At 38.4% G+C, this 72,089-nt stretch overlaps 1 protein-coding gene across 1 annotated transcript; it reads left to right on the top strand.

Moving 5' to 3' along the window:
• The first annotated feature begins 45,169 nt into the window (after positions 1 to 45,169).
• LOC126195279 (palmitoyltransferase ZDHHC3) lies at positions 45,170 to 67,943 on the top strand. The gene is made up of 5 exons (XM_049933817.1): positions 45,170 to 45,317; positions 45,442 to 45,581; positions 45,670 to 45,799; positions 54,250 to 54,408; positions 64,137 to 67,943. The coding sequence occupies exons 1-5, from the start codon at positions 45,199 to 45,201 to the stop codon at positions 64,396 to 64,398; spliced, it is 810 nt and encodes a 269-aa protein (XP_049789774.1). The 5' UTR covers positions 45,170 to 45,198; the 3' UTR covers positions 64,399 to 67,943.
• Positions 67,944 to 72,089: the final 4,146 nt, after the last annotated feature.

The raw sequence follows: 72,089 nt of genomic DNA, 5'->3' as shown, positions 1-72,089 counted from the left end.
CCAAAGACTGCTTGCTGACTTACCAGTATAGGCACGTTTCCTTACTGTTATGTTGTTATAGAAACAATATTTTAAAGACAGCGTGAGGATGTGAAGTCATACAAGAAACTGCCTAGATATAACAAATTACTAAAAAGGGCTATGTTATTTTTAGTGAATTTGTCTCATTAATAATTAAATAAACCTATTCGGGTGCCAGACAAATACTTCGCAATGGTGATAAGAGCTATGCCATAAAAATTCTGGTTATCAACACATAGAGAAATCCTCAGAACAATACTGCAGGAAGCATGGATAATTTCAACAGATCTATAGTCAATACAAAGCACTTTGAAGAGAGGGCATAAACACAATTCATACTGCTAAAAATTTGGAATGGAACTGGCAGAGGTATCCATGAGCTCGATTATAATAAAGTGAAGGCCTTAATCAAAGAATCTTCCCCAGTCTATCACATTATTCAATAAATCAACTAAATCTGAGTCCAAGAAAGATCCCAATGAAAGATGACGGAGACAAGAGAAAGATCTTCATCGAGGAAATGTAGAATGGCAAGCAGAAAACGTGATGAAAACATTTACAAATGTATGTACATATGACTGCTGGAAATGACAAGTGGTACCACACTGTAATAAACCATTTATTATGTTTTTTTGGTGTTATCAGTGGCAGGAATCAGTATATTCACACTGTTGTATAGGTTGACAACTAAGCATATCAGATTCCAACTTTTACATGATTGTTTCTTTGATTATGAAACTATGGTGATGATCAGAATGAAGTACGATAATACAGAACAAAGTAAGCATTGAACCAATTTCTAAGAACACTATACAAAACTTTATCCTACCTCAAACCTTTTAAAACAATCTTCCATTTAGAAAAAAAAAAAAAAGATAAATTATTTTTCTCCAGAGATTATGCTGAAGATGCTGGATATCCAGATATTCTATACACTTCGCTACTATGTATTAGCTCAGTCTAAATGCTGGTCACACTGTTTCCAACTCTGTTTTCATGCTGGAAGCACTGTTACAAGACATTCCCCTCTTTGGTTCGGGTAAACAACTTTCTGGTCTATAGATCTTAATTTCACCCCTAAAACTCAATTAACAAAATTACCAATTTCTTTACATTATTTAGTATAAAATAACATTACCCCTTTAATAAAACTTAACTTATCTGTATCTACTTAGAAAATTTCGAAATTACACCTAGTGTTTCAATACAGGTTCTCTAAGAAAACCTTGTCCAAGACCAAAGTTGCCCCAGATTCAATTAAACAAACTTACACATGGCGCAAAACCACAAATGGAGACAAATTTAAGACTGTGGCTAAGGATTTGATTCCAAGATTGCTTAAGAAGATAATGACAGAATATCTTCAAGGTAAAGAAGAAAACATAATTTTATGTTCTAGAGGCAGTGGCATCTACAATTAGGAAAGGATATTTCTCTGTTTTGTAACTGCCTGACTCATTCTTTTATGATTTCATAAATTTACTTCCCCTGTTTTTGTTGCACTCCTATGTATAACGTTTTCATTCAAAAATATTCAGTAAAGTACCAGTACATAATTTTAACTGGCTTCAGGGTTGCTTCTTCACTGTCATGGAATACATTGCACCAGCCAAAATGCAGTCCACTTTGAACACTGTTCTTGAACACAGGGTGAGGTGGTTGATATTGCAAGCAGCTAAAAATCATCCTGACTACTGTCAAAGAATTGGCAGCTGCTGTGAATGGGTGTGTTGAAAGAGCTTCCAAGGGTAATGTACCTGTCATACCGAAACCTAAGGTACCTCAAGTGCTTTCCTCTCCTGTGGAGTCTGTCTCCTCTGAAGAAAGTACAGGATCTGTCATTACTCAACCACTTGACTGCAAGTGGCGTTTCAGCGATAAATCTAGGTGTCCTGTAAAAGGAGAACAGGGAGCAGGGAGGACTCAGGGTGTTATACCGATCCCCATAACCAACAAATTCGAGGTGCTGTCTTTCACTTCACCTGTTTTGAGGAAACCTGTTTTGTCCTCTGTTAACACTAGGCAAACGTGAAAGGGTAGGGGTCTACTAATCGTTGGTATTCAAACATATAGCCAATTACAGTAACACTTAGAGAAATGGCAGCAAGGGACAGGTAAGGACACTAGGGGCACTCAGTTTATATTCCTGTGGGCCTCGTTCAACATAATATCGGCAGCCATTGAGGGAACAGGGTGCAGCCAACTGCAAATTGTGGCGCATTGGAACAAATGACGCCTGTCGCCTGGGATCCGAGGTCACACATGGGTCATTCCATAAACTGGTAGAGATGCTTGGGTCTAAGTCAAGTGAAAGGACTGAACCAGAGATTTCGAAGGATCTGTGACAAGTTAAGCTGTGACTTACTGGACTTGCGCTGTAGGATTGAGAACTGTAGGTCCCACCACACGGGTCAGGTGTGAACTACACATCAGAGGCTGCTACCCATGTAGTTCACTGTGTGTGGGATGCACATGAAGGTTTTCTGGGTTAGGCAACTCTCCAAACATCTAGAAAACGGAAGTATTAGTGTAAGGTCGAAAGAAATGTCTTCCACAAGTGAGAGTATTAAAATTGTAGCAGATACCTGCTGAAGAATTTGCAACAAAGTGCCACAGTTCGAAGTGCTACTGAAAAGCGGTGAAATTCACATAATACTAGGTACAGACAGTTGGTTCAAACCTGAAACTGATAGCACTAATATTTTTGATAACATTTAAGTGTATATCGAAAGAAACTCAAATCAACTTAGACAGAAACTGAAGCTGCATATGAGACTTTTTGGGCAAAACTCAGTATCAGGGGTGGGTATCAATTGATAATAATTGGGTCCTTCTATCGCCCACCAGTCTCGTCTCCTTGTGTAATCGAAAAATTTAGAGAAAATCTCAGTTCACTAGGGTGCAAGTTCCCCAATCATAGTGTACTAATTGACAGAGACTTATCATCCAACAGTGAATTGGGAAAACGTCGGTTTTGTTAGTTGTGGACATGATAAGACATTCTGTGAAGCATCACTAAATACCTTCTCTGGAAACTACATAGAACAGATAATTTGGAACCCCACTCATGATGGAAATATATTGGATCTGAGGGCAACAGATAGACCTGACCTCTTTGAGGATGCCCGCACTGAAACTGGTATCAGAGATCATGACACAACTGTGACAAAAATGATTACCAAACAACAAAGGACAACTGAAACAAGCAAAAAGATATATATTTGTTCAGCAAATGAGATAAAAGATCACAAGTGTCGTATCTCCATGAGGAACTCGAAACGTTCATCACAAGGTATTAGCATGGAGTGTAACTCTAGCTCAATTTTAAAAGAATAGTGGAGCATACGCTAGATAGATATTTAACCAGAAGAACAGTTCATAATTTAAGGGAACGTCTATCATATAGAGTCACTGTAAGGAAACCTTTAAAGAAACAGAGATACCGTGTAATAAATGTAAAACAAAGCGTAGGGCTAAAGATAAAGAGCTACTGAATGCAACGTATTTCGCTGTCAAGAGAGCAAAGTGTGATACCTTCAACGACTACCGTAGAAGAATACTTTCAAATCATCTTTCACAGACTCCAAATAAATTCTGGTCATATGTAAAGGCCATTACTGGCATCAAAGTTAGTGTCCAGTCTCTAGGGAATGAAACAGGAACTGAAATTAAGGGTAGCAAAGCAAAAACCGAAATGCTTAACTCCGTTTCCAAACATTCCTTTGCAAAGGAAAACACAGGAGCATTTCCCCAGTTTAATCTTAGTAATACTGAAAAGATGAGTGAAATAAGTATGTGTCAGTAGTGTTGGAAAACAGCTGAAATCATTTAAAACTGAACAAAGCTGCAGAGCCAGATGGAATCTCTGTCACATTCTATACAGAATTTCCAGCTATGTTAGGCCCTCTTCTAAGTATAATCTATCACAGATCCCTCAACCAAAAAGTCGTGCCCAGGTCTTAGAAAAAAACACAGGAAGGGTAGTAGAAGTGATCCAAAAAACGAATGTCCAGTATCCTTGACATTGATTTGTTGTAGAATCTTAGAACACATTCTCAGCTGAAACATAATCAGGTATCTTGAACGGCATGACCTCCTCCATGGTAACCAGCATGGACTCCGAAAACATCGGTCATGTGAAATTCAACTCAGACTTTTCTCATATGACATGCTGAAAACTTTGGATCAAGGCTGTGAGGTAGATGCAGTATTTCTTGATTTAAGAAAAGCATTTCAATCAGTACCACGCCCATGGTCATTGTCAAAACTACAATCATATAAGGCATTAAGTGAAACTTGTGACTGTCTTGAGGACATTTTGCCAGGGGTATTCAGCGTATTAAATTTGATGGAAAGTCATCATTAGATGTAGAAGTGACGCCAGGTATGCCCAAAGAAAGTGTGCTTGTACCCTTTTCGTTCATGCTGTAAATTAACGACCTCATGGTCAAGTTTTATAGTAAACTCAGACTTTTGGAAATGATGCAGTTATCTATAATGACGTACTATCTGAAAAAAGATGCACAAGTATTCAGGAGAGCTCGATAAAATTTCACATTGGTGTAACGATTGGCAGCTTGTTTTAAATGTTCAGAAATGTAAAACTGTGCACTTCACAAAACGAGAAAACGTAGTGTATTATTCAAATACCTTGATGTAATATTTTGTGGGAATATGAAGAGGAGTGATCTCATAGGCTCTGTCACAAGTAAAGCAGATGGTACACTTCTGGTTATTGCTAGAATACTGGGGAAATGCAATCAGTCTACAAATGAGATAGCTTACAAATTACTCGTCCAATCCATCCTAGAATATTGCTCAAGTGTGTGTGATCCATGTCAGATAGGACTAAAAGGGGATATTGAAAGTACACAGAGAAGGGTAGCAAAAATGGACAAAGGTTTGTTTGATCCATGACAGAGAGAGATAATGAAGGAACTGAATTGGAAGTCTTTTGAAGATAGATGTAAACTATGCCAAGAAAGCCTATTAATAAAGTTGCAAGAGCCAGATTTCAATGATGACTCTAGGAATATATTACAACCCCCTCACATAGGGACTATGAGGACAAAATTAACTGCAGCAAGACAGACGGATTCAGACAATCATTCTTCCCACATTCACCATACTTGAATGGAATGGGAACAAATCCTAATGACTGGTACAATGTGGCATACCCTCTGCCATGTACTTCAGCATATAGATATGATTGTGGGTGAGCATCACATAATATTCTTACAGCACATTCTAGAGCATTTAGAGCATGCAAAATATGTCAACATATTTGCAGGGTATAGACAAAGCTGCAGAAATAGATAACTTATGCTCAATATTGAACAGCTGATCAAAAAATATTTTCCGAAAATTAAATCTGTAAATGGGCTGATGTAATCCTACAATGGGTAAACATTAACCCAGTTTGCAAAAAAATTCAACACTAAAATGATGAAGTATACACTATATACCAAAATGTACTAAAAAATCCATCACTTTTACTGCAGAATTTTTTGTGATTTTGGATGGATAATGGACGTCATAAATATTAATTTCGCAAAATCGAAAAAAGTGGGCTAAATTGGCCCAGTTTACAGGACTAAAATGACAGTTGTTTCATATTGTGCAACTTTTCCAACATTTCCTAATATGTTGTATTTCCTTTTGCTTAATTCCATGTGAATATACAGACACTAGGAATAAACTTAGTTCAGTCATGTTTCCACTTCGAATCATTGCAAATCTTGGGGAGAAACAAATCAGTATGTTGACATATTTTGCATGCTCTAAATGCTCTAGAATGTGCTGTAAGAATATTATGTGATGCTCACCCACAATCATATCTAGTAGACATTTGTTTAAGCAGTTACCATTTTGTCTACTGTTTCACAGTGTACATATTCCCTGGTGAAGCTTGTTGTAAATAATCCTCTGCAGTTCAAAAGTCTTCAGAGTTAAATAGGGGGGGCAAGAGCTTGTTTATTTATTGTGTTTCTGTGAGACAATTGAATTATCTTGGACATTGTTTAAAAACATGATCAGACCAACCTCTGTTAAAAATAAGTTCTCTTTTTCTCTACATTGGAGGTGTACACGGTTTTTCTGTCAATAAATATTAGGCCTAATACGTGTTATTCAATCATTTTATTCCACTCGAACAGTGGTAATGGAGCAGGAGTGTTATTAAAGAAAGGTAGAAAAATGCATTAGTGCTAATTATCCGATTTAGAACTAGTTTGTGTGGCAAGGGCGAAATATTTGACGATACTGACTTGAATGTTTTTGTGTGGAGTAAGAAAACGTTTTCTAAAAAAACGTTTACTGAAGCCAAGATGAGTTCATGCATCTCACAGAAAAGAATAAATGTAAGACCTTTCATGAAATATACAGAGATGATCAAAAATACACATAGCATTGATATTGTAACTGGAGTAAATTACAATGATCAAAAATACACATAGCATTGACGAACTAACTGGAGTATATCCCTATTCACACAAAATGATTCTAACAGATTCTGATTCATGGACTGTAAGTGAGCCTGCCAAGACTGAACGTGGTGAAAGTGCACCAGTTGCTGATAAAAAGACATACATAATACATAAAGATAAAATGCTAGGAAAAGTTGTACTACCATGTGCGAAGAACAGCTAATGCATTTACGAAATCTGAGAAATCCAAAAACCATACAGCAAGAACTTCAAACGCTTTACTGCCCAAAGGATAGCAAATTGCTCACAGTGCAACTATGACAGAAATTATATTCATTAAAAAATCAAGAATTTTGATTCTATGGAAAATTATCTAAAAATGATAAACAAAACTGTAGTACATCTATCAGACATTGGTGGTGAAATGGAAGAAGCTGACCTAGCAGTGACTATCACATGTGGGCTATCCGTCAAATGGGATGTAATAGTTCCTGCTTTGTGCAATTTAGCTGATAAAGGTCAACACAGAACGGTACTTTTGTTTCTTACAATTGTTAAAAGTTTGTCACGTTGCCCTGAAAAGGGGAAATTCAAAAAAGAGCCAAAGAAATTAGATTAGTATGAGTGTATCCTGTGGTACACTTACATTGAATAGTGGTAATTGGATAATGAATTCTACAGCATCACATCACAAAATTCCAAATCAAAATTATTTTTCAGCTGTTGATAAAAATATTTTAGAAGAAATCGTAAATTTTGCTCATGGCAGAAAAATGAAAGTTGCGGTGAATAGCATAAAGCATAACAAGACTGAAAATAATTAAAAATGAGGATTTGGCTAAAGTTCTTGTAGTTAAAAACATACTACTTGGGCCTGATATCGACTTTGTAATCTTATCTGTGAGGCAGTTCATTGAAAACGATATAGACGTTTACAGATAATTGTAGGCTTCCTCAGCCAGTGTCAAGGCGGTTAAATTTTCTCTGAATGTTGTGCTGTTTCACTGTATAAAATATAAAATGCTATATGTTTTATGTTTTAAACAATTGCATAATACAACACCCAGTAAAATTTTAATTTTGTACTCTTTGACATGTGACAGTTATGTGAAATCTACCATTCTGTAATACTAGTAGTTATTTTGCAATTAAAGTGTGTTTATTCTCAAGTGCTGGAGTATTCCTCCTGGGTGCTGATGGCCAGGAACCTGGATATCAGAGATATCAAAAAAATTTTCAAAGTTGTTTGGGAGCAGTATCATAGGAATAGATCTTTAAAATTTCAGCTATTTTCTGCGTTTAGCAGTCTTGGAATCCGTAGCTCGGTTTCGGTATGAGAAAAGGCGAAAAACGCTTTTTTGGTAGTTCTCTATGGAACTGACCATGAGCTAATTAAACCCCTTTGTCTTGGGAACGAGTAAAGATACTAAGAAAATTTTCAAGGTTGTTCGAGACCTGAATCTTAGGAACATATCATAAAAGTGTCATTTGCTGCTTTTAACCATCTTGGAATCCGTGGTCGGTTTTGGTACAAAAAAAATGGTAAAAAGCTATTTCTTGGGGGTTTTCTGAGGAACCACCAGTGAATTAATAGTGCTTCCGTAAGCCTCTAAGGTCCACCATAGGCCACATCAAATGCAAAAAGAACCAACTGTTTTGCTCCATGGAGAAAGCATGCAATATTCACAGTCTGACCCCATGCTGTAGGATACTGGCACTACAACGATCCTTCTGTTGGATATATAAATTGTGTGTAGCCCAAGGGCTATCCAAAACACCTTTATATCACTAATAGAACCGGAGGTATGAACCCCAAAAGAATGTTCCACTTTTGGAAAATATGAAGTAGCTCAAGCTGTTGCATGCATACTGATTCACAAAATGGACGATTCAAATGGAAAAAAAACTGGTAAAACTTTAACAGAATCCGCACTGACAATGGTCTAGAATCCTGTTCACAAAACTAAATCGCTCCAGGCAAATGCCGGGATGGTTCCTTTCAAAGGGCACGGCCGACTTCCTTCCCCATCCTTCCCTAATCCGATGAGACCGATGACCTCGCTGTCTGGTCTCCTTCCCAAACCAAAAAAACCAACCTGTTCACAAAAGTTGTCGCAGCTCTGTGAATTTGAAAGAATTTGGCATGAAGTAACTGTAACACATACACTGCAGTAACATGGTATACCCGAATGCCTCAGTAGAACATTAATGGATATGGTAACGTTGCTAGGAAGTCTTGTGCTGAGCTCAGGTACACAGCAACATATATAAGAAACTGTGTTACAAATAGCCAGAACATCGAGAAAACACAATATGAATTGTGTACAAGTATAAAGACAAGTATGTTATATTTACTTGGATACTCACTATATGGCCAGGGATATAGAATCTGAATGCCGGGGACAAATCAGGTTGTGAAATCTAGAAACTGTACATTCAAAGAATTTTTGAGCAGGATAATCTCAACTGAAAACAGAGAGCAGAAAGAATTTATTGTATTGTACATTGAAGGAACATTACCATTTCCAAGTGCTCAAGATGAAATATGAAGTGAAAGAGAGAAAATGAATTTTGTCGTTTCTCAGATCAGGAGGAAAATGGAGGTAATCAGGAATTTGTGGATATTCTGAAACTCCATGAAATCGAGCCAAGTGTCATCCAATGTCACTTTAGTCTGAAGAGAAGGCTTTTACTAAAACAGCACCAATAAATGTTGTGTAAGGAAAAACATTGATGATCATTTATTGTATCATGAAGCTGTCAATTTTAATGAGGCAATGTAATGGATAGTTGCAATTAAAGAACAAATTAACTTTTTGAAGAAATATGGTGTAGTTCCAGTAAAGGACAGATGGGAGTTTAAAAAGAATGGAACATTTTAAATCCCATTTAATTGCAAAGGTTTTTAGTCAAGCAGAAAACGGAATGATTGTAAGGCATTGTTGGCCAGATGTCCCCATCAGTGCCACATTGGGCAACGTGCAGCTGAAGATGAGGATGAAAAGATGATGAGGACAACACAACACCCAGTCCCTGAGCAGAGAAAATCTCCGACCTGGCCAGGTTCGAACCCAGGCTGAGTGCATGGGAGGCAAGCATAGTACCACCCAGCTAAGCAGGCAGACAGTCAAGCAGAAGGCATAGACTATACCAAGATTTACGCTCCTGTTTCAAATCATAAAGCAATACATCTACTGACAGCAGCCAGTGTTGAGAAAAATTGGCATATTGATCAGTGTTAAGTGAAGAGTGCATTTCACTCACTACCTGTATAGCAAATTAAAGGAAAATGTTTATGGGTTCCAACAGGAAGACACAAAAAAGATAGGTTTTCAAGTTAACAAGTCAACATATAGTGGCAGGTACTGGAATGAACATTTAATCAAATCGCTAAAAAAAGTGGGATTTCTTTGAAATAACATAGATCCACGTGCATAAAAATTAACTGCAAAGGAAGGGAAAATATTCTATCAGTATGTGTGGATGACATGATTACTTTAGGACACCATGAAGAGATGAGGCAAAAGCTGAGAAGTCTTCCAGAAAGTTGTTTTGAAATCAAGCACAAAGGCATGGTGTCACGCATGTTAGGAGTGGAATTTGAAAAGAGCGAAGGTGGAACAGTTGGTATTTCTTAGATTGATTAAATTAATGGACTTCCATATTTGACAGATGTGGACTTCAAAATGTTAATGGAGCCAAGACATCAAAGGAAACGAAATCAAATTTCCTTACTGAGAAGTATATGATGAAGTTAAAAATCTTCCATTCTGTGCAGTTATTGGTGGAATCCTTTATGTTTGACAGAGGGCACGACAACACAAAACTCTCTCAGTGGCCAAGTTGTCTCAATATTGTTCAAACTTTAGTATGAACTACCTGAGTGCATCAAAAGGGGTACTCAGATATCTTAAGGAAATAGCACATTACAAACACACATATTATCCCAGTGTCAAATACTTGAAGCAATCAATGAGGCTGACTGGGCTACTTGTATGAACTATCACTAACCTGTTACTAGATATAAGATAATACTGGTGGGATTTCTAATGTACTGGAAATGTATAAAAAAGTTGCATTTGTACTGAGCACAGTGGAAGCAGAGTATGTGTCAGAAACAGCCTGCACAAGAGAGGTGGTATGGATGAGAGTGCTACCAAAGAACCATGACCTGAAAGAACTGATTGAGGAATCAACAGCTGAGTGGTTTGATCACTTACCCCATGATACAAAATATCTGCAAGATAACGAAGTTATATCTCAAAACAAACGCTGACAACATCTTCTGTTCCATAGGAGAAGTTCTAGTCTTATAATCTGTAAAAGGTAGTAATTAGGATTTACTAACTCAAATCTATAAATTTTTTAAGTCTTGTATGTGGTTTCCATTTAGCCATATTTACATATGTACGCATTATGTGAAATTAAAATGACTTGTTTCACCTCACTACAATTAGTCATACACCTGGCCATAGAACATGAAACTAACTACCTACCTATCAAAATAGCTCAAGAGAAGTGCATTGTTTATCAAATTAGACATCTACATTTTACTTGTTAGACTGCGGCCAGCCAGTGTGGCCGAGCGCTTCTAGGTGCTTCACTCTGGAACCGTGCGACCACTATGGTGGCAGGTTCAAATCCTGCTTCATGCATGGATGCGTATGATGTCCTTCGGTTAGTTAGGTTTAAGTAGTTCTAAGTACTAGGGGCTGATGACCTCAGATGTTAAGCCCGATAGTGCTCAGAGCCATTTGAACCATTTGTTAGACTGCGGAGACTGATAACCTTGAATTACATGACTACATAATAACATTACAAATCATATAATCGCAAATTGCCACTATCTTTACATTTGTTGGAGTGGAAAAAGCGTTTTCTTATCGTGTTATGTATGTGCATACTGTCATGATGTGACGTGTGACAGGTGCACAGTGGTTTATTTTCGTGTAGCAGAATATCGTCATATATTAAAAAAGTGAAGCAGAATATCGTCATATATTAAAAAGGTGTAGCAAAATATCGTCATATATTAAAATGCCATACTTTATCGTTTAAATGGGAATAATATTACTGAACTGTTTTTATGCACATATTATAATCGAAGCATTATGCTTATATGTGTGTATACAACACGGCTTGTCAAACACATGAATTCTGCAAAATGTTCCATTTTCGTGTTTCATAATTTTCGACACTTATTAATATTCTATTTCTGACTGTTTAAATGGGAAGATATCAGTATTTCATCCTTGCACGTACATTCTCTGAAGAAAATTGTTGAGACAGAGGTACCACAGAGATCAGTTCTTTGGCCATTCTTATTCGTAACTGCAATGAGTGACTTGCCACTCATTTTCCCCATACTATGATATGCTATGCAGATAACACTACAATAATTACCTCCCATCAAGACCGATCAGTATTATACCAAATGCCACTGGAATCACTAGATGCTGCAGTGAAGTGGTTCCACTCCAATAAGCGTGTGTTTAACGCAAATAAGATCCATCATCATCTGTTAGGACTATCTAGCAACATAAAAAATAAGAAAGTTAAACTTTTAGGATTTCCTGTTGACTTCAAGTTGATCTGGGAAAAATACATGTTATATTTGCAAAAGAATATCAATTGTAACGTACTTAATGTGGTAATTGAGAGATGTAGTTTCTTCTGAAATCGAAGACTGGAATATTTTGCGCTGTTTTAGTCAAAAATTTCTCATATGCTACTGGTATAGGAGTACCCTTCATATATAAGTGGTGATGTACTGGAAACACAAAAAAAAAAACATGAAAAGAGAATCCTGTAGGGCTGGAGATAGAGACCACTGTCGATCTCGATTTAAAAAGTTGAGATGCTTAAAACTGTTATACCTGTGAATATATTTCTGATCACTATACATCAAATTAAATGAATAAGGGCATGTCAAATGTAAAAAAAAGCAAGTAAACTGTTTATTATATCAAAAGTAATCTACATAGCTGTTAATACATTTATCCCACTGTGAGACAAGATCATCAGTGCTGTCTTGTCTCGTAGTGGCATAAATTTATTAACAGCTCTAGTGATTACCTTCGAAATAATAAAGAGTTCACTTACTTTTTTCCACCTGTCCTGTTTTGATTTTTCTACCTGTCATAAAAGAGTTGTGCAAGAACAACGACACCAAGCGAGGTGGCGCAGTGGTTAGACCCCAGATTTGCATTTGGGAAGATGATGGCTCAATCCCGCGTCCGGCCATGCTGATTTAGGTTTTCCGTGATTTCCCTAGATCGCTCCAGGCAAATGCCAGGATGGTTCCTTTGAAAGGGCACGACTGACTTCCTTCCCCATCCTTCCCTAATCTGATGAGACCGATGACCTCGCTGTCTGGTCTCCTTCCCCAAACAACCAAACCCAACCCAGAACAACGAAGGAGGAAAATTGAAAATGTATATTCCAAGACAAAGACTGATAGAAGCATCCTACTTACCTAACGTTAGCTCCCTAAAAATCTTTAACAAATTACTACCTTCATCGTGCACCAAATCTCGGAAATTATTTCATAGAACATCATATAGCTGGTAATACATAACAGAATTTTTAAATGTTCAGACCGTGAGTACAGTAGAATCCTACTAACCTGAACCCCAAAAATCCGAAATTTCGGATAGGAAATACAGAATGGAAGGAAAAATAATTAAAAAACTTATTTTTAGAGTAAAGAATTTTTTTATTGTACTCTAGCACTGAACAACTCATTGAAAAACTATTTATTGGAATGAAATGTTTATTGCACTGTAACTATAGTGCTGTCTCACATGTTTATGAGCTAGTACTGTGTTTTTCACTTACAGTAGCTTGTAAAACCAGTAATTTTCTTTTGCTACAGAGAACTGAACCTGCTTGATGATGTCATGTTGTGCCAGCATTGTGTGAACATGAAATCAGTTGGTGTGTACACAATGTGCCGACCTATGTAGCATAATGACAACTTAAAGGCATCACCAGCGTCTGAATTTGGCGCAACATATTTATGGGTGTCTTATCTTTCACTATCTTTGTCTTCGGGATAGTCATCAGGTTGACACTGAACTATAGAGATAATGGCTTCATCAGTGATTTCTTGATGACCAGTATCATCGAGTGATATCCATTCTTGATGGCAGTTTTCCCCTGCATTTTCACACTCCATGATTTCTTGGACAAGCTGAAAGATATCATTATTCTCTGATGCTGGAATGATTGGGTTTCTTCAAACATGAGACTTCGCCACAGTTTCTTCCATGATGTTTTTATTAAATACTCATTCTAATTCTCCCAATGCCTCATCTAGCCAGTAGATGAAGTCGTTCATTGTTGTGTTTTTCATTTTGTCTAAGATATTCATTCTTGATGGCAGTTTTCCCCTGCATTTTCACACTCCATGATTTCTTGGACAAGCTGAAAGATATCATTATTCTCTGATGCTGGAATGATTGGGTTTCTTCAAACATGAGACTTCGCCACAGTTTCTTCCATGATGTTTTTATTAAATACTCATTCTAATTCTCCCAGTGCCTCATCTAGCCAGTAGATGAAGTCGTTCATTGTTATGTTTTTCATTTTTTCTAAGATGGAACAGACCTCTCCTTCAGTTACAAATCGTGGAAGCTTTTTTCTCTAATTCACTTTCCTTGTTCCATTAATTGCAAGACAGGGGTTGCGTTTGGTGACAAAAGAATACACAATGTCACTACTGACTAGCTAAATTTCTGAATGATGAGATGGTGCATTATGAATCAAAGGAAAAAAATTCTTTCTCGGACCACTCACCAAATAGCACACAAGTCATCCAAGCTTTACACTGACTTTTGTAATAAACAGGTAGAGAGGTCATATTCAGTTTTTAGGGCTAACAGTTTTGCAGACTTTCTAATTACCAACAATGGTTATTTGTTTGTTATCATGGAGTCGCTACAGGCTAAAACAGTAAGGTGTTCATTTTTCATTTTAAAACCTGGTACAGTCGACTCTTAACCAAAGCAAGACTTTTTATAGTGAGTGCTTTGAAATTCAGCCCATTTTCGTCAGTGTTATAAACTACACTCCTGGAAATGGAAAAAAGAACACATTGACACCGGTGTGTCAGACCCACCATACTTGCTCCGGACACTGCGAGAGGGCTGTACAAGCAATGATCACACGCACGGCACAGCGGACACACCAGGACCCGCGGTGTTGGCCGTCGAATGGCGCTAGCTGCGCAGCATTTGTGCACCGCCGCCGTCAGTGTCAGCCAATTTGCCGTGGCATACGGAGCTCCATCGCAGTCTTTAACACTGGTAGCATGCCGCGACAGCGTGGACGTGAACCGTATGTGCAGTTGACGGACTTTGAGCGAGGGCGTATAGTGGGTATGCGGGAGGCCGGGTGGACGTACCGCCGAATTGCTCAACACGTGGGGCGTGAGGTCTCCACAGTACATCGATGTTGTCGCCAGTGGTCGGCGGAAGGTGCACGTGCCCGTCGACCTGGGACCGGACCGCAGCGACGCACGGATGCACGCCAAGACCGTAGGATCCTACGCAGTGCCGTAGGGGACCGCACCGCCACTTCCCAGCAAATTAGGGACACTGTTGCTCCTGGGGTATCGGCGAGGACCATTCGCAACCGTCTCCATGAAGCTGGGCTACGGTCCCGCACACCGTTAGGCCGTCTTCCGCTCACGCCCCAACATCGTGCAGCCCGCCTCCAGTGGTGTCGCGACAGGCGTGAATGGAGGGACGAATGGAGACGTGTCGTCTTCAGTGATGAGAGTCGCTTCTGCCTTGGTGCCAATGATGGTCGTATGCGTGTTTGGCGCCGTGCAGGTGAGCGCCTCAATCAGGACTGCATACGACCGAGGCACACAGGGCCAACACCCGGCATCATGGTGTGGGGAGCGATCTCCTACACTGGCCGTACACCACTGGTGATCGTCGAGGGGACACTGAATAGTGCACGGTACATCCAAACCGTCATCGAACCCATCGTTCTACCATTCCTAGACCGGCAAGGGAACTTGCTGTTCCAACAGGACAATGCACGTCCGCATGTATCCCGTGCCACCCAACGTGCTCTAGAAGGTGTAAGTCAACTACCCTGGCCAGCAAGATCTCCGGATCTGTCCCCCATTGAGCATGTTTGGGACTGGATGAAGCGTCGTCTCACGCGGTCTGCACGTCCAGCACGAACGCTGGTCCAACTGAGGCGCCAGGTGGAAATGGCATGGCAAGCCGTTCCACAGGACTACATCCAGCATCTCTACGATCGTCTCCACGGGAGAACAGCAGCCTGCATTGCTGCGAAAGGTGGATATACACTGTACTAGTGCCGACATTGTGCATGTTCTGTTGCCTGTGTCTATGTGCCTGTGGTTCTGTCAGTGTGATCATGTGATGTATCTGACCCCAGGAATGTGTCAATAAAGTTTCCCCTTCCTGGGACAATGAATTCACGGTGTTCTTATTTCAATTTCCAGGAGTGTAGTTATGGCGAGTAATTTTCTGTCGATATGGAGTCTGTAAGCATATCTGTTGTGGTACAATCAGCTGATAATTTTTCTCCACCTATCGTCAATTGTCTATCCTGTATCTTTTCTTTCAGCAGTCTAACCACCCATTGATGGTAGTAAATTCTGGATGATTGCCTTAATGAGTAAACCACAAGAAAGTTGCTCGTCAATTTTATTATTCGATGACACAGTGGAGTTGTGGCGATGTTCCAACGGTTTTTTCACTAGTTGTGTTGTAGAAGCTTTCAGTTTTCCTGTGATTTTTTCACAGTCACTGATAGTGGGCATCCCATCATCATTCAGTCGTCAATTTTGTAACACTTCCGCCATAGTAAAGCTGATAAAGCTGATAAAGTTTCTCTTTTGATGTACAGGAACAATGTTTCCATTTGTTTCACTTTTTTCTGTACAGAATATCATCTGTTTTATATATATATAGTATCAACTTAACTAACTATGCTGTTGTATTGTTGTAGAGTATTGTGCATGGTATTTGCAATTTTGCCACTTCTTCGCATCACTATGTTGCCACTTTCTCAGATAGCTATGCTACACTGCTATGTCGTTGGTAATCCTATTCAGTAGCTGTATTTCAATATGTACATTTTTTCAGGTAATCCGAACTTTCCAAATCCAAACAGACAACACCCCAATTATTTCGGAACACAATAATCACCATTACGTGATTATTCCACTGTATATATTGTCAATGGTAACTAAAGATATAGTGAATAATTATTAGCATGCATGATGTTGTCGTACTGAAGGCTCTGGCTTATCGTACTGTATACAAGACATTGAACTGTAATATTACCAAAAAAATATTTTGTTCCATACATAAGATTATTTCAAAAACACAAAAATTTTGCTAAGCAAGGAAATAAATAACAAGAATATGACATTATTCTCGGCAAGTCTAAATATTCACATCTTAAAAACGATAACTATCACATTAATGCTGACAATTCAATTGGCAGCTGTATTTAGCTTAAGTTTGGTACACTTTGAATAAAAACTCAATGAGGCAGACCATGATTAATATTGCTGAATAACAGTATTATCAAAACGTTGATAGTCATCAAACTGAGAGGAAACCTTGAGAGTTGTTGGTGTATTTTAGCCCTCCTTCTCTCATTTCTGTATCACACAGCAGATAAATTAACTTTGAATTAAGCATTTTTTCATGCTAACTTTCATATCAAATTGTTTAATTAACCATTAATGAGTGACTATGTGATTCAAGTACAGTGGAGTTTTGTTTATTTTCCATTTCACATTTCCTTTAACGCTTAGAATTCACTCTGGTGCATGATGTTCTAGGAATTAGCATTCTGGACGAAAGCCCTGTTTTTTGTTGCACTCAAGTGAGCAAATAATTTATCACTAGTACTTCATGTGTGCACTGGATGGCAAGGGACACCAACGGCAGGCATGTAGGCCTGGCGGAAAGTATCAGAAAGGATGACCTTTCTGGCTGTGTCCAGTCATCTCACTTCAGCCACCAGCCCTTGGGATATAGATAAAGGGCAATGCAGTGCAGACAGTAATCAAATTGGGTTCCTAACTATGGCATGCCCAGTATATTTGAATCAGTGGGCGCCACCTTGTGAAAAAAAGTTTAAGACTGAAGAATGCAGAGAGCAGAACTTTCAGTCAAGAAAAAATCGTTCCCAGCTTTGTGGAATTAGGACACCACTTAAGGTAATATGTTCAATTTTTAGCTTGCATTCTTGTGTGGGAGGAAAAACGCAACTGTGTGTGTATCTATAGCTGGAGAGGTGGAAAAATTTGGGCATGTGTCTGCCTTTTGATAAGAGTGAGTCAGATTGGCCACACTATGTTAGCTACACTGATGGGCGATTAGAAATTGTTACAAAGGTTTTAATTGGGTATTGTGTCTGACATCTGTCCAGCTATTGGTTGTGAGGTAGACAATGATGGTTGTACTCTGTGACTGTGGATAGACATCGTTATCATTTTAGATCTCTTTGGATACAGGTTTCCGCAGGTTAACAACTGGCCTGCAGAGTTCATCTGGCAGCAGCAATGGTATTTAGATGTAGATGGCATTAGCAAGCTATTTCCATATGTTGCTTGCTGACCACCTGAGGGTGCAGCTCACAGTGTCAATACACTGTCTGCCATCACAGCCTCAGATCCAACCATGGTAAGAACGCTGGGCAGGGCAAAGCATCGAATATAGGTTTCCGCGTACTTTAGACATAGGTTTACATACAAATTTAAGACATTTCTTTAAGTATTAAGTGTAGAATTTAGGTTGTTTTCATTACACATACATTTAGTAGTACCGTATCTACTCGAGGAATTACAAGTTTTAAGTTCTGTCTTTTATTTCCTTTCAAAACGCGTGAAGTACGTATCTCGCATACACGATCTTAGGCTTAATTTTTCGGGTATACATGTTTTGATTTTTAATGTTAGTTTAACTGCATTACGTTACTATATTAATAATATACACATATATTAGTGTTCCACATAACTTTAGTGATCTGTAGTTAATAGAATATTATTGTTATTGCCTAGATAAATTTTGTAAAAAATATTTGACCTGCCGTAGGAAAGTCAGTTCTGGGGTTCTGTGCAGCTGTTGTGGCAGATGGTTACATTGGGGTGAATGTAGTGGCATGGGAATCGGGGAAGTAAATGGGTCTCTTTCATGGTATTACAGATTATGTTCAAGGGATAGGAAAATAGCGGAACAGGGAAGGAAGATTAGAGCCCTTCAGGCTGAACTGGATAGTGCTAAGGAGGAACTGATGAGGTTAAGGGGGGAGGAGGGTGAAACCAGGTGGGAATGGTAGCAAGGAACAGGGGTCACAGAAAGATAACAGTATCAGGCAGTTTCATCATTGGCACAAACAACAGATTTTCCTTGCTACCTCAGTCAGCTAAGGAAGAGGCTCAAGTAGATGTTAGTGTAGTCAGCGCTCAACAGACTTTCACTAGGAAACCAACAGCTGCAAAAAAGTAGAACGTAGGAGGAAAGTTCTGTTGTTAGGTAGTAGCCATGGAAGAGGTGTGGGCCAGATTTTGCAGGAAAAATTAGGTGACAGGTACCAGGTCACAAGTATTTCCAAGCCCAGTGCATGCCTTAGCCAAGTGATAGAGGATGGAGGATCATTGTGCAAAGGTTTTAGAAAGCAGGATCACATTGTGGTAGTGATTGGAGCGGGAAATAGTATTGATAGGGATCAGGGCTACAATATTGAGTGTGACCAGGTAAAAATAGCATCCTCAATGAACCATACAAATGTTGGCTTTGTTCCTGCTTTCATGCAGTACGATCGGCCCCAATGGAACAGCTCTGTGAGGAGGGTCAATATGGAGCTAATCAGCTCCTTCGGGTGGCTACTTTGTCAAGCATAGGTTTGGTTCCTGTCGATGGTATTGGTAGTTGTGACTTCACAAGACATGGCCTGCAGCTCAATAGTAAAGGGAAGGGTACACTGGCAGGGATGATAGTAAAATCTTTAAGGGGGAGCACTGAAACGGGAGTACTTTTTTAGGCTAAGTTCAGTATCTGATCATCCTACATTGATTGAAATTAAGCTTAATGAAAAGTTCAGACAGGCAGGTACTAGTGATGTGAAAATATCTCAAGATTCTCATGACAGTACAGTGAAAAATAATGTTAGTATGCCACAAGATTCACATAAAAGCACAGTAAAAAATAATGTTAATATATTGCATCAGAATATCAGGGGATTAAAAAACAAAATAGATGAGCTTCTTGTTTGTATAGAAGATTTAGAAACTGAGTCACAGGTGTATAAATGGTAAATGTAGGTGGATATAAGCATCCAGCACATGTAAGTAGAGACACTATGGAGAGAGGAGCAGTTGCCATATATGTTAAAATCAGTCGTAGTGTGAAAAATTTGAAAACTAACAAAAATTGCATAGAGGCATGTGCATGTGAACTAAAACTAAATAAAGGCACTTTTATAATTGTAGCAATGTATAGGTCTCCATTCGGAAATTTTCAACTATTTTTTAATAACTTGGATTCTTTGTTGTGGTACCTGTCAGACAAAGGAAAGCAAATTATTGTTTGTGGGGATTTCAACATAGATTTTCTGAAAGAGTCAGATAGAAAGCTTGACCTTGGAGTATTACTTGGTTCTTTCAATTTGACATCAGTTATTGATTTTCCTACTCGGGTGATACAGGAAAGCAGCACACTGATAGATAACGTTTTCATAGACCAAGATAAATTCAATCAAATAAAAGCTTTTCCTGTTAAGAATGGCCTGTCTGATCATGATGCACAGCTAGTTACAGTATATGATATAGCTCTATACAGTAATGCAAAACAGTACTCCAAAATAGTGCATTCTATTAACGATTTAACACTTCAAAATTTTAGGGAAAGCTTGCAACAGTTAGACTGGGATGAGATGTACAGGGACCATGATGCTAATTTAAAATTTAATCTATTTCATGATACCCTTGTGAGTATATTTGAAAACCTTTTCCCTAAGAAAACAGTGAAATATAATTGTAAGAAACCATTTAAATAGCCATGGCTTACTAAAGGGATAAAAATACCTTGTAAACAGAAAAGGGAAATGCATTGTATAGCTAGGAGGAGTAATGACCCCGAAACAACGAAACATTATAAAAACTACTGCACTGTATTAAGAAAAGTTATTAAAAGTCCAGAAGTATGTGCATTATGTCTGAGATTAGCACATCTGATAATAAAATTAAAACAATTTCGAATGTTGTGAAAAGGGAAACAGGGCAATCAAGAGCACAGGAAGACTTTATTTCTATCAAACACAATGAAAAGTTTGTGAACAAGAAGTCAGAAGTAGAAAACATTTTTAATGATCACTTTTTAAGTGTTGTAGAGAAAATAGGTTCCAGCAAAAAAAATGGCTCTGAGCACTACGGGACTCAACTGCTGTGGTCATAAATCCCCTAGAACTTAGAGCTACTTAAACCTAACTAACCTAAGGACAGCACACAACACCCAGCCATCACGAGGCAGAGAAAATCCCTGACCCCGCCGGGAATCGAACCCGGGAACCTGGGTGTGGGATAGGTTCCAGCTATTCATTAGAAAATAGAAGGCAGTATATGGAAGAGGCAGTACCTACACAATTTGATAAAACGGAAATTCAACCCACCTCTCCTACTGATATTAGGAAAATAATAAATTCACACAAAAGCAAAAGCTCACATGGAATTGATGGCATTTTCAACAGAGTACTAAAATCTTGTTCCCAACAAATAAGTAGGATTCTCAGCCACATATGTAGTAGCTCAGTGAAACAGGGAATTTTTCCAGATAGACTGAAATATGCTATTGTTAACCATTGGATAAAAAAGGGGATGGATCTGATGCTAAGAACTACTGCCCAATCTCACTTCTAACATCTTCTTCCAAAATTCTTGAAAAAGTAATATATTCAAGAGTAGCATGACATATTTGTAAAAATGAAGTACTAACAAAATGTCAATTTGGTTATCAGAAAGACTTTTCAACAGAAAATGCCATATATGCTTTCACTGATCAAGTATTAAATGCAATTAATAATCGAACATCGTCGATTGGATATTTTGTGATGTCTCAAAGGCTTTGGTTGTGTGAATCATGAAATTCTTCTAGATAAGCTTAAGTACTGTGGTATGAGTGGGACAGTGCACAAATGGTTTATTTCATATGTCACTGGAAGAATGCAGAGGGTTGAAATTAACATTATAGATAGTCTTTAAAAATCAGCAGAGTGATCTAACTGGGGAGGTATCAAGAATGGTGTCCCACAGGGTTCAGTCTTGGGTCCCTTATTGTTCTTAATATATATTAATGACTTGCCACTCTATATTCATGAAGATGCAAAGTTAGTTGTTTTTGCTGATGATAGAAGTATAATATTACACACAAGAAGCAAGAATCAGCTGAGGAAATTGCAAATAATCTCTTTCAGAAAATTATTAAGTGGTTCTCTGCAAATGGACTCTCAGAAAATTTTGAGAAAACACAGTTTATACAATTCTGTACAGTTAATGGCATAACACCATTGATAAATATACACTATGAATGGAAGTGTGTTGCTAAGGTAGAATACTCAAAATTTCAGGGTGTGTGCATTGATGAGAAATTGAATTGGAAGAAACACATTGATGATCTGCTGTAACGGTTAGGTTCAGCTACTTATGCTATTCGGATGACTGCAAATTTTGGTGATAAACATATCAGTAATTTAGCCTACTATGCCTATTTTCATTCACTGCTTTCATATGGCATCATATTTTGGGGCAATTCGTCATTAAGAGATAGAGTATTCATTGCACAAAAGTGTGTAATCAGAATTATAGCTGGAGCCCACCCAAGATCACCTTGCAGACATTTATTTAAAGAACTCGGGATATTCACAGTACCTTCGCAATACATATATTCACTTATGAAATTTGTCATTAATAACCCATCCCACTTCAAAAATAACAGCAAAGTGCATAGCTATAACACTAGAAAAAAGCATGATGTTCACTATTCTGGATTAAGTCTCACTTTGGCACAGAAAGGGGTGAATTATGCTGCCACAAAAATCTTTGGTCATTTGCCAAATGGTATTAAAACTCTGACAGATAGCCAACCAACATTTAAAAGCAAATTAAAATAATTTCTGAACGACAACTCCTTCTACTCAATAGATGAATTTTTAGATATGAAGTAGTAACTGTAAAAAAAAATTAATTAAATATCATGTGTAAAGAAAACTTATTACATTTCCAAATGATGTGGAATGTGTCACTTTATCATTACGAAATGTTGTATTCATGATCTATGGAACAACGATTAATGTATGTATGTATATATGTAGGTCTGGAAAGAGATTAGTGCATTCAGAATAGATAATGTAGGGTTAAGTGACGAGTAATGTGTTTGTAGTGGAAGGCACAATACGAATTTGTAGTAGTAATCTTTTACTTGTCTTCTCTTAAACTGCTTTGATTAGAAGAGTTCCACGGCTCACTTAGACTTAATGTAATTCCAGTCTTGCGTCAGGAAATACGTTTGTGCGTCTGTTCCTTCACTTGTAGTCCATCACAGTCTTGCCTCCTAACTTTAAATTAGATGTCAAGTTTTGCAGTTTTCTGTCCTTTGAAGGTTATCCAGAAAATAATGCACCGCATTTTTTTCTCAGCCAAAAAGAAAGCTACTAATGCGAAACGTTACGTATGTATTATTTGAAGTTTCCTGAGTGAGCGCGCCAAGTTTCCGTCGCTTCCGACAAAATGGCGTCTGCAGGTGATGTACGTTACAAGCAATGTGCTGTCATTGAATTTCTCTCTGCAGAGAAAGAAACTGTGGGGAATATTCACAAACGCTTGTAAAATTCTGTGGAGCATTTGCTGTCGACAGAAGTACAGTTAATCGCTGAGCACAGATTGTGAGGTCATCGGAGGAGCTCCACGATTTACAGCGGTCGAAGAGACCATCCACAGCTGTCAAATCTGACATACATGAACTAGCCCTCCCGACTTCCACTTATTGGGCCATTAAAGGATGCCATTCGTGGAAGACATTTTGAGGACAATGAGGAGGTGATTCACATAGTGAAGCACTGGCTCCGTCACCAGGATAAGGATTGGTACCGAGGTGTAGCTCTTGTTTCACGCTGGAGGAATGCTGTGGAACAGGATAGAGATTATGTGGAAAATTAAGCTGTTTATCTAAAAGCCATTCTATCGTGGGTGTTATTATTATGTTCAATAACGAATTGTTGAAGAAAAAATGCGGTCCACTACTTTCCGGGCAACCCTCGTATTTAAATTTACATTCGTAGATTTTTCTTTTGCCTTGCACTAAAGATCATCCAAGAAAAAATTATTTTCAAGCATGTAATCCAATGGTGGGGACTCATATGGTTCAAATGGCTCTGATCACAATGGGACTTAACATCTGTGGTCTTCAGTCCTCCTAGAACTTAGAACTACTTAAACCTAACTAAGCTAAGTATGTCACACACATCCATGCCTAAGGCAGGATTCGAATCTGCGACTGTAGCGGTCGCGCGGTTCCAAACTGAAGCGCCTAGAACTGCTTGGCCACACTGGCCGGCTGGCGACCCATATTTTGCACCTTTCTTAAATAACAAAAATTCATTTAATAGTTAGCAAGATAGTTGAAGTTACTGAAATTAGGATGACCTATTAACCACAACTTAGCTTACAGCCACTACTGATTGCAGATTAAATTCTACGAGAGGCATTCATTAAGTAATGCATCTAATTTTTGTTTTCTGACAATGTGTTGGTTTTATTCAGGATTCCAATACAACATATTATTGCCCACTCTTTTGTCTATAAAACCCTATTTTTCAACATTATCTCTGATCATTGCGACAGCCTTACACCACCTACTGGGAGGGCCCTTATAACTGCAGGTACCACTCTACTGGTCGACATTGGAACCAACGTCTTGCTGCATCAATAACTTCCCCATCATCTAGGTACTATTTTTCGTGGAGTGCGTCCTTCATTCATTATGCCAAACAGAAGGAAAATGGAAGGTGCAAGATTCGGGCTGCAGGATGGATGAAGAAGTCCCTCTCACGTACACAGATTTATGTGAGGTCTTGTGTTGCCATGAAGAAGGAAAAGTTCGTTTCCATTTTTTTGGTGACGAACATGATGAAGTTTTTTCTTCAATTTCCTGTAGGTAGCACATCTGTGTGTTGCCAGCCAACACAGGAAAGATCAAACAGTTTGCGCGACCTTGCTGCAATGATGACAGACTCCTCGCCTAACAACTCACCATGCATTTGTCTACTTCCATATATGTGTAGACATTCTCGAAGCGCTTATGAATTTTTGTGATTCTCTAGTTTTCTGACAAAAGAAACTCAATGACAGCTCCCTGCTCGAAGAGCATGTACACTACAGACTCCTTTTTGAAAGCTATCAAATATTGTGCCATCACATATTGGAACTTCATGAAACTTTAGGGGCTGAAGCGAGAATATTCCAAGATGGCCCACAACAAATTGAGCATTTTTTCAACCAAAATCGACCAAGAGAAAGAATGTGTTTCATTACTTGTTGAATGCCCCTCGTAATTAACATTTTAGTAGCGATTCCTATTGCACACAAATTTAATAAGCACTACCGTTCATGGGAGCCCCGGCATCGTATGATCCAGAATTTTAAGGATTATTAGGAAAGTTAAGTAACATACAAGTTCGAAAGGATATACTGTATTAAAATGTGAAGCACATATTTGTAATATTTTCAGCAAAAAATTAGTAACTTTGCATCGAGGATTAATGCTCAAACCCGAAACTAATGTTGATACTAAGACCCAAAAATTGCCCAATGATAAGAACTTTAAGACTACAGAATGTTAAATTGTCTTATATGAATGGTGAACATAATTGAGAATTCAGTGAAGAAAAGGCAATGTGGGAGCTTGTGAAAGATGTATTTTCTATGATTTTATTTGGCCCACTGGTAAAACTATAATTGTTGTGTAAATATAGATAAATTCGCTGAAATGAAAGTACTTTTGAAGTTTTATATATAACACTAATATAATAGGTTTATCAGTTGTTAAAATTAGAACTCCATTTCAGATGCAACTGAGAATAACTGTGACTGTTGAATGTTGGTAGGGCTTAACTATTGTGTCAATGTCAACATACACGGAAGGCTTAAAATAGAGAGGAGGGAACGGAATATAATACCTCAATAATTTTCTATCACACTTAATGTGTTCCATAAGGCTAACAGGGCTCAACAAACAAATTTGTTGACAAATAGTTAAAGAGACAGGAAGGGCTGTGGCACATATAGCTGCTTACATGTGTGCAACACAACAGATATCTTATTTGACCATCTAATCTGACTAAGTGCCTGACCTTCCATTGTTTACAACACCTACCATTTGATAACTACAAAATTAACTGTAAGAAATCGATGACAACTAAAGCAGGGCAAAAAGCGAACATATACATTCGCTATGGGTTAAGATCCATGAAAGTAGTGTAAAATTTTCATAAGAGGTCAATTCAACTCACAGTGTGTAATTTTGCTCATAACTTCAAGAACTGTCATAGTCAACCGAAGAAGTGGGTGGTTGCACACCTCCAGACAGAGACAACTTATTTATCCTGCAGTTGCTTGAAACAGCACCGAAGCAAATGCTGCAAAATTAGTTGAAGAGTTATTCAGAAGAAAAATCGAGAATGAGTTTTGAATATGCAGCAGAGTGTGCACTGAACTGAAACCTGTTGATAGATTAAAATTGTGTGCTGAACTGCAATCTTTGACTTTCATGGACAAGTGCTCTCCGACTGAGCTGTCTAAGTAGGACTCACAATCCACCCTAGAACTTCACTTGCTTGAGTGCTAGGCTCACAAGGTGTGGAAGAGAACCTCTTTGAAGCTTGGATAGTACGAGCTGGGTACTTTTTCTTTGTTTGTTCAGGCTATGAGGAGTAAAACAGCTGAGGTCACAAGCACTCAATTCGTGACTTAAAATGAGATATTTTCTGGCAAAAGGGCCATGAAATTAGTTGACACATAGGAACCTGAATGGCATCACTAGATGTTCAGTTAGAAAGTAACAATCATAACAGAAAGATGAAATGATGAGTTATAACAACCAGGTTAAATTAAGTTTCTTGGACACCTGGTGTTCTTGGTCCAAAATTAAATTTCCTTCGCCATGTTGCTATGTGGAGTAAAGACTAAAACACGCTCTACAGCCCGTAGTGTATCTGCTAAAACATGAGATATCTCAGATAACAAGCATCATTAAGGCATAAGAGGTTAATATATTCGCACTGAGCTAAAAAGTGGCACACTGTCAGTGGTTGGTTCAAGAGCAAAGTGTTGCAGCGTCTCCACTTAACAGGTCGCGATGGCTGAAAAGATAATGTTCTTTATGTAATCTAGTTAAAATTATTTCCTCATGACATGATGTATGATAAGAAATCACATAAGCCTACAAAGGGTTTAATCTCATTGAGCTTATTCCCACAGAAAGACGACCAGTGCTCATGCCAAGATGATCAAATGTTCCTATGTACAGCAATGCTGAGATCTTCAGAGAGGACAGATGTGCTAAAAGGTAAGGATAGTAGGGCTGCAGCCTTGCAACAATGTCGTCAGCTTTAATCCCCAATATGCTGTCATCTCCAGGAGGAGATAGAAGGGATTATGCTTAACACTCCATCTACAATGTGTTCACATGAGATGGAGCACAAGCTTGGATTATGGAATGATAGAGAAGGATAGCGGACGCGCCTATTTAAAGGAACCATCCCAGCATTTGCCTTAAGTGACTAGGGAAATCACGGCAAACATGAATCAGGATAACCAGACATGGGTTTGAACCACTGTCCTCCAGTGAGTCTAGTGTGCTAACCCCTGCGCTACCCCTCTCAGTTATATCTACAGGCACCATAACGAATGACACATTTGTGCCAGTGAATGAAGTCAATCCTGGATCTGTTGCACTATAATATGGTATGTGGATATCACAAAAAGGCAGTGGCGAACACTGGGGGGGATCAGTGCATACAACAGATTTAGAGATTGTGTGTTGCCAGGTGTACAAGGTGCCCTGATAAATGGCAAAGACATCTATAGTAAAAATCGAACACTGATATAAAAAGCGACACCTAAAAACCTCTTTGCCAACAACTTAGGTATACAACAGACCACAGTCCTCCTTAGAACCATTAGTGTAAAAGAAAGTGTTTTCCACAAACTGTGTACAAATCTCCAAAAATCTCGAGCAAATGATCAAAACCGAAACAAAAGAAGTAGTGTTCTATGTAAGGAAAATAAGGGGCACAGGTATCTGCATGGGGCTAAAGGGGGGAAAGATTCTCACCCCTTGGGAGCACAGGAGGAAACTTGAGTTGAAGCTTTCACAGTAATAGTAGTAGAAGTGGTAGAAGTAGTAGTTTTATTTAGCCATAGATCCCTTTTTCAGGTATGTTGGAAATGTCTTTGTATTACAATTTGAGAGCAACAAAATTAAAGTAAATCACATAATAGCCATTTACAGACTTACAGGATGGGAGCGGTAGTCAGTTGTAGCCTTATGGTAGGAACCATCCTGGCATTTATGTGAAATAATTTAGGGAAACAATGAAAACCATAGCTGAATACAAGGCTACTCTATTTAAAACAGTGCTATCTCATACAGTTTACCCCTAGTGTACAGTACTGTTTTACAAATAAGTTATTTAATAATGATAAAAGGTTGATGTTACACTTCATTTCTCACTCCCAGTTACTACACACACATTGTTTCATAATGCAGTACACACTACACACACTATCAGCTGATGTCAGAAGTATATTGTGAACAGCAATTTCCCAATTGCTAGCCTGAAATATTGAGTCAGCGTTCCTCCATAATGAGTGAGATGTTGAGTTCAGAAAGAGGATAGTGTGTTAGTATTATGCATTGCATAGTTCTGAGAGTAAATTTTCTAGGGAAGGAAAAAAAGAAGGAAAAATAAGGTATAAAAGTGTTTTATAGATCGTTAGATGTTTTATTGTAGTTATTATTATTTGTATTAAATGTTTTACAAAAACCATACTCTTTGTTATCTAAGTAATCCTTCCATATATAGAATGTTAAGGTTTGCAAGTACTGTCAAATACCTTTTTTAAATTATTTTGCTTAAATAATTTCTTTAATCTCCTTTTGTTGTTTATTGGTAAAAAACCCTATTTTGAGTTTGTTGTCTCCCTTGGTAAAAGTCAATCTAGATCCTGTTCCATGGTCACAGACAGAGCTGTTTGTGCAGTAATTACCAGCGTTATTTTCATGTGTACAACTGTGTGGTAAATATATTCACATGGTGCTGAAAAAATCCCCGGTGTTTTGAGAAGATATTTACAATGAGCTGAGTACAACATGAAAGCGAACATTTTGAGGCAACAAGGACTTACAACTTGCCCCATGTTGGCGGTCAATGGAGCTATCAAAAGATGAATCATTAGATGGGTGGTTTGACAGAGAGATTGGGAAGTGCATCTGCAGAAGAGATGACAGTGGTTACTAGGCAGCTTCTGCACAGAGAATCATGACTGCACTGGTGGAGAATATACCTGTGGCCAAACGCTGTACATGGTGGTGAAACGTGATCAGGCATCGTAAGATGGTTGGTCGTGCAGATGAATATATGACACATCCACCATAGATCAGCTCGATCAGACTGAGGACTGATACAGATGAAAAGGACTGTCTGGTCTGCTGCCCATGACGTGTGGCTCAGGACATGCCGGGAACAGACATAGCGAGGTGCAAAGCACGATAAGCAGGAAGAACATAAATAAAACTGACAAACTGCAGTGGTGGATTTATGACTGGAAATGGAGAAAAAAAAAGGTCCCATGAACATGTGTCCAGAAAACCATCGTTGCCACGGTAGATGATGCTATGGAATGACAGTCCCTCTGACCACATGCCATGTGTTCCTTGTCTGTTGCAGTCTGTGGGACTGATGCAGTGTACTGTAAGCACCAGAATGGTCCGGTATTCTTGTCGGGAACGAGACAACATGGTGTCTGTGCACAGCCAAGCAGTTGGAAATGGTCGAGAGGCAACACAGCCATACCGAAACAAGTATCGTCACAGACACCATCCATATCACACAAAATTTCAAGTCCTTTTTGGGCGTTTATGTGATCATGGGTCCTTTCAAATAGACGAACGTGGAGACAGGTGACAGACTGTGCGTACACGAGATTTGGAGGCCTGGATTCTACAGGATATTGAGACAAACCCTAGTACAAGCACCAGGCAAGTGGCTCACCAATGTGGCGTAAGCCAAAGTACGATTTTCTGTATCCTGTATGACAACCACTACTATCACAATCATGTGCAATTCCATGGAGGTCAAGTTGAACATCTGTCATGGTGTGGGTACGACGCAGCTCTGTACTGTCTTCAGGGACAATCTATTGTTTTAAACAGATGCAAATGCTCCAAGATTGTCGATCATTTACAGAAGTTCGAAATTTAGCACGGACTTCAATGCGAGATGCTTATAGTAGTTTCCACAACAAAACTTCGTCTCGAAACCTAGCAGAAAATCCAAGGAGATTCTGGTCGTATGTGAAGTATACTAGCGGCAAGACACAATTAATTCCTTCTCTGCTTGATAGCAATCGAGATACTATCGAAGAAAGTGCTGAAAAAGCAGAGTTACTAAACACATCCTTCCGAAATGCCTTCAAAAAAGAAGGCGAAGTAAACATTCCAGAATTCGAATAACGAACAGCTGCCAACATGAGTAACGTAGAAGTAGATATGCTCAGAGTAGTGAAGCAACCTAAATTACTTAATAAAAAGAAGTCTTCTGGTCCAGATATTATACCAATCAAGTTCCTTTCAGAGTATGCTGATGCAATAGCTGCAATCTTAACAATCGTATACAACTGTTCACTCGACGGAAGATCTGTACTCAAAGAGTGAAAAGTTGCACAGGTCACACCAATATTCAAGAAAGGTAGTAGTGGTAATCCACTAAATTAGAGGTCCATATCATTAATGTCGATATGCAGCAACATTTTGGAACATCTGTTGTGTTCAAACATCATAAATTACCTCGAAGAAAATGGTCTATTGACATATCATCAGCACGGATTTAGAAAACACTATTCTAGTGAAACACGGCTAGTTCTTTACTCACATGAAGTGTTGAGTGCTATTGACAAGGGATCTCAAATTGATTCAGTATTTCTGGATTTTCGGAAGGCTTTTGACACTGTAACACACAAGCGGCATGTAGTGAAATTGTGTGCTTATGGAATATCGTCTCAGTTATGTGACTACATTTGTGATTTCCTGCCAGAGAGTCACAGTTCGTAGTAATTGACGGAAAGTCATCGAGTAAAACATAAGTGATTTCTGGCTTTCCCCAAAGTAGTGTTATAGGTCCTTTGCTGCTCCGTATCTATGTAAACGGTTTGGGAGACAATCTGAGCAGCCGTCTTAGGTTGTTTGCAGATGATTCTGTCGTTTATCGATTAATAAAGTCACCAGAAGATCAAAACAAATTGCAAAACGATTTAGGAAAGATATCTGAATGGTGCGAAAATTGGCAATTGATCCTAAATAACGAAAAGTGTTATATCATCCACATGAGTGCTGTAAGGAATCCGTTAAACTTCGGTTACACGATAAATCAGTCAAATCTAAAGGCCATAAATTCGGCCAAATACCTAGGAATTACAATTATGAACAACGTAAATTGGAAGGAACACATAGAAAATGTTGTGGGGAAGGCTACTCAAAGACTGTTTTATTGGCAGGGCACTTAGAAAATGTAACAGATCTACTAAGAGGACTGCCTACATTATAGTTATCCGTCCTCTTTTAGAATATTGCTGTGTGATGTGGGATCTATACCAGATAGGATTGACAGAGTACATCGAAAAAGTTCAAAGAAGGGCAGCACGTTTTGTATTATCGCGAAACGGGGGGGGGGAGATGTCACTGAAGAGATACAGGGTTTGGGATGACATCTTAATACAAGGGCGTTTTTCGTTGCGGAGGAATCTTCTCACGAAATTCCAATCACCAACATTCTCCTCCGAATGCTAAAATATTTTGTTGACGCCAACCTACATAGGCAGAAACGACCACCATGATAAAATAAGGGAAATCAGAGCTCGCCCGGAAAGAGATAGGTGTTCATTCCTTCCACGTGCTATACGAGATTGGAATAATAGAGAATTGCAAAGGTGGTTCGATGAACCCTCTGCCAGGTACTTAAATGTGATTTGCAGAGTATCCATGTAGATGTAGATATAGATGTAGATGTTGTTACGTGCACACATCCTCACAGGACCTTTTTGGCTCCATTTCCAGTCAAGAATCTGTCCCTAAAGTTTGCTAGTTTTATTAACGTTTACCCTGTATATTAGAGGATCAACCGTTTACTCCAAGAATTTCGTGGTTTCGACGAATTGTTGTTGAGATTTAAGGTCAACAAGAGGAATTTCTTCCACTGCCAGGAATTCGTACAGACGGTATTTACAGAGGGAAAGTGGAAGTCGTTGCCTGTACTCCTCGAGGTACCGCGATGGAGACGATTCTCGAGTAAACAGCTTCCACTTAGCATGCAGCTACGAGGTACACCGTTCTCCTGAATAAAAAAAAGTCCGATAAAGGTGTACCCAAGCCTATATTAAAAACCCAGACTTTTAAAAATTCCCTAATAAAGTGAGTTAGGCGGCCTTATTAGCACCATCTTACAATATGGCTACAGTAAAGTACTTCCCACAAGAGATGTCCATGGTATTGGTTGGGAAGGTGGAGAGATGGTCGACTTCAGAGTGATGCCTACAAAGTCACATTGGACGTTTTTTAGCAATTACTGTGACTGAAGCTACCGTACCAGCCCCCAGTGATCATTCATTCTATCGCTCTGCAGACACTAACTGAGGATATTGACCTGTAGCTGGAAGGCGGGTGTTTGTCTGTACCAGGATTAGTTATAGGGATTACAAATGCTTCACGTCAATGTATAATAAATGTGCTACCTTTCTAGGTACGACTGCGAGTATGGGAGAGAAAATGTTTGTCATCAGGAGATAGTTGCTGTAATATCTGAATGAATGTAAATTTCATCAGGTCCCAGGACAGAGGAATGTGACAATGAGAGGACATGCTCAACTGAAGCCTATGGTTGTGCTATTTCTGTATATGAAATGTCACTAGGCTATGCCCATTTGACTGTAGAATGCGCTGGGGATTTCGTGGAGATGGGGAATTGGCGTTGTGTGCTTGTTTTCTACGTGTAAGCCCTTTGGCAGTAAAATCAATATTCTAGCGTTCACGATTATGGAAAATGAAACAGATCTCCTGTGCTCCACCTCTCGCTGGGGAGGTATGAAGGTTTGAGAACTCTGCAGAGTGCTAGACCAAGATATTGGGGACAGAAACAGAATCCACTATAACATCGTTTACAATAGTCAGACCAGGTATTGGAATATAGGCTTTTTTGGCAGCAACACAACGATGTTGATCCCAAACGACAGAAGGGGGAGCAAAACAGTTAAGAAAATTAGCAAAAGAGATTCAGGAAGCTTTTTTGCTAAGTCTGAGGATTCTAAAACTCTCTGTATCCATCTGATTGTATCGAACACAGACTGTTCTCCATCGTAGGGTGGTACACAAAGACATGGAAAGTACATCTCTGAATGAAAATCGCGTCCCGCCATTACTCTGTCAAAAAATGGACCGGGCATGAAACGTTCGGCAGCGGATAGGATGACATTCGCAAGATATCCTGATGCTGTGGAATTTCTGTTTTTCATCGGTCTCCAGTTACGAGTAAAGCTCCAGTCAGCTTTAGAAAGCTACTAAATCGTCTTACGCATGAATTGTGCGTAGTTTAGGAAGAGAATTACATACTGGAACTTGTCGCTCGACTCTGTGTCTGAGACGACAAATCACTCGAGTTGGCGAGCAAGTTGTGAGCGAAGAATGAGATATACAGAAGCGACAATGAATGTATGGTACCTGAAAGAAAATATTGGTTCGCCTGTGTTGAGGGAAACGATATCAAGCTGGTTCAGAACATCTGCCAGGAGAACGCCGCTGAGATGGGATGGTAGGCACTGAAGTATATCAAGTAGCAAGAAAGATGTTGGGAGCTGGGTGATAAGTTGTACCATGTCTGCCCAGGTAAGAACGAATGACAGAAATACATAGAATCAGAAAGGATATATAATTCCGAGTAGACGAATACGAACAGCAATAGCTTACATCTGGTTCTTCAACAGAACGATCTGGCTATGGACATCGTCTCAGATGAACGTCTTTACATCCTTATGAGCTGGAGTTTCCTCCTCAGGAAAAAGTCGTAACACTCTGAGATGAAATATGAGATATTGAGGCAATGTTAAGGTTATATTTCGTCTTTTGCAGTCATATGAAAGACTGAAGATTGTGAATGTTATATCAGCTGTGGTTGTGCTCTTTGTGGACCATCAAGCGTCTGGGCAGTAAGTTAGTGGAAATAATTTGATATGCAATGGGTCTCTACATAAATGTGAGGAGCATAGCTTTCAACAGTTTTTAAGCTGATATGTACTGTCAAACTTGATTAGTAGGCTTAGTAAAATTCTTCCGGGTCTGTGACTGCACTGTCATTGTGGTTGAAGACCCAAAAGAATTTTATTGACTATCACATTTTATTAACTATCGCTGAAACCTACGCTTAGTAGAGTCCCTTTGCATAGGAATGCATGCCTCCAAAGGGCATGCAAATTGTATCCTTAGTTTACGATGAAAGGATTTATATTAAGGAGACTCCTACCTTCATCTGCGTGTGACACTACTGAGGACCAAGGTCCAGCTGAAAGATTTGTTATTTCCTTGTTTTCTTTCCATGTTAGTTTGTAAGGAAGAGATTTAGAGGACTGGTTTGGTGTGTTCATTGTGACAGTCTCCCATGATTGCCAGCATCTCCGATGGAGCGCCACTTAGTTCCCACACAAGAATATTAACCTGCCTTAGGTGACTTGTTCACACCTCAAGTCACATACTCTGAATTCCAGACAGCGGAACCAGCTGGAGTTGGGAAGGTACCAGTTCAAGTTAACACCCTTCGCTGGGTATGTATGTCGACCCACATGCTGGGCATTGTACGTCACACAGTCACACTTTGTACATCCAACATGTGAGCTGGCCTTCAGAAGCAGAGAAAAAGGAAGAGAGCTGTAAAAAAATCAGATCTCAAACACAGAAGAGGAGGAAGGACGTAATAAATCAATAGACAAAGAATGAACAGAAGAACAGCATGGAAACAAAGGGACAGACTTGCAGCACAGAAAAAGGAGTAGTACTGGTAAAGCTGAGGCCCCACGATCACCAAACACCTACTCACAAAAGAGTTAGATGAGAAAGGGAGGGGGAGATGTACTAGCGTAAAGAAACAGTGAAGGCGAGTCCTGAGTCATCCTTGGACAGCTCATTCGTAGAGAACTTGTCCACGAAAGGCAAAGGTCCTAGGTTTGAGTCCAAACCCGACATACAGTTTCAATCTGCCAGGAAGTTTCAAGAGGAATCAAGTTACCAGTAAGAGAAACCAGTTACTGGGTCAAAATATGTGCAGATCACAAGCATAACTAGAGCTGGTAGTTTTGAAGAAAAGGACGAATTAGCGAAGGACACCAAGACGTATCTGCAGCTCCCCAGTGACTATTAAAATCACACTGAACGTAGCATACACTGAGGTACAGAAAATTTTGTCAATCATCTCTTCTCACATCGAAGAAACCTCTGTAGTTTGTTCCAAATTTTACATGATGGGGTTAACGTTGCTCTCGGCCATCTTGTGCGCTTGGTGTGGTGAAGATCAGGCTGAAATAATGCTGTCGTCACTATTCACCTCATAATGTGCAACAACAAACAGATCTCACACTCTCGTGGCTATTGCTCGCCCAGATTACCATTTGCTAGCAGCTGATTGAGCATTTATTGGCTATCAGTGAAAAGTGGACTTTCTTGGCAGATTATATTCTGAAGGTACATATCGAATCTTAGACAGGATCAGACTGCTATGATGCTATCGACAGTATTCAGTTCATAATGAGCAAAAATTTTGGTCCAATGCTGCTAACCAATAGTAACTGTAAATTACTCAAAACTGTACCACTTAGACGTTTCCACTTACTTATGTATGCAGTATTTGAAGAAATATGTCATTGGTTTTTATTATAGTGTTCAGTGGTGGATTCTGCTCAATGCCTAAGCTGTTTGAGTGCTCATAACATAAGATAGAAATCACACGTAATAAAAAATTGGAGTGGTGTGTTTTGAAACCTCATGTGCAGAAACTGTGCGATACAATGTCTTGTTTAGTCAAGAAGAAAATTAATTTTAACATCTCTTAAACATCAATATCATAAGCACAGACTGTGCATCAATCAAAAGGGAGACTGGAAGTATCTTTATCTCGCCTTTCAGTGGCAAACACTTGTTTTACGCCAGTAACACCTATGGAATATGTGGGACACGAGAATTTCAGTACAATACAGTTTCGAAACAACACCATCAAGAGTACCAGGATGAGCAAATGACTGAAAGAAAAACTATGTTTGTAGTTACAAAAAGATTACAGAAAATATTTCGAAAACCTAAAATGATCCATCAGATACAAGTGACACATGAAAACTCACATTCTTCAACTCATATCTTGGAAAATCAATTAAGGGTATTGAGATGCGAATACAGTCAATGTTTTCGAAACATTATTATTCTAACTCTTGTGTGCAGTAATATAAGCATAAATTATGCATGCCATTGTTCAAAAATATTTTCACTTATATATAAGGTATTAGTTTAACCAAATTGCAAGCAAGAAAAGATATTAGGCCACCTATATCAGAGCAATTAAAAATCAGCGAATTCTAAATTACTGCATCAGCACTGGGATCCTTTATCAAGTAGTATCTCAAAAGATATTGAACGAATTGTACGATGTGGTTTTAGAATCGTAATGGATTGGAATGGGCCATGTAACAGAGACGTTTGGCTAACATAAATGGGAATCTTTGCTAAACAGAAGTCATTGCTCTTGAGAAATCTTGATGGGTAAATTTAAAGAATCTTTATTTGAGGAAGCTGCAATGGGTCTTCTGTGTTATACCCTGCTTAGGGATGGTAAGAAGAGCATAAGATATATTATGGTATGTACTCAATTGGAGAATGAAAATTGTTCCTGTTGATATGAAGTAGCCTGCACAGTGCACTTTGTAGCACCTTGCTGAGTATTGTGTGTCCAGTGACGATAAATATCACTTTGACAATAAATAATCATCTGTCAGACTGTATCGACTCAACTTGATCATTGGTATGATTCATGTTACATAATATTGTCAAAAATTAAACTGACTGGAGGATTGTGGTATCATCAGTAACATCATTTTCCTAGCTATGATTTGCAATATGTGACGCTTAGTATCTGAGACAAAGCGAGAAACATTTTGTCTATTAATGAGACACAACCTCTTTATCTTCAAACGTTGGTATGACTTTCACTCTCGATGGTGATGAGATTAGAATGTCAGAACTGGTGCTTAGACATGGCAAAATAATGTGGCTACAGGTAAAAACCGATGAATTTTGTTTTATTGTATTAAGGATACAATTAAAGAACTGCCTCAGGACGAAAACAAAAATTAATAGAGACTTCACATTAATTTTAATGAACTGTGCACACCACGAAACACTGAATAATTTGTGGAACCACTAAATCAGCCAAATTTTCTCATTTGCTGCGTTTCTAGTTCGACATCACTGTCAGTCAAAAAGACTTCAGAACACTAGTGTTTCTTGTCAGGCCACTGTCAACCTTACATTTCTAACAAGAACAATATTGTGTCTAGTAACACTGCAGGTATTACGTTATAAATGCCTTGTTATAAATGTCTGTTTGTGTCGAAATTACTAATGAGACATTACCTTTCCTATTGCGGGGGTGCATATAACTTATCAGAGCTGGAAAGCTGCAACACTTACATGAGAATTATTCAGTAGCCTAGTTCAAACGACTGAAATTGAATAAAAATGATTTTAATGAGTCTACTCTACAATCCATCTAGGTAATTTACATGTAAAACTGTGGAACTGTGCACAGTCGATGTTTGAAGTGTACCAACTCTAGACAACATAAACATCAGTAACATAGATAAGGGCGTGCTGAAAAGTAATGCCTCCTCATTTTTTATTTGAAAACTCTTTCTTTTTAAATAAAACAAACATTATTAACATTCTACATCTTTCTTCAGTTAAAACTTCCTGGCTGAGCGGCCGTGGTCGATGTATAAAATTTCCACTTGACGTTTCGTCTCCATCTGCGAGAGACATCTTCTGAGGTAGTCCGGCTACTGCCACTGGGGCTCCAGGTACTCACGCATATATAGAGCGCATAGAGGGCACCACCATTCGTCACGTGATGCCGACGGTATGCCTAACTTTGGAAGGCGTCATCATTCTCGATTAAGAGTAATCGATTGTCATTCTGTTGGTGCAACATCGACATCCATATTTTGTCCAACTTTAAAACTTCCTCTTTTCTATTAAAATTGTTATGGTGTTAGTTAATTTCTATTGCTTCTCTATACATGCGCGCATGATAATGGGATGTTCGTGCTAGAACACTTGTCTCATTAAATTTAATTTCATGGTTCCCATCTCGGAAAACATGTTCAGCTACGGCCGATTTTTCGATGTGACCTAAGCGACAGTTTCTTTTATGTTCGGCTAAGCGTGTGTTCACACTTCTTTTCGTTGTTCCAATTAATACTTGTCCACAACTGCATGGAATTTTGTATACCCTTGGTGTCGATAGGGGATGTCGGGCGTCTTCCCAGTTCTTAAATATTCCTTAATCTTCTTGGTGGGTCTGAAGATTGTTTCGATTCCATACTTGGCCAGAACTTTCCCGACACGGTCCATAACCTTATTAATAAACAGTAGGAGTACTTTTCCAGTAGGTGGCCGTTGTTGCTCTGGAGTTCTGGCTTCTTTTCTTCTTTGATGGAGGGCTCGATCAATTTCCTTGCTGGTATATCCGTTTTTGATGAAGGCTGACCATAGGTGATTCAGTTCATCTTAAGATGAACTGAAGTTTGTGTTGTATGCTGATGAGAGAAGGGAGGGGGTTAAATGCAGTACCAGCACAGAGCCTGCTCCTCATGAATAGCACCAAGGGAGCCACAAAGGTTTAACATCCCAATAGACAGAAGGATCACAACAAAAAGAGACATATGCACTCACTTCATGAGACACTGTGGCAAGGTTTGATATTTAATCGAGGACATCGACACAAAGTCTGGTGATCAGGAACTTAGCCGGGATGGTTCCTTTCAAAGGGCACGGCTGACTTCCTTCCTCGTCCTTCCCTAATCCGATGAGACCGATGACCTCGCTGTCTGGTCTCCTTCCCCAAAACCAACCAACCAACCAACCAGGAACTTCGTGCGTCATCTCTCCTCCCGTCCCTGGCCAAACACTGGCAGTGACAATTTTTTCCACCAACATAATTCGAACCGTCTTACCTATACAGTGAGCGCCACTGCAACATCGTTTGCTGGCGACCTAGGCCATGGATAATGTGGATAAGGAGCCCCATTTAATAATATCCAACAAGTGTGTGGACAGGCTACCAAAACAAGCTATGAATTTGCCAAAACGCTCTCCCTAATTGTAATAAATACTACTGTGAAAAACCATCCATTTTAAAATGGGAAATCATGTGGGATTATTCTAAAGTTGTAGGAGACCAAAGATATTAAAACTACACACAGATATTTCCAAATCTCCAGACATAAATTCAGGTAATTTCCAAGAATGAGTGCATATCGAAGTTGGAGGCCTCCAAACGATACATATCGAAGTTGCGATAGTAACTCGATTATGGAAGTCTCGTGGCGCGTGTTACGAGTATGTTTGAAGGTGTCACTATACAGAACGACGAAAGAAAAGCGTTAGAGAAGCACTCGCAAATGGAAAGCGGACGACTTACCTTAGTCGTTGTCGGTGTTATCGTCTTGTGACAGTCCGCGTGATGTATGAGCTGCAGGGACAAGTCCTTTTTTCGCATACCCAGGGTAAACTCTGCCAATATCGCATGGGAATATCGGCAGAGTGTCGCATGCGTCCACTTTCCCCAACAAACGCAAGTTGTGAAAGTATAGGTACTGGAATAAATACAGTTCGTCCCTCTGTCGTGGCCGTCCTTCTCTTTTTATGGTTGACTTGACAGACTTCCAGAGGCGTTCTATGTTCTGGGTATGGACACTGGCGTCATCTGAAGAGACAAACTCGTCAGAGTGGTTCACAAATTCGTGCTCGAGGCTTTCAGCTTTGAGACTGGTATGACTGAAACCCGTCTGTGATGACTTTTTGTCCAGGCAGTATGAAATGCTTTATAATACCCTGACAACGAAATACTTGCGTGACTCCCTTTCTATCCCACCAAAAACCCAAATATGATCTACTTCAGTTTTAGAAGGTCGTACTCTCTGATTCTTTCGTCTAGCAATGTGAAACTCGTCTACTTCCAGTATTTTATTCGGTCCACCAATTGGCACACTGTCATTTGTCACTATGACGTAAAACACTTCTCGGCAAAACCCAAAGTAATCACAGACGGTATTCGCCTATAGCTCAGTTTCTGATGCTGTGGCTTGCGGAGTATACTGTGGCTTGCAGAGTATAATCTCGAATCAAGCACGGCACGAAAATTACGCTTGTCTGAATTTACAATTTAGAGGACTCGAACCACGTATTTTTCCTGATGCTAGTTGGCTTTCCACAAAGTCCGCAATGAAATTGCAACGGAATCTCGGTGTCCGCACTCCTCTTACACAGTTTCACAGACTTCGCAGCACCACAGTCCCTCCTGTTGTCGTCCAGCAGAAGTCCATATTTCCTGCAAAAAACTCAAACATTTGTCTACACTGCATATGCATGGAATTATAGTTTTCCATGTGAGGCAACCCGCAGAAGAAACTTGAGAGCACACATTACACTCGCTATGAAGAGAAACTGTCACGAACAATTACGGCGGGAACTGAAGAAACAACGCAAAACTGATGCAAATGACGATCACAAGTAATTTATCATAACGCTCGCAACGAGTTTTCCATAATCGATTTAGTATCGCAACTTCGATATGTATCGTTTGGAGCCCTCCAACTTCGATATGCAAACATTCTTGGAATTTGCCCAAATTCATTTATTTTATTTATTTATTTATTTTATCCATCTTTCAGCACTAACATGCAATCGATGTCGTCAGAAGAGTTACAGCTATTTGTACATCATGTTTTACATACCAAAATATTACATAGTAAAAATATAGCAATGTTGTAAACTATTAGCTTACAACAGCCTCTACACCTAGATCCATACATAACAGTAAGCCATAATTTATCAGCATTAACACGCAATCAATGTTGTCAGAAGTATTATAGCTATTTGTACATTATGTTTCATATAACAAAAATATTACATGGAAAAAAAGGACAGTGTTGTACCCTATTAGCTTATAGCTAGCTGCCTCTACATCCATAACTATACATAACAGTAAGCCTTAGTTTATCAATACATTAGATCATCTTTACAACTATTCTGAAATTCTTCTACACTGTATAAGGTATTTTTCTTCATCCACACTTTGGTTTTAGTTTTGAAAATATCCATTGAAACCAATTGAGCCTGTACGGGTAAAGTGTTGAATAATTTTATGCCTATGTATTCATAGCTAGATTGGGTTTTCTTAAGCCTGGTTGTGGGTACATCAATCATATTTGTTTGTCGAGTATTGTGTTGATGAACTGATTTCCTTAAAGTGTAGTGGTTTAAGTTTTCTTTTATGTTTAATAGGCAACAATATATGTAAAGAGATGGGACTGTGAGAATTTTTAAGTCTCTAAAATAAGGTCTACATGAGGTCTTGTTGTCAGTGATTCTGTAAAAACGTCTAATTGCTTTCTTCTGCCAAGTGAAAATTTTTTTGGCTCCTGGAGAGTTACCCCATAAAAGAATGCCATATTGTAGATGGCAATGAAATAAAGCATAATATGGCTGAAGCAATAAATCTTGTGTAACACATGTGTGCAGTTTGGCTAGTAGGTAGATAACTCGTGATAGCTTTCAACATACATAATCTGTATGTGTGTCCCAAGTTAATTTTGAGTCAATGTGTATTCCTAGTAGTTTAACAGATGATAACTCCATGTTACTGTTTGATAAACTGAAGATTATCTTGACAGTCTTTTCATGGTTCATAGATAAGTCATTAGCTTTAAACCAGATATTAGATATTTTGAGACACTTTTCACTTTCCTCCTTCAATATGTTTATATCCTTTCCAGAATTAGCTAATGTTGTGTCATCAGCATAGAGGATAGATTTACAGGGTAAGTTATTCGGAAAGTCATTTACAAACAATATAAATAGTAGAGGGCCAAGCACTGAGCCCTGAGGAACACCTAGTTTTATACTTAAAGTCTGTGACTGTTGGTCATTATGCTTTACTATTTGTTTTCTATTGCTGAGGTATGATTCACTTAGTGAGAGTTCCAAGTGTTTGATTCCATAGCAACACAGTTTATCTAATAATAATTTGTGGTTAACTGAGTCGAAAGCCTTACTCAAGTCAATTAGAATGGCTTCAGCAGATAATTCTGACTCAAAAGCGCTTAGTACAAAAGAGATAAGGTTTTCAACTGCTTTGACTGTTGATAAGTTTGACCTGAATCCATACTGAGAATCATTTAATATATTATTGTCTGATAGGTGTATGCATATTTGCTGCAGTATACAATGTTCTATTATTTTTGAGAGAATAGGCACAAGTGAAATTGGTCTATAATTATTGATACAGGACTTGTCACCCTTTTTGTATAATGGTATGACAACGGTTTTTTGAGACATTCTGGAAAGTGTCCACTCGAGAGCATCCAGTTTATCAGTATGCAAAGAGGATATGTTATGAGATCTACAACTTTTTTAATTACATTGTTTGACAGGCCATACACATCTTCAGATCTAGAGTATCCTAATTTAGAGGTTGCTTTAATTATATCAGTTACTTGTACTTCTCTCCATTTACAAACTGACACTATGTTTGTAATGTTTTGTTGAAAATTTCTGCCAGATATGGGGTGAGAAATAGGTGTATGTGTTGAATTGGAATTCTGGTTGCTGTGGGTTGGAAGACTAAGATTGGCAGAGTTGACAAAAAAGTGATTGAAATCATCAGCAGTGACGTTAGCAGCATTTGTGTTGTCTTTGTAGTTTATATCCATACCTAGCTCTCCTTTTATTACTTTCCATGCAGCCTTACATTTATTGTGTGATTTTTTGATGAAATCACCATTTGCCTTACACTTGGCTATTATAATTTCAGATCTATATTTTCTTTTCAGGTTTTTGTAAGTTTCTTTATCTACTGCTCCCGTTTTGACCTTATCATGACAAGTAATTACCAATAGTCTCAGTTTTTTTAATTGGGGTGGAAACCACTTCTGTAAAGTTGAATGGCTAGGTTTCCTAACTTTTTTGTTTTTTTGTTTTTTAACCAGTGGACAGCATGTGTGGAAGATTTCAGAAATGATTTTGAGGAATGTGCTGAAGGCTTCATCAACATTTCTGGAGGAATGTATAACAGTATTCCAATCTATAGACTTAAGTTCTTCTCTATACTTGCTAATATTTGTATCTGTAGATTTAATGGCAAACTACCACAAATAACATCACCAATAAGGACAAGGTTCAGCCATGTTTCATTGTCAGCTTCCTTGGATCAAATGAAGTTTATTTAGTTTCCGCCTAGTTAGTAAAATGAAACATCTGTTACGGATTTTAATCGCGTGTTTTTCTCCCTGGACTCAGTATGACAAACACAAAAAGATATAATGATGAAGAATGTTCAACAGCTACCAACTGATATCAACTATTTGCTATACATGAACAAGACAAGAGCGTGTAAAAATCGGCTAAATTTATACATTCAAATATTTACCTATACTTTTACATTTTTACATGTTCATCAAATAAAACTGTAGTTTTAACACGAAAAGAAAAATTTGTACTGAGAAATCTTGTACTCTGTTGAATATAGCCAAATTTAACAAGAAAAGTTATGATATAAAACTATCAGAAATTCTGGTTAATAATGAACTATTGCCTAAATTTATGTGACTAACTCTGAGACAAAAGCACCACTTCCAGTTAAGACATTTTCGAACTAAAAATAGCCACTGTTAATTTTTCAGTTTAGAAAAGTGTGTCTTGGAATAACAACAATGAATTTGGGAAGTACTTGAGGTGAACCATGTCTGGATACCTAGTCTCCTGTTTCTTTCCTATTCCTTCCCTGGAAGAGAAAAAATCGAATGAACAGGAGTACCTAACGTTCCATTTCTAACTTGTGAATATATAACTTCATCTATAACTTCTTTCCTGTGTTTCAATATGGAAAAGTGCCTGCCTCAACACCTGGCAAATTATTCAGGTGACAGGAATCGTAATATCAATGATACAAAATTACCGATATGTACCTATGGCCTATTTTAGTAAACGTCCAGCTTCGATTTGAACAAGTTACACCATGTGGACATCTAGTAAACGAAGTAATCCTATAACAACATCACCCAAGTTTCGTAAAACAGAAAGGGACTGAGGGTAAATCAAAGGAAGAGATGGGCAACATATTACTACCGCCCACATATATCTCGCGTAATGATCACAACGAAAAGATCCGAGAAATTAGAGCAAATACGGAGACTTACAAGCAGTCGTTCTTCCCACGCACAATTCGTGAATGGAACAGGGAAGGGGGGATCAGATAGTGGTACAATAAGTACCCTCCGCCACACACCGTAAGGTGGCTCGCGGAGTATAGATGTAGATGTAGATGTAGATGTGAGAAAGATAGTAAAAGACACTTTTATAACAGTTTCTTCTATTTTACCTCGACGAAATCAGAATTATACATATTGCGTTCAGTATACGTAATGTCTCAGAATAATTATGTTTTCTAATTTCAATAGAACCAATTTTTTTGCGTGCGAAAATAATATTGAAAGAAATGATGTTCAGTGATTAACCATTACACATAATATCAAAAGGATACTTGAACTCTACTATATTTTCAGGGACTGTGCTGTTTTCACTTAGATAGGGCGTAGAGATAAAATCTTCTGAGAGCAAAACCTCTTGAAGTTCCTCTTCGTCTTCCTCCTCTAGGCCATAACTACTCTCCTCTTCCAAATTTTCGCTCGAAAATGTCTCCTCGCCATCTGTAGGTAGTTCTTCTACATCACTTTCAGTTGCATCCGACATTTCTGTATGAATATTCAGTGCAAACCTGTCGCATGAAGCAAAATGACAGTAACGCTTATAAACAGATGTTTATAGTTCATTGTTTCAGTACAGGAATTTTATTGTCACCTAAATCGCAGATATATGTTTCTGTATTGCGTATACACAACGGCGACCAGCAAATTGGCCTCAGATATAGGACATGAAACGCTTTATCTGTATAACTGATTTAGAATTGTGTTAAACTATCTGAAACGTTTATTTCTAATTCTATAGCAAGTTTAGATGATGATATAATTCTTATTGAATTGTGCATCTATCTCACGCGCTATGTCCAAAGATAAACTGTGCGTTAGGGAAGATATGTAGTTGACTGGTGGGGGTGTACGATGACAGTATTTGTTAGAGATCCTTGTGGTATTGTATGTATTTTGATGACATATGTGGCTGTGCTTTATGCAGATTACGTAGTAGTAAGATGGATTATTCTACAGACTATGCAAAACAGGTAGATATTGTTATTCGTTCGCACTCTTGGTTTCGTACGCACGAGAAGCCATGAAACTGACGTTTCAATAAAGTTTTGGTTAATATGTTCACGTTTGTATTTTCTAATAACACGCATGTTTCAGTCTTTGGGGACCATTCCATGTTGTACTCTTCAATACAATTGTTTTTCTGCTTGGGATGGCACATTTGAAAGCAGTTTGTTCGGACCCTGGCGTTGTTCCGTTACCTCAGAACAGAGTCGATTTTTCTGACATTCATTCAGGTATGTTATGCACATATACGTGAAGTGTAATATTAGTTTATGTAGCTACGACCTTGAACAAATCTGCTGTGATCGCCTGAATGTCCAGGGTCACAGAATTCACTACAGCGAGAGGATTGGACTGTGTGCACAAGATGTGAAACCTACCGACCACCAAGAGCGCATCACTGTCGAATTTGCAAACGTTGTATACGCAGAATGGACCATCATTGTCCATGGTGAGTGTTCTGCATTTTCAACATTGTTATGTATCATTAATCTGAATTTGTGATCTACTTGGAGATTTGTAGATAGGTAGACCTGCCCCAAAGTTCACGTGAAAACTGTTTTGATACGTTGTTGTGATCCTGGCCGTTACTTATTACTGGGCATGTATCGTAATAATTCAGTATATAAAACTTCCAGTGAGAGTTGCGAAGTACTAAATATTTTTGATATTTTTACACAGTATTTTCTCTTCAAATGTTTTGAGAATAAATACTTTATTAAATTATGCACCATTACCTCGTAAAATATTCTCGCCAGAGAACTGTGACAAAGCTAGCCGTGTATAGATGCTTCTTCTATTGCAAAGATATTTTGCTTTAAAACAATTTCTCCTTTTCCCTTAATTATAAATCGGCGTGTATCATACTGCCACTGATGGAAATATACACGTCTGTTTAATATACTTCCAAGATACAAAATGACAGACTTCGTTTGTTGTGCCCCAGCTCTCTCTTTTTACATCTACTTACGTACACTGCACACCTCCGAGAAGTGTGTTGCAAATGTTATCCATTTCTTGTGTCATTCGCATATGTAGTATGGGGAGAATGATTGCTTGGACACCTATGTATGTTTCGGAACTAGTATAATCCAGCCTTCGCAGTCTCTACAGTAGCAGGCTTTTGTATGTTAAGATTCGTCAACCGAAGACTGGCTTGTGAAACTGTTTGTAGCTTTATGTGGAGTAGTTCCTATCCATTGTAAAGCATCTAGCAGTTCAGGTTCATCATCATTTCCAGGAGCCCTCTTACAAGAGAGAAAAAAAAATACTATTCATGTTGCTCTCTTTTCACATGTGTTCATGGTTTATTAGCCATTTGGTATGGGTTCCATGTACTTGAGCAGTATTACATGATAGGTCACACATGAGTTTTATAAGCAGTCTGCTTCATAGACTGGTTATTTTCCCAGTATCCTACCAGAGAACTAGTTTACACCCTGCTTCAGCATTGAGTGAGCCTATGTGATCATTCTGCTTAATGTCTACACAAACTGGTATTTGTAAGACTTGACCAATTCCAGCAGTGACTCTTACATCTGATAGGAAGTTTATGCAGATTTCCCCGCCCCTACCCCTCCCCCCTCCCTGGTAGCATTTCATTATAGATATGTGCATCATCTTCAAAAAGTCTGTCACTATTATAGTGTACTTCACATTGGAAGGTCTCTCTACAGAGAACAGAGAGCCATAGGATTGGGGGCGGGGTGCCTTCCTTATATACTGTGACAAACTTCCGTTGCTGACTCTTAAGAGATGTGGATGACAATCAGTAAAATTGCAACACTACAGAAGTATGTGTGCATCACAGTTTGGACGTGACAGTTTTCTCTGTCTGGTGCTATTCACATCAAGATGTCTGGTGACAGACTGTGTCTTATTGTTCGTGTAGACTTACTAGAAGGTGGATGCACAGAACATGTCGAAAGTGGGCCATCTTGTGATGTGAACTGGAACTTTCTGGAACGCCTGCTAACTTGTGTGAAGCTTATTATTCTGTTTGAGATACATTATTATTGAGCTCATAGAATATTGTAAGATTCAACAACAGACAAATCTGTTATACGAGGGCCGTTCAGAAAGTAACCTCCGGTTGATTTAAAAAAATACACCAAGTTAAATAAAAATATTTTAATATATACATCTTACAACTGCATCTTTGCACTTTTTTTCTACATAGTCTCCATAGCGATTGAGGCACTTATCGTATCTCTTCACAAGCTTTGAAATTCCTTCTGCATAAAAATCACCCGCTTGTGCCTGGAGCCAGCCTGTGACCGCATCTTTGAGCTCTTCGTCGTCATCAAACCGCTGTGACCCGGGCCATTTCTTCAAATGCATGAAGAGGTGATAATCACTTGGCGCCAGGTCTGGGCTGTAAGGTGGATGGTTGATAATGTCCCACTTGAAGGACTCAAGAAGGGCCGTTGTTCTGCGAGCAGAGGGAGGACGGGCGTTATCGTGCAAAAAAATGATACCGGAAGTCAGCATACCACAGCGTTTGTTCTGTATAGCCCGTCATAACTTTTTTATTGTTTCACAGTACACGTCTTGATTAATGGTCGTACCACGATGAATAGCTGCTGCAGAATATCCTTTGGCTGTAAAAAACCTTATGACAGCACGCACTTCACATTTGGCGGGGTTTTCTATTGCAGCACATATTTCAAACTGCCACAAAAACTAAACTAGCGCAGGTACGACGTTCACTCGACCACGGCTTGATGCCGACTGACCTGTTGTGTGCGTGAACACACAGATGGCGTCGCTACTCCCCCCACAACCCGCACTGTGACCAATCGGAGGTTACTTTCTGAACCGCCCTCGTATTAGATAAATGTTGTTGTTTACTTCTGCCATACATCATGTAGAAGAGTGTGACATGTTCCGTCTTCCAGCCACTGAGCATGGTTTTTGTTGGGATACAAACAGTCTGCTTTGACCTGTGAAGTAGTTGCACTGTGCTGCGATGTGTTCTGTAACATCATCGAGCATCACTGTTTTGGAGTGGAAGTGAAATGTTTTTGTAGAGAGCATGGTGCATGAAGAGGTGGTGTGCTCTAGTAGTTTAATTATGTGGTGCGATGTGTCTGTGAGGTATGTTATGTACCGTTTAGTGTGCTGCAGTCATAATTATGTGGAGTGTGTGAAATAACATAATGACACAATTGAATATATTCTGCAGAATGTTGTCAAATACAACGGGATATGCTGTAAAATTTAAACGGTACTCTTCGGTCCCTGTGTAACCACTGTGAAAGTGGATCAGTGTTTTTAATTAAATCATAGGGGAAGGTTGGTGGATCACTGTTTATTAATATATCAAATGTGCGACTGTATTTACAACAGACATTGATCCACCTACCTACTTCCATGATTTAATTAAAGAACATTGATCCACTTTTGACATTCATCGGCAAGTAATTTATCATAAGTTTCACCATTTTGTTCTATCAGTTTCATCTGTCATGTTCACTTCCCGTCTTTCACTGTGCATACAATTACCAACTGCAGCATGCAACAGAAAAGCTGCCAACACCGTAAGTGCACTTATACCATAATGGTGAGCTGTGTGGGTGGATTGGAGAATTGGATAGCCTACCAGTTTTTGTAGTTTACTGGTGTCCTGGTCTGAGTGTGCTGTATAGCTGAAATGGAGATTGGGATAACAGCTTTTATAGTTTGGGGGGGGGGGGGGTTATTCTGATCTTGGGTTGACCTATACAGGTTAACTGGATGTTGGGATACCATGATCTTATGGTGTGTTTTGTATGGTTTTGTTGGTTTTATTTGTTGGCAGTTTCAAGTGTTTTGCAGTGTGTTGCGTCTTAAATCGTCTTTTTGTTCTTATTATTGAATTTTTAGTTTGTTCCAGCCCAAAATCCCTTATTTCCCACAGTTGTCCCACTGATTTCATTGGGTTTAGTCAGTGTATTGATTTGCATGGTATTTGTATTTTTGCGTGTGTTATGATTGATGCCTGGGTTGCCATGTTGAATACATGTAGTAATGTCATTGGTCAAAGCAGATTGGTAGTATTGGAATCTCTGTTAATCCCTTTTTGTTAAAGGTATTTACAGAACGTTGCGGCTATGAAAGGAGTTAACTTGGCCACAAATTCTCTATCGAATATGACTGCAATTCCATTGCATCCTAAATGTTATCCAATTTCAGCAATTTTAGCTGTTTCTCAGTAACATTGACGCTAATATCTGCATCACTCATTTTTGCAGCGTTGGGAGATTTAAACTGCGACAGTAAAAAAGTGTGCTTCATAAAATGAGAGCTTTGTTGCATTTAAGTCTGCCTATAGTACTTACTAGACAATGGCTTACACAGTTATACTGCCCTAGCCTTGCCCCTGTGACCCAACAGAACATTGATAGAAACCTCTACAATAGTGACCTTTTCTCAATGATATTATCCCTGCCACTGTTGAAAGTATGACACTGGGCTCTCAGGTGAGTCAACTGGCAACTGTGAAGCACAGCTAAACATTGACAAAGCAATCAGCCAGCCAATGAAACATGCTGCTGCTACTATCATATGTGCTGCAGATGCAACAGTTACCTTCTCTTGGACGTTCCTCAACAGAAGCCTGATCTTGCATGTCTAAAGAAGTAGCAGAGGCTAGTAGAGATCACAGTAGTGTGTTCCAATTCCATACCATCACACGTCAGTGGACAATTTACTTTAAAAGACTTCGAAAGAAGTCAAAGGTATGGGCATGTGAGGTATCAAACGACATTGAGGATTTTTTGGTAGGGAGAACATATGAAATTATCTTGGATGGAGAGTCATTCTATTCCATAGTGAGTTGGAAGGGGGGGGGGGGGGGCGGGAGATTGATACAGCTCGACTAAAATAAGGTATAGGTTAGTAGGACATGCCTTTGAGGCATCAAAGAATTATCAGTTTGATAATGGAGAGAAGTGGGGGGTTGGGGCTATGAATGGTATGTGCAGACCAAGGCTTTGAATACAGTTTGCTGGTTCAGGTGAGTGTAAGTTGCAATACGAAGGTGGTCTGAAAAATTGTCGACCTTATAGTGAAAATGAGAATTTATTTTTCAAAGACCTTTCATTTTTATTCAGTTTCATTTCCTAACATTAGTGCAACTCATCTATCAATGTTCCAGAGATCGGGTCGACAGAAGCGTCCGATCCCATGCCTCGGCTTTGACCCGTGACGTAAGGGTGTTGTGTGTGACGTCATGACGGCGCGGAGTTTGGTTCGTGAGTGTGGCGTGTTTGTAGATGTCGTCATGTTGTGGTTAGTTGCCTCTCTGTTGGTATGTTCAGGGTTTTCGTTTGTGTGGTGTAATGGGCTCAGTTTGCTTTTGCTCATTATCCAGAATTGCTCGAGTGTCAGCTGTGTTTGTTGTGGAATTCGTTTCAGTGAGTTAACAATTTTGTGTCAAGGTTAATTTAGTGTTGTTTGCTGTACATTGTGTGGTAATTTTAGTAAAATTAATCGGATAAATATAAGTGTGCAGGTCAATGGAAGTGTTCGATCCCAACGTGTGACTGTGTATGTTGATATTGGTATCGGGAGATGTTTTTGAGCTATATAGCCAAGGGAAGTGTTTGATCCTAATTTGTGGGATCGGGAGCTGCTGTTGAGCTATATAGGTCAAGGGAAGTGTCCGATTCCAGATGATATTGTGTTTAGTGGTATTTGGGGAGCTTTGTGATGTCAGTTTTTTCGTCGTTTTGTATGGGGGTGGGTGTCTAAATTTGTTTGTATTCAGTTTGCCCCACCTAAAAACACCCCATTTCCCATGCTTGTCCCGTTAGTGTCATTAGGCTTTTTGTGGAAAGTGGGTGTGTTTGTTTTTCGAAGTATTTTCGTCCTCATAATGTGTACGTATAGACTTTATATGCGCCATATTGGAATCGTGGTTTATGGTCGTATCCGCCATATTTGTGACGTCATGGGTCAAAGCAGACGGGTGGGATCAGACGTTTCCGTATTTCCCAGAGATCTTTTTCCATATGTGTAGTGTTCCTGTGAAAGTGCTGCAAAATACTCATCTGCAGCTGCAACTGCTTCTTAGTTGACTGGAGAGGAAGACTTTGTTTTAGGAAGAGATGGAGGCCGAAGGAACCAAATTTGGGGGAAAGGATGGATGTTCCAACACTTCATAGTGAAGATCCCACAATTTTTCCATTGCCGAGACATTTTTTGTGGGAAGATGCATTGTCTTAATGGAAGATGACTTCTGCGGTACAACTTTATTTTTGTGAATTTTTGCTTCTACACCTGATGGGTTAGATTTATATTCCCCAGTTTTTGTGACATTAATATTTTACTCACTAGGTTAGAGTTGTCACATTTTTCTTAAATCTACAGAAGAGGAGATTAGGTAACATTGAAGAGTCACAGAATTAATTTGTAAATATCTCATTGGAGTACCTTATGAATATTTATAGAGTTTATTAAATGCAAATGGAAGTAATGTGCTAGTGCTTCTTTTAATAAGCAATTTCGAAAAAAAATTTTCCAAAGTGGTCACTTGTGTATGAAACAGTTTTATCTTTGGCTGCAACAGGAATATAATTCCCAAGAAGTTGTTGAGGATTCAGGCTCCTCTCCCTGATGGGTGATGTTCCTGAAACTTATTGTCAACAAGTAAACTTCATTTTGTGAGATTAAAGAGCTAATTTTTTGGGATTATTGAACATAATAGAATGAATTTGTAGCACTTCATTCCTAGTTTCGAAAAGATCGAAAGAACAAGCAAACTATGAAGAGATTAAATTAAGGAAGGATACACCTTTGTCCGTAACAAGTTTGCAATGATACTACACGTTCTTAAACGAAGAATAAATTCATAAAAGACAAATGCTTGATATTGATCAGAGCAAACAGAAATGACTAGGAACCATCAAAAATCACATTTTTATTCATGGAGATGGTAAAGTGGTTCAGAGTACATTAGATTAGATTTACTTTCATTCCAATTGATCCGTAGTGAGGAGGTCCTCCAGGATGTAGAACATGTCAGAAAAACAACAATACAATGCAAATATTTACAATTCAAACAAATAAGCTAATGTACCATTCCACAGGTCCCAAGTGGAATGATTGTCATTTTTTAATGAACACTATATGAAAGAATCATTTTACAAATACTAATGCACTGAATTAAAAATAAAAAGGTTTTTTATTTATTTATTTATAAGGTAATAAACGTGTAATACGACTACTAAATTATTTACAATGAACACATTACTGCACTGAAATTGTGCAGAAGTTATATTGTACTTGTATACACGAACAAATCAATTGGTTCTACTGACAAATTCATCAATGGAGTAAGAGTTGGTCACCAATAAATCCTTTAGGCTTCTCTTAAACTGAATTTCATTGGGTGTTAAGCTTTTTATGACTGCTGGTAAGTTATTGAAAATGTGTGTTCCTGAATAATGCACACATTATTGTACAAGACTAAGTGACTTTAAATCCTTGTGAAGATTATTCTTATTTCTAGTATTGATTCCATGAATTGAGCTGTTGGTTTGAAAGAGTGATATATTTTTAAGGACTAATTTCATTAAAGAATAAATATATTGGGAAGCAGTAGTTAGTATCTCTAGTTCCTTAAACAGGCTTCTGCAGGATGTTCTTGAGTTCACACCACATGTAACTCTTAGTGCATGTTTTTGTGCCCAGAAAACTTTAGCTTGGTTTGATGAATTACCCCAAAAAATTATCCCATATGACATTATGGAATGAAAGTAAGCATAGTATGCCAGCGTTTTCATTTTTATATCCCCTATGTCTGACACAATTTGCATTGCAAATAGAGATTTGTTCAGATGCTTCAGCAGTTCTGTGGTGTGCTTTTCCCAGTTGAATTTATCATCTGTTTGTCATCATATGTTAGGCATATACTCATGGGACACCCCTTACAAGTTCTGAACTGCATGTAGTGTGTTTTTCAAAGTTTAGTGACAAGGAATTGGCTAGGAACCAGCGATTAATGCCCACAAATATTTTATTAGCTGATCTTTCTAAGACTACACTTGATTTGCTATTTAGTGCGATGTTTGTATAATTGGCAAACAAAACAAACTTGGTGTCTGGTAATGTTACTGATGAAAGGTCATTGATATATACAAGAAAAAGTAAGGGCCCTAAAATGGAACCTTGTGAGACCCCACAAGTGATTAGTTCCCAGTTGGATGATGCCTGATAGCTTGATACATGTCTCTTTCCTAATAACACCCTTTGTTTCCTGCCAGAGATATAAGATTTGAACCATTTTGCAGCATTTCCTGTTCCACTATAATATTCTAATTTACTTAAAAGGATATTGTGATTTACAGTCAAATGCCTTTGACATATCACAAAATCATTCAGAAATATGCTAATATAGCATTGTTGACGAGTTGCTATAGGTAAGTAATTAGACAGAATAGTAGAGTTTTATAATATTCCATTTTATGAATTACTAATTTGAAAAGCTTTTATCTTGGTGGATATTAATTTGTAATGATTACAGTTTCTACTTTGCAACAGAGTGGCATCTTGCCCAGCAAGCAGCATTTTACCGCTTTGAATTTTTATTCCTATTATCCTACAGTCCCTAATGAGCTTGACTATGAATCATTGAACCTTAACTTAAATTTTAAGGCAGGTGGTGCTAAGTGCTTGGTGTGAACTGTTTGTTGCAATGGAATAGCTTTCAGGTACTTAGAATGAATGTTGGGGGCTGTTAAGTCTTTTATTACTATTGGAAAGAAAATAGGGCAGACATTTTGATCTTTTATTCACTGTATTTTGTGTGTGTGTGTGGTGTGTGTATATCTATATCTTATCAATAAACATAATCTAATCCCACCAAATAGTGTTATGTACACCTCACAGATTTTATTCTGTAACCATTTTTGTCCTCAGGATAAATAATTGTGTTGGAGAGCAAAACCAGAAGTATTTCATCCAGTTCCTGGTTTACGTTGGTGCCCTAGCAGCGTATGCAATTATTCTTGTGATAGTTTCATGGGTAATGGATTGCCCAGAATGCAGTAATGAAGTGACAGTAAAGCAGAGTAGAATGTGAGTGTTCAAACATGATTTACATTAAGTTCATAGTTTCATTGAAAAATTTTAATACAACAATTGAATCACTTAATTCTGAAATTCCTAAATTATTTAGGAGAAATAAATATTCCATGCCACATCTTTAATTTAATGGTAGAATTTCTTTTAGCCATGTGTAACAATTCATTTCCTAAACTGAGAGAGAGTAATATTACCTTATTTGAAAAATATTTCTAATTGCAATTATTATCACCTGGAGTTCACCACTTATATTAGTAAATGAGGAAGCAAATATCTTTTAAGGCCTTAAGGGGGGTGGGACGTCGAATGGGCCGATTTGGAGCAGGAGAGGGACCACAGGACATTTTCTACATCTACATTTATACTCCGCAAGCCACCCAACTGTGTGTGGCAGAGGGCACTTTAGGTGCCACTGTCATTACCTCCCTTTTCTGTTCCAGTCGCGTACGGTTAGCGGGAAGAACGACTGTCTGAAAGCCTCCGTGCGTGCTCTAATCTCTCTAATTTTACATTCGTGATCTCCACGGGAGGTATAAGTAGGGGGAAGCAATATATTGGATGCCTCATCCAGAAATGCACCCACTCAAAACCTGGCGAGCAAGCTACACCGCGATGCAGAGCGCCTCTCTTGCAGAGTCTGCCACTTGAGTTTGCTAAACATCTCCGTGACGCTATCACGGTTACCAGATAACCCTGTGACGAAATGCGCCGCTCTTCTTTGGATCTTCTCTATCTCCTCCATCAACCTGACCTGGTATGGATCCCACACTGATGAGCAATACTCAAGTATAGGTCGAACGAGTGTTTTGTAAGCCACCTCCTTTGTTGATGGATTACATTTTCTAAGGACTCTCCCAATGAATCTCAACCTGGTACCCGCCTTACCAACAATTAATTTTATATGATCATTCCACTTCAAATGGTTCCGCATGCATACTCCCAAATATTTTTCGGAAGTAACTGCTACCAGTGTTTGTTCCGCTATCATATAATCATACAATAAAGGATCCTTCTTTCTATGTATTTGCAATATATTACATTTGTCGATGTTAAGGGTCAGTTGCCACTCCCTGCACCAAGTGCCTATCCGCTGCAGATCTTCCTGCATTTCGCTACAGTTTTCTAATGCTGCAACTTCTCTGTATACTACAGCATCATCCGCGAAAAGCTGCATGGAACTTCAGACACTATCTACTAGGTCATTTATATATATTGTGAAAAGCAATGGTCCCATAACACTCCCCTGTGGCACACCAGATGTTACTTTAACGTCTGTAGACGTCTCTCCATTGATAACAACATGCTGTGTTCTGTTTGCTAAAAACTCTTCAATCCATCCACACAGCTGGTCTGATATTCCGTAGGCTCTTACTTTATCAGGCGACAGTGCGGAACTGTATCGAACGCCTTCCGGAAGTCAAGGAAAATAGCATCCACCTGGGAGCCTGTATCTAATATTTTCTGGGTCTCATGAACAAATAAAGCGAGTTGGGTCTCACACGATCGCTGTTTCTGGAATCCATGTTGATTCCTACAGAGTAGATTCTGGGTTTCCAAAAACGACATGATACTCAAGCAATTTTAATTTCCACTGTGTATACTTTTAAAAATAAATTCATAAAACTTCGTCAGCATGACCAGGAAGGATTCAGGAAGTAGCAGCGGAAGTTCAAAAACATAACAAAATAATTTTTTTTACATGTGAAATTTCATCATTTTTTCACTTACTATTGGCAGCATTTGTTGCTATAGGTACACTTTTCTTCATAAGTAATAGAGACTGTTCGATGAATTTTGCACAGCATACAAACCATACTTACAGGTGTCTGAAACTCTAGAATCTATTTAATTTATGAAAAAATGAATGAGCTGTTACGTTTTAAACTTTAAATTTTGTAGTTAATTAGCTCAATTTTTACCACAGTTTTTAATAGATTTGGAAAATTTTTGTTTCATACACCTGTAAGTATGATTTGTATGCTGTGCAAAATTCATCAAAGAATCTCTCTTACTTGTGAAGAAAAATGTACCTATAGCAACAAATGCAGCCAACAGTAAGTGAAAAAATCATGAAATTTCATATCTAAAAAAAATTTATTTTGTTATGTTTTTGCACTTCCACTGCTATGAGTGTGAATCCTGAATCCTTCCTGGTCATGCTGACAGTTTTATGAATTTATTTGTAAAATTATAGACAGTAGAAAATAAAATGTCCTGTGGTGCCTCTCCTGCTCAAAGTCAGCCCATTTGACGTCCTACCCCCCTTAATTTAACTTACATAAAATTAAGAAGTTATAATTAATCAGTGGCCGTATGTAGAGTGCAATAAATGTAATATAAAGCATTTAATCTGTCCTTAGTATCCTGTTACACAGAAAACTGCGTATTACATGTGTAATCACATTGTAAAGTACATTTACGTGATAACCAAATGCTTCTTTTTTCATTTTTTAGGTCTCTCTAACTATTAAATGTTCATAAAACGTCTGTAAATCCAAACAAAAATCAATACAAAATGTTGGTTCTAGTACTTTTCATTAAATTTCATTCACGTCTGTGGTAGGTCACATTTTCAGCTGATTGATAAGACTTGATACTTTGGATGTGTAATATACATAAGTAGTTTCTAAATATTTATATTTTTGTGTTTATGGAAACCTTCCTATCACATGCTTCTGTTTGGGGAAGCCAAATGTCCTTGTTGGTGTAATATGACCATATGTACTGGTATTGACTTACTCATTTGATATAGGGCTTAGCAAATATGTGCCCTTTCTTTTCTGAACCGTACTCACAGTACAGAAACTGGCGGGTTAAGCAATGCTTAATTCTAGTTTTCTAGTGGATTTTCCCATTGTATCATTCTAGTTTTATAGTGTGTTTTCCCATTGTTTCGACTGATATGACAACCTTTTTGTAAAAAGGGATATACCACATTTGAAACTCTGTTGCTCCACTTTGTTTTTGTTGCATAAATTTTAAATTGACCAAAATGGCTGGATTTGGGGATATGTGACACATACTGATCTGGTCCCACATTCTTAAATTTTCTTTTCACGACACTGAAGTCATGATCAGATGGCAGTTAAGAGAGCCCTTTAATAGGGAAATAATGGCCAATTTTGTCAGCTCTGTTACCGTCGTTCAAGAACAGTAACATTCTTATAACCATATGATCATGATTTTACCTTCTGCATGCATCACTGAACAAGTTGAGTTCTTTCATTTTGTTTTTGAGGACAAAGGCTTCAGTGTAATGATACAGAATGCACCTTTCATTAAGACCTCTCTTGCCTTGGCCTGCATGATAACAGTGAAACATATCTTCCTCTGTTTTTATGTTTATTTTAAAATTAAAAACCCACTTTCCTCAAGGGTTCAGCATTTATTTGCCGAGTACAGGCTTGGAGACCCTAGGGTTCCTGAGCTGCGGACTTGTGCTTCCAGTCCTGTCACCGTAACCTCTGGACATGCTTCCACAACCACCATATGGTGTGGTGGTGGAATGTTGTGTGTCTCAGGGAATGGGGTTCTTGGCTTGACAGTGTAGATTGCGAGGATGGGATAATCCTCTATAAAAAGCATTCAATCTCAAGGCGTGCCGTGTGCTGATGACGTGCATGGCTGTTGCAGGGGAACAGTCACTCTGAGGAACCTGCCACACCTCAGTTTTATAAGGCTTCCTAAGGGAGGGCGGGGGGGGGGGGGGGCGCTCTGTTTGCCTTATTTCCGTAGCTGCTCATGGGTCCGAAATGGATTCTCCGAAATTTTCTTTTCCTTCTCCCAGCTGAAAGGGTAGGTCGCTGGTAGGTACCAACACCCAATCGAATAAGAGGGCTCCTGTAGCCTGTCCTCCTGATTCAGGAGTGAAATCTTGAGTTTCAGGTCTAGTAACTGTTACACATGCTGACAGTCAGGATGGTTTTTAACTGTCAAAAGGAAAGAGGTCCCCTTCAAGAAAGTATAGCCTTTCTGTATTCAGAAGGCATTGCGTTCAGTTTAAAATCTGTTAAGCGGTTGCATAATGAGACACTGTTGGTGGAAACCGCTAGTTCCTAACAAGTTTAAGAACCTACAGAATGCACATTGCCTGAGAGAATATACCATCGAAACTGAGCAGCACACCACCTTGAATTATAGCAAAGGTGCTGTGACGTATAGGGAGCTGGTGGACATTCCCAGGGAGGACGTGAAAGATGAGTGGGCTCTAGAAGCAATAGTTGACATTGAAAATATCATGAAGAGAGCGGATGGCGATCTTGTAAAGTCAGACTCCTTTATTCTGACGTTTCATAGCACAAAACTTTCAAGACATGTTTAAGCAGGTTTCCTTCATCTATGTGTGTGGCCTTATGTACCCAACCCAGTGCAGTGTTTCAAATGCCAGTGCTTTGGGCATACTAGTATTGGGTGTCGTGGACAAGCTGCTTGTGGCAATTGTGGTAAAGCTGCGCGTGAAGTGAAGTGAAGTGTGTGAAATGCTCTGGATTTCATTCACCTTGTCTGGAGTCAGGTCTGCAGTGTGTATCTAGAATAACGGAAGGTACTAGAGCTTAAAACACCACTGTTTCCTTTAAAGGGGGTTATGATTTAATACAGTTATGTGCTGCTCCCCAAAAATCTGTGTTGAATCTTACCAAGTATTTTTTTATGATTGATGGTATCAGAACTTCTGATAAGTCTAGGAATGTGCTCAGGGTATGTTCCTGCCTATCTAGGCCAATTGTGTTTTGTACTGAAAAGAAAAGGTTGCTGCTTCAAACACAAAAGGTGTAATGGACATCCACAGCTAAACTTCACATTGAGTAAAAAGAACCACTGAAGCACTATAATAATTAAAAAGCATGATCAGTTTTTTAACATTAGTTACATCTTCAGGTGAAGTTGTGAAGAGAAAGAAACAGAGAAGTAACCCCAGAAAGTGACAATGTTAGATAAAAAGAAAATCACATCACTCCCTAAAGTGCTGAATGCAAGTGACATTTTCCCTCAGTTCCTATAATTTCCCTCCATTCTAAAAATAATGTTACAGACTATGATGAAATAATGTAAAAGAGGGAGGGGGGGAGCGGAGAATAGCCGGAACTTAAAAAGGAATATTAATAAATTGAACAAATACAATGCAATGAGGGAACACAAGAAAATAGAAAAAAAAGAAAAGACTGGAGGAAAACTGTATCATTGGATCTCACAAGTGGACTAGAGGGAAGAGCAATGGCTGACTGCATATTAATGAGGAAACAAATGATGGGTCACTAGACAGGTGGTGCATATGTAGAAGAGCCAAGGGCAGACACCATGTGAGAAAAATACTAGAAATTGTGTGCACGTGAGATTACAAAGTAAAATACTAAGATAGAAAATATAAACTATAAATGGAATACTATTTGATTGCATAAATGATGCAGTGTGGGAAACTGTTAAAAAAAAGTTACATACTCTGAAAAAGCTAAAAGGAGAGGGACCTATAAAATATCAGACTGTAAAGACGCAAAGGGGGCATGGTGGAGGGAGGGAGTGAGGGAGACAAAGGAGTTGGCAATGCAAAAACTGGTAAACGGATCGGGTTATTATTGAGACAATCAAAACTAGCTAAGGTCAATTTATGTTTCAATTCAACTTGGGTGTCAAAGTGTATGACTAGGAGATGCACCGTAAATCTAGTTTTTTCTAGAACACCAAGGACTTGCCCTTATGTTCGCTATGCAGCACTGAAAGGTTGGATGAAATCCTGGTAACAGAGTAACACATATCAGAAAAATGGGTACACAGAGCTGAGCTAGAGCTAAAGCCAGAAGGATATTCCTTAAACTAGACATAAAATGTTCTACCCTTCTGGCTGATATATTTGTATGGGCAGTTAATGGATTTTTTGACAATGTCCAAACCTGTTTGCCAACATGACATGAAAGCCTAACACAGTGTGGAACACTATTATACAAAACTCTATAAGTGGTACACTTGCCTAATAGAACTGATTTATTTACAACCTTTTGTCAGTCTTAAGGGTGAACTCTGAGAACCTTTAATATTCATAAGAGTGATTCTATTGATATTCCGTATAAATACAGAGCAGTATGCATTAGAAAATGTTACAAATTGGTTTACCCTGTCTTACAGGTTGAATGCTTTCAATGATAGTAGAGTGTTATGCAACCTCAAGAGCATAGTCCGAAAAGCAGTCTGTCTGTAATAGACGCTTTTGGACTCTGAAAGCTTTTGTTTGACTTGAAGATTTACCCAAAAATATTATACCATATGACATTATGGAACGAAAGTAGGCAAAGTATGCAAGTTTTTTTTATTTTTATGTTGCCTGTGTCTGCTAACACTCGAATTGCAAATACAGATTTGTTAAGGCGTTTCTGCAGTTCTGTGGTGTGCTCCTCCCAACTGAATTTATTATCAAGTTCTAATCCCAGGAATTTAAGACTGTCAACCTCGTATGTATGGTTCCTTTTTTCCCCCCACTTCTTTTCCGCATGTGCACACAATGCAATTGCGGTACATGCAACTGCTGCGGTTAATAACAAGTTGTTGTCAGCCATCTTGAACTTTGACGAAAAATTTGATGACAGTGTAATACCCCTTGTAGCGCTACGTCAAAGATCTTTGTGAAATATATTTGACGGAATATTTGATCACATCTTTGATCAAATCTTTGACAAAGAAATTTGATAGTGTAATACCGGCCTTTTGAACTTTGTCCACTGATCCTCAACACTATCTGTACTTCAGACAAAACTTTTGTGTTGAGCCATCGAGTACTCTGAAATCTGCTTTTTGTCACTTTTGCTAAACAGAAAAATCTTCCTACATTTTTTAATATTTCTATTTACAGCTGAAATCATTGATGCAGTAACCGCTTTATGATCGCTGATTCCCAGTTCTGCGTTAACTCTTTCAAATAGTTCGGGTCTGTTTGTCACCAGAAGGTCTAATATGTTATCGCCACGAGTCGGTTCTCTGTTTAACTGCTCAAGGTAGTTTTCAGATAAAGCACTTAAAAAAATTTCACTGGATTCTTTTTCCCTGCCACCCGTTATGAACGTTTGAGTCTCCCAGTCTATATCCAGCAAATTAAAATCTCCACCCAGAATTATAACATGGTGGGGAAATCTACTCGAAATATTTTCCAAATTATACTTCAGGTGCTCAGCCACAACAGCTGCTGAGCCAGGGGGCCTATAGAGACATCCAATTACCATGTCTGAGCCTGCTTTAACCGTGACCTTCACCCAAATTATTTCACATTTCGGACCTCCATCAATTTCCTTCGATACTACTGCACTTTTTATCGCTATAAACACGCCTCCCCCTTCACTGTCCAGCCTGTCCCTGCGGTATACATTCCAATCTGAGTTTAGAATTTCATTACTGTTTACATCTGGTTTCAGCCAACTTTCTGTCCCTAGTACTATGTGGGCATTGTGACCGTTTATTAATGAGAGCAGTTCTGGGACCTTTCTATAGACGCTCCTGCAGTTTACTATTAGCAGATTAATATTGTTATTCTCTGTTGCATTTTGCCTACTCTTACCTTGCCGCGTCTCAGGAGGCGTCTTGTCAGGCCTTGGGAGGGAATTCTCTAACCTAAAAAACCCACATGTGCACTCCACATGTACTCCGCTACCCTTGTAGCTGCTTCCTGCGTGTAGTGCACACCTGACCTATTCAGGGGGACCCTACATTTCTCCACCTGATAGCGGAGGTCGAGAAATTTGCACCCCAGATCTCCGCAGAATTGTCTGAGCCTCTGGTTTAAGCCTTCCACTCGGCTCCAAACAAGAGGACCGCGATCGGTTCTGGGAACGATACTACAAATAGTTAGCTCAGATTCTACCCCGCGAGCGAGGCTTTCCGCCTTCACCAACTCCGCCAAACGCCTGTATGAATTGAGGATGACCTCTGAACCCAGAAGGCAGGAGTCATTGGTGCCGACATGAGCAACAATTTGCAGTCGGGTGTACCCAGTGCTCTGTATCGACGACGGCAGGGCCTCCTCCACATCTCGGATGAGACCCCCTGGCAAGCAGACAGAGTGAACACTGGCCCTCTTCCCCGACCTTTCCGCTATTTCCCTAAGGGGTTCCATCACCCGCCCTGCAGACGGCTGACCGCGGCCATCAACACTTTCAGCTGTTCGCGAACAGTGGCCAGCTCCTCCTGCGTCCGTACACAGCAGTCACACATTCTATCCATCCTAAGAAATCAATTTACTGTAGAGAGTTAACCAACTTTTAACTAAACTGCTAATTCACTAAAGGTGGCTGATAGTTGACTAAACTGTGGTTACTAGACACTTCTTGTAGAAAACAATGAACATGAGTGGAGAAAAAATCCCTGTGGCTCAGATATCACATTAAAGTAGGTGTTTCCCGATAGCTAGATGAGTGAGTCATTTTTCAAACTGGACCTACCTCCAGTAGGATTCAGATCTAAAAAAGTGCTGAAGTTAAAAGCAACCTTTAGTTTTATCAGTTACTTTACACTTACGTATTATTTTGAATCTTTCCTCTCAGTATCACTTCTCCAATGTGGAAAGAATCATTTATTAAAATTTCATTCATTTGTTGTTGTCAATCAATAATTCTTTACTAATATGTACATTCACTTTGTCCAGTGTTTCAAATAAAATAGCACAAACCTCTCGTGTTTTGGAAACAATGTGAATTTGCAGGAAAAAAACTCTGGTATAGTCACTGAAATAGCTTGAAACACATTTTGTTCTTATACTTATCATTATAATGAGAGTGCAATGCATAACTCCAGGTCTCAAAACACTTATTACATAGCAGTGCATGTGCACAGTTTCATCTTGTAGGTGAATAGATATCCCTTTGGACCTCTTCATTACTCATTATATGGCTCTAAAGTCTGCCATCAGATCATGTTTTTTATATTCCATAATATTTCCTCGAAGCAACTGCCTTATTAAAATGTAGTGGGTAGAAGGAACTTCTGTCACTGGACAATTTTGATGAAACCTGGTCCCTTTCATTACCTCACACGATCACCACCACTTACAGGTACAGTACACCAGCTTAAATGTTACTATTAGCAATGATCAAAAGAGCACAATCTCATAAAACTTCCTGCTTATCTTTCCCATCATTTGTTTTTGTGCCACATACCCCCTCCTTACAAGTTCTTCTTGACCCGGTAGCAGCTCAGCTTGTGTCCTAATAAGGGGGAGCATTGTCTTACTTTTCTAAGAAGATAGAATGCTGGAATGTCACTTTAATAAATGTGTGAATTTGAAATGGGGCTATGTTGAAGAATAAAGTAGCACTTTTTAGAAAACTTTTCAACTATACTTGTAAGCGGCGTATTGTATGGTGTGTTGGACAATTTTGTGTTGAATTTATATTAAATATTAAATTAATGGAAACTGTTAAATGTAAAATTTTAGAATGATTAGTGTTAAGCTGTAGCATATGATACTGCACCAAAGGTCATTTAACCTTCATCTTATTTGTGTTGTACATCTCCCTCTTTGCTGTGACACCTTTTATTTCTTTCATTTAGCAGTAATCATTTCCCACTTTTGTGTAAACCTTAGATGGGTGGTAGATTGACCTGTTATTTTATACTGAATATTTATTTGCTGAAAGTTATGCAAAACCCATTCATTCATTCATTCATTCATTTTGCTGCTGCTGCCAGTTGTCATTGGCACATGTAGTCTTCCATGTTGATTTACTATAATTTGTATTTTTCAGCTTACACTGTGTGATACTTGTGGTGGAAAGTGCCCTGTTTGGAATGTTTGTGTCTGCAATCTTGGTGGATCAGTTTCAAGCGATATTCAGTGATGAGACAGCAGTGGAACAGGTGCAGCAGCAGGGTCCATATAGACCCCATAAACACAAATGGGCACTTCTCACAGAAGTGTGCGGCCGCAGTCATCCTATCTTTTGGCTGCTGCCGTGTGCCAGTGTACCTAAACACTTGGAAGAGCCATTGCTCAACCACACTGTCTGAAATTGTGTGTACTGTGATGTGAAGTGTTTAAACTGGATATTTGTTATGTTGCTTTATAATTTAAATTTGCCGGGTGATTGCAGTGATAATCTCGAGCATATTTCATTAACTGGATGAATAATGTTTTAAAGTGCTATTGTGAGTCATATGGCTGAGAGTATATTAAGATTTTAATTTGTTATTATCATTTGTGATGTGATCCAAATGGTTTTTTAATTTCTTTGTATGTGAAGGAGTCAAGATAATCCTTCTTTATTTATTAATGTTGTTAATAAGTTACATTTATTTATTGTTTTATAGCACATTGTGATATAATGTTGCCTTGATGTGTAACTTGGAACAAGGTAACTAAAAGTTTCCAGGAGAGATGATCGGTTTGTGTGTATTATTAATGTGTCATGAATTCATGAGCTAAAACAGTGAACAGGAATTCTGTTACCTTTAAATAATTTATATCCTCTGTGTGTGTGTGTGTGTGTGTGTGTGTGTGTGTGTGTGTGTGTAAAAGGGGAGGGAGATAGGAGGAATCAATATGACACATATATTCATGGAACTACTTCAAATTTTCCACTGTCTACATTGTACACAATATGTATTATGAAAGTTGAAGAAAAAGCAATTGTATGTTTGCTGTAACATTATCCTTAATCTTCTGTTGTAGGTGCAAAATGTTCTTTTACTTCTTGATCATCCCATGAAAGTAGCATGAAAATTAAGGAGAAAAGTATTACTCTTGCATAAGTATGTTGTTTAGTGATTTAAGTGTGACAATAATTCTGTAACACTGCAGGCTATGTTTTTTGTATGATAATGGTACTCTGTTGTTTTGCGCAAATCTGAATTGTATTTATTACCTTGCTGCTTTACCAGAGCATGAGAGAATTTTTTTCCAGAATCTATGCATATTGCACAGAGCCATATCTTCTAATAGTCACAGTTTGTCAGTCTAAATTCATATTGTTGTTGAAAATGACATTATTTCATCTTCCCCATTATTTTGTTCACTGCTCACTTATTTTATTGGAAGACTGCCATACGTGTTTAATTTTGTACTGATATTCTTTAGTCCTAAACAAACAAATAGAATTTTTGGCTTGCCATATTATGTATTTGAATGAGAGATGTAATGAAAAGTACGTCCTGTACACTTGTAATGTCTACATTTTTGTAGTTGACTATTGCACCCTTCAGAGTAAAGATCTTAGTAGGAAAACAGCTATTTTGTGGACTCAACTAAATCATAGTTAAAGGCTTCCGTCATGTTTCACAATACTGTTTTTAGGGCTTCTATTGTTTCTCTTAGCAATAAATAAAGAATTGTATGTTCATCAGCAGCTGAATAAGTGATGTGCTTTCAAACAAATACTTATAAAAAAGATATGAAATTCAGTCAAAATGAAAAGTAATGTTCCCCATCCATCTTTTGCTTACTTTTCCATATGATGTAAAACACTTGGGCAGGTTTTACGTCTGGTTAGCAATATCATTATCTTTGGTCTTTGTTTGTGAATGAGGGACTTATTACCATATATTTTGGCACCATAAACCCTGATCAACCAATCCATCCCCAACCTGCTGCACTTTGTGTCTAGCCTATTTTTTTCTGTTTCTCTGTCTTTCTCCTCCTGTCTTAAGTTTTTATTTTATTGCATTTTATTCATTATAATTTTCACTGCCAAGGCATTTTGTTTTCAGACTTTTCAAGAGAATTCAGTTGTTTGGAAAAAACTTGATTATTCTTTTTTCTGTAAATGTTAAAATTCCATCACACGTGCAATTTAATGAGTCAAATTGTAGTAGTTTCAAAAGTTGTTAATTTATGTACTACCTTTTACAACACTGCTGTATTCATGGTAACTGAAAAGTAAATCTGTTAATAGTCTATGAAAGGAGATTAATTATTTTCTATGTTATTTATCATGCTTTTTAAGTTTTAAATATGTATTAACCTAATGGCCTTGGTGAAGAAATGTTAAAAGCTTCTTTATTCCCATTCTGGCCTCTTTATATCATACTGTCTCTAATCACCTTTGTAATCCTTCAATACACTTCATTGACTCCTACATTCACCTTTCTTTAACACAGTGTGCAGCAGTTTATTCTGTAAAATGTCAAGTGCTTCCTTTGTAGGCCTAAAGTAAAGGGGAAACATACAGTGAAAGTACTGCGTAAAATATGTGATATGCAATTTGAACGTAAAAGATTTGATTTATTTTTGTCGTTCTTACTCCACAGTTTTCAGATGTGTATTGAATGATGGTATTCTTATTCCAACACTGTAAAGTTATTAACAATAACATTTATTTAGAACAATCTGTTGTCCAGTTTTGATTGTAGAGCCATTTTTGCGTAGACTTGTAATGACTGTTCACCTGCAAGAACACGGGAAATGACCAAAAGCTACTATCAGTAATTTTACAGTGTTGTTGCAGCAGTATTGTCATTCAGTACAAAATTTATCGAGCTTATCTATTACATAATTTTGTTTAGTTTATTTTATATAAATCAGTGCTAGTGAATTCACTGCAGTGCTACAGATAGGATTTCCAAAGTGAACATGTGATGACAAAAGTTTTAATCAGTTATACGATTCTATACCTTTAAAGATATTTAGCATTATGTAATGGTGACTCACTTTATGCAAGGAACAGCCTCTGTAATGAACTTTCTACATAAGTGCAACTGAAAACTTGTTCTCGGTGGATAGTAATGCTTTTCTGTTAAATTACAGCATATTCTTCATGTCAAAAGCTCCATTGTTATTTAATTTTTTTTAGTTTTGATGTTAGAGCAAATTGAGTGCATGTGTTAAAGGTTGCATAATTTTCAGTCACCATAAAGTACCTGTTTGTTCATTGTTGCTTAATAATATTGGCATGTACAAAGTTTTCAGCAGTTATTGATGTTAGCAGTTACCCTTAACTTTAATGTAACACATGTGAAACATTCCAGTATGACTTGGACTTGGATGTAGAAAAGTGAAATAATGTGGTTTACTGGATTATACTCAGGATATTAACTCATATTCTGCTAATGGCAGCCAGACATTAGTTTGAGAATGATCCTGCTTTTTCACTGTAAAAACTTTTTGTCATTGTACAAATTGAGGAGAGAAAAATGTATTTGTTAATGCAGATGCACAGCCTAAAGGTATTTTCAGAACATAAAACCCTGTATAATTGCTTTTGCTGTGTGCATTGTCATCTATACCTTAACATTTATTATATAAGAACATGAATATGAAACTAGAAATATTCAGATATGCATGTTCAATCACTGTTTACTTCAATTTTGGAGAGAATCAATTTTAATGTGTATAATATTATGTGCATGCTCGCCTTGTGGATTCTGATGTTTTATTGTTTGTATATGTGCAAAACAATTTGCTTTGTTCATAGCATTTCATATTTACCAGTTACTTTTTAAAAAAGAGTGCATGGGAAGTATGATATTAATTTATCATCAGTATTATGTACTGAAAACTCAATTTTATACTTCATATTTATTTTATGAGACTGAAATGAGATATGCATATTTGGGCTTTATAAAAGGATGAATATTTGTATGATTGTTTCTCATTCTTTTTTTCCTTTGATGCAAATACAGTCTTTCATTTAATTAATTTCTTTCTCCTTGTAATGTTTTTGTTTTCTATGAGCCGCATGTGTTGATATGAACTTCTAAAGCACATGTTGATGAAGCATTAATGAACAAAAGTAAAGAATCTGCACTGCAGTTGGAATTTTCATGGAATACCAGTTTCTGTATAGGTTGATTGGAGCTTGGTAGTACTTAACCACAACATAGGCAGCTAAAATTTTACTGACATGTTCGGAATTAATCCTCTTGAAGACTGTACTTCTGAAAGGATGAAGGGTGTACTTCTGAAGCGGTATGTTTACATTTGTCAGGAATTTACTTATTCAATATGGGACTCAGATGTGCCGCCAGATCATGTTTTGTATATCCCAGAACATTTCCTTTAAGAAACTGCTAGACATAGTCAGATGGTGGCAGTTTGTTACTGCTACCAGTAGCAAATTCCTACTACCCACCAACAGTTGCCAGGAGGAAATATTGTGGGTGCATAAAATGTATTCTTTCACAGGTCCAGGAGCCAAATATTGAACACACATGCCAGAAAATCCTGAAAAAAGTCTCATTCTACTTTTTTATTGAGTATTCTTAATACACTCATTACAGGGGATCAGTTCATGGCAAGTCATGTAGCCACTCACTGTGAAACCTAGTCCCCCCCCCCTGTTTTCAAGCAAGCATGCACATTGTGTGTGTGTGTGTGTGTGTGTGTGTGTGTGTGTGTCAGATTTGTTATTTGTGCAGAGTAGTTACTTTTTGCCAAATTCGGTGTTACATTTTTTTGCTAAATTCTGTTAGATGTACCACAATATCCAGAATTCCACTGTCTTGATAGCTTTATCACTTGTTACATATAGATCTTCTGTGGTGCAAGGATCTGGCAGGTTTGTGCAGACTAGATGTTGTTATGGGTCCTACAGGTTACCACACAGAACTTGTCTTCATTCATGAAGCCCCACTTCCTGAGGTTTATTTTGCATCTTAAAATTCCTGTCCTCAGTCGGTTTAGTGCCTTCCATGTCACATGGCTGATGAAATCTTGTGGCAGGCTCCTCTGTGAGAATCTGGTCAACCCTTTCAGTTAATGAGTTTCATCATAGCTCTGTTAGGTTAGTCCCAGGTGCTGATGGAATTGCTGATGTATTCATGATGTATTCATGAAACTCCTCCTTGACCTCAGCCTAGGTTTTTGTGGTTCATGTCGGAACATGGAGTGGTTGGGATTGATTTCCTGCTTCTTTTTCTCCATTTGTGCAGCAGTTCTGTGGATGTCAGATGGTGCTTCTAGTGCTTTAGACGTCAAGAATCAATCTGGAGATGATTTGCCAACTTCACACCTCTCTCACATCAGTTGACTTACTTGGTATGCACAGCCGGTCCTCCTCTCTGGATAGTCAGCCACGTCGATCTCCAAAAACCCCATCTCTGAAGAATAAAGCTGGTTACGAGAATTTACTAAACAATCTCTCTCTCTCTCTCTCCTCTCTCTCTCTCTCTCTCTCTCTCTCTCTCATATGAAATAAAAAGTGGTTACTCACTGAATGCTTTTAGTCTCAGTATATTTCAACTTCCACAAAGTACAAATTCACCATTTCTCACATAAAAATTCGAAAGTTTGCAAGTCAACAGATTCGTCTTGCATTAGACTCAATTAAATACATTCACAATAGTGTTGATTTAACAACCACATAATTTATGAACATGTCTTGCTTCTAGCAAGTCCAACTCGTGAATTACTTAAGTCTAATTTCATTTCTTCATTTGTCCTTAACAATCATCAGTCACCAAAAGCACAGCATAATACATAAACACTCCTTGTTCTCTACACATACACTGAAGCTCTATGGATGGTACAGCAGGTACTTGTAGGCCACTGTTCGGCCACCGCATCCACAAATTGCTCACGACTGTTTTTAGATCTGTGCACACAAATATGCAATGTGCAGTAGATCGGATTCCTCTCTCTCGCACTTCTATTTAAAATATCGTGTGTTCGAGACGGAGGAAGGCCAAGTGGTTCTAGAATTTATGCAGAAATTCTCGCAGCACTACACGCTGTACCCATAATTGATAAATTTTGGTAACAGGAGTTGGTGGTGGGTCACCATGCATGCAGTTTCATTTAACTCTGTATCCACCTGTTTGTCATATGTGGAATTTTGCCAAACTAGTAATGTGTATTCTGCTGCAGAAGAGCAGATGCATGGAGCATGTTTGGAAGTGTTTAAAATTTTCATTCTTAAGTCTTTGTATATGGAAACAGCCTTGGATACATGTGTAGGTAGTTGTATGCCACTTGCAACGACGAATTTTTGCAGGCACTCCATGTAGGTGTAGTTTTAGTAGCGGTTACCAGATTTGTCAGTTTCAGTTTTAATTTTACGTGGTTTCAATATTAACTTCTTAATGAAGTACTATATGTGATAAGAGCATTATTGGTCTTAAGGGGAGTTGGAATGCCCTATCCTGACAATGTCAAATTTAGTGACTTGGCTTCCCTGTTTTCCAGGAACCACTGTAGCCGTTGACATGAAACTTTTACAGGAACTTAAACTGTATGTTCTGAGTCTACTGAGCTACAGTAATTGCATTTCAGCCACTGCTTTCGGTAATACAATTTTTTTTTTTTTTACACGGTTAAAATTTTGTAGACCTAAATAATTTTAATTTTGTGTAACACTATGTTCTTCTCTTAGTTCAGTAAACTCAGGATACGTACGTTATTACTCCCTGAAAATTTGAATACTCAGTCGTTTCTGAGATTTAGGAGAAAATGCAACAGAAAGTGTAAAGCTTCAAAAGACTGTAACTCAATTAATATATGCTTAATTTTTTTACATTTAGTTATTCAGAAGCACCCTGCACCATACTGTATATCAACCTCTTAATCTTTTCCAAGTTTTTTCCTTCTTTTCTTCTTTCTGGACTTCTTAGTGGCAAACTGTGCTGCATACTCTGCTTTATCAATTTGAATCTTGTCCACCTGTTCATGCTCTCTGATGCAGTTTGCTCCAGGATTAATTACCACCCTACCAAAGTTGCCATCATTAAAAGCAATAACATCATCACTGATCCCCCACTTTAGTGTCTTCATTCCAACAAAAACATTATTTTGGTAATAGTCCGTATAAGATTATTGAACGACTCGTTGGGTCTTTGAATCTGACCATGCAGACACTTCTTCAGTAATTTAGGATTTGACAGGTCTCTGTAAATAGGTTTTGTGATATCCTCGACTGCTGCTGGGATGGAATGTTTATGGCTGTGTGAACTGTTTGAGCACTGGGGATTGCAGTAATTGCACCATGAATCAGGTCCAGGAGGGCAAAGGTGGTGTACTGATTTTTCATCAGTTGACAGTCTGTGGAAGATGGTTGCCCATACTGCCTGCTCCATTTTCAACAAATCCTCAGTATTATTTCTAATGGCTGTCTCATAATACTGCTGTAGTTCATCAATCATTTTGTGTGTCAGCCTGCCTCTTATGGTTTTACCATCAGGCAGTTTCTTGTCACTCAAACTTTGTTTCAACTTCCTCAACCTGGTGCCCATTCTCTTCTGGACATGACCAACACATTCCCATTTTGTGATGATCTTCTGGCAGCCTTCTATATAAAAAATTACATATTTTATTTGATCTTGAAGTAGTGCACGTAGAAATTTTAACATTTTCAACCGGTGAAGATTATGTAATTATATATATATATATATATATGTATATATGTGTATATATATATATATATATATATATATATATATATATATATATATATATATATAATTTTATTATAAATTAATAGAGGGAAACATTCCACGTGGGAAAAATATATCTAAAAACAAAGATGATGTGACTTACCAAACGAAAGCGCTGGCACTTCGATAGACACACAAAATTCAAGCTTTCGCAACAAACTGTTGCCTCATCAGGAAAGAGGGAAGGAGAGGGAAAGACGAAAGGATGTGGGTTTTAAGGGAGAGGGTAAGGAGTCATTCCAATCCCGGGTGCGGAAAGACTTACCTTAAGGGGAAAAAAGGACAGGTATACACTCGCGCGCGCACACACACACACATCCATCCACACATATACAGACACA

Source organism: Schistocerca nitens, chromosome 7 (assembly GCF_023898315.1).
Source record: "Schistocerca nitens isolate TAMUIC-IGC-003100 chromosome 7, iqSchNite1.1, whole genome shotgun sequence".
Taxonomy (NCBI): Eukaryota; Metazoa; Arthropoda; class Insecta; order Orthoptera; family Acrididae; genus Schistocerca; species Schistocerca nitens.
This window is presented reverse-complemented; position numbering and strand designations above follow the sequence as displayed.

Bases quoted from the DNA above. Each gene is read 5' to 3' on its own strand.
- LOC126195279 (XM_049933817.1), top strand. From the start codon at position 45,199: ATGACAGTATTTGTTAGAGATCCTTGTGGTATTGTATGTATTTTGATG. The intron at 45,582-45,669 runs GTATGTTATGCA...CTGAATGTCCAG, and splicing joins TTTTTCTGACATTCATTCAG to GGTCACAGAATTCACTACAG. The intron at 45,800-54,249 runs GTGAGTGTTCTG...TTTTGTCCTCAG, and splicing joins ATGGACCATCATTGTCCATG to GATAAATAATTGTGTTGGAG.